The 70,787-nt window shown below is 50.5% G+C and overlaps 3 protein-coding genes and 2 long non-coding RNA genes across 7 annotated transcripts; 3 read left to right on the top strand and 2 right to left on the bottom strand.

Annotated features, from left to right (window-relative positions):
* Positions 1–22,357: 22,357 nt before the first annotated feature.
* LOC130191790 (uncharacterized) lies at positions 22,358–24,169 on the top strand. The gene is made up of 3 exons (XR_008831250.1): positions 22,358–22,524; positions 22,654–22,711; positions 23,221–24,169. It is a non-coding gene; the product is annotated as an uncharacterized LOC130191790 (long non-coding RNA).
* Positions 24,170–24,957: 788 nt separating this feature from the next.
* Positions 24,958–31,595, top strand: cct3 (chaperonin containing TCP1, subunit 3 (gamma)). Its single transcript, XM_056406377.1, has 14 exons — positions 24,958–25,050; positions 27,425–27,486; positions 27,710–27,760; positions 27,845–27,907; positions 29,126–29,222; positions 29,301–29,418; positions 29,495–29,681; positions 29,747–29,896; positions 29,961–30,093; positions 30,161–30,242; positions 30,358–30,538; positions 30,811–31,056; positions 31,133–31,264; positions 31,384–31,595. Exons 1-14 carry the CDS (start codon positions 25,023–25,025, stop codon positions 31,474–31,476), a joined length of 1,623 nt encoding a protein of 540 aa, XP_056262352.1. The 5' UTR covers positions 24,958–25,022; the 3' UTR covers positions 31,477–31,595.
* A 1,779-nt stretch (positions 31,596–33,374) lies between these two features.
* On the top strand, positions 33,375–51,650 carry glmp (glycosylated lysosomal membrane protein). The gene is made up of 7 exons (XM_056421789.1): positions 33,375–33,497; positions 33,971–34,135; positions 34,288–34,386; positions 35,129–35,293; positions 50,671–50,889; positions 50,961–51,217; positions 51,288–51,650. The coding sequence occupies exons 1-7, from the start codon at positions 33,375–33,377 to the stop codon at positions 51,448–51,450; spliced, it is 1,191 nt and encodes a 396-aa protein (XP_056277764.1). The 3' UTR covers positions 51,451–51,650.
* Positions 51,651–51,855: 205 nt separating this feature from the next.
* LOC130191800 (uncharacterized) lies at positions 51,856–61,241 on the bottom strand. Of its 3 annotated transcripts, none has more exons than XR_008831254.1 (4): positions 61,000–61,241; positions 55,629–56,101; positions 55,167–55,331; positions 51,856–55,061 (listed from the first exon to the last, which is right to left on the bottom strand). It is a non-coding gene; the product is annotated as an uncharacterized LOC130191800 (long non-coding RNA). The 3 variants fall into 3 exon arrangements; XR_008831253.1 differs by lacking the exon at positions 61,000–61,241 and adding an exon at positions 56,218–56,443; XR_008831252.1 differs by lacking the exon at positions 61,000–61,241 and having other exon boundaries at positions 55,629–56,210.
* Positions 61,242–61,791: 550 nt separating this feature from the next.
* jtb (jumping translocation breakpoint) lies at positions 61,792–64,550 on the bottom strand. Its single transcript, XM_056411324.1, has 5 exons — positions 64,417–64,550; positions 64,206–64,246; positions 64,045–64,130; positions 63,874–63,953; positions 61,792–62,240 (listed from the first exon to the last, which is right to left on the bottom strand). The coding sequence occupies exons 1-5, from the start codon at positions 64,503–64,505 to the stop codon at positions 62,084–62,086; spliced, it is 453 nt and encodes a 150-aa protein (XP_056267299.1). The 5' UTR covers positions 64,506–64,550; the 3' UTR covers positions 61,792–62,083.
* Positions 64,551–70,787: the final 6,237 nt, after the last annotated feature.

The following is a 70,787-nucleotide window of genomic DNA, read 5'->3' as shown; positions in this document are numbered from 1 at the left end:
GCAGGCTAACCAGGCTCACACAACAATACACCATGGGGGGTTTACAGGCGTGGCAGGCCCAGCCAGGCTAACACAATACACCATGAGAGGAGGAGTTCACGTCGGGCCCAGCAGGCTAACTGGCACACCGCTGAGGAGGAGTTCACATGCGTGCCAGGCTAGCAAACTAACACAATACACCACCATGAGGGGGGTTTACATAAATAACGGGCCCCAACCAGGCTAACACAATACACCATGAGGGGTTTATACGTAACCCGGGCCCAACCAGGCTAACACAGTGCCATGAGATTTATAAATAACCGGGCCCAACCAGTATGCTGATGCACCATGAGGGGTTTACATCGTAACAGGCCTTGAGCTAACACAATACACCATGAGAGGTTTGCATAAATAACCGGGCCAACCAGGCTGCCTATTACACCATGGTGGGGTTTATACGTGGCTTGGGCCCCAGCAGGCTAACACAGTGCAACATGAGAGGTTGCTCGTAACCCGGGCCCAACCAGGCTAACACAATACACCGAGGGAGGTTTAAATACGTGCCGGGCCCAACCAGGCTAACACAATACACACCATGAGGGAGGAGTTCCTGTCATTGCAGGCCCCAACCAAACTCACACAATACACCATGAGAGGTTTACAGGCGTAACCCGGGCCCAGCAGAGCTAACACAATACACACCATGAGGGGGTTTATAACAGGCCCAACAGACTAACACAATACACCGCCCAGGGGAGGAGTTCACGTACATGCAGGCCCAGCAGGCTAACACAATACGCCATGAGGAGGAGTTCACGTGCATTACAGGCCCAACCGAGCTAACACAATACACCATGAGGAGGTTCACGTCGTACCCGGGCCCAACCAGGCTCACACAATACACCATAGGGGGTTTACAGGCGGGCCCAACCAAAATAGCAATACACCATGAGGGAGGTTCACGTACGTGCCCGGGCCCAACAGGCTAGCACAATACACCATGAGGGGAGGAGTTCCGTACGTACCCGGGCCCATCCAGGCTAACACAATACACATGAGGGAGGAGTTCCGTACGTGCCGGGCTGTGAGCTCACACAATACACCATGAGGAGGTTCCGTGCGTACCCGGGCCCAGCAGGCTAACACAATACACACCATGAGGAGGAGTTCACATCATTACCGGGCTAACCAGGCTAACACAATACACCGCGGTTTACATACATAACGGGCCCAAGCCAGGCTAACACAGTGCACCATGAGGGGTTATATGTGAACCTTCAGGCTAACACAGTGCACTATGAGGGGGTTTACATCATTAACCCAGGCCCAGCCAGGTAACACAATACACCATGAGGGGTTTACATATGTAACGAACCTTGAGCTAACACAGTGCAACATGAGGGGTTTATACGTAGCAGACTAGCCAGATAACACAATACACCATGAGGGAGGTTCACGTACGTGCCGGGCCAGCAAGCTAACACAATACACCATGAGGGAGGTTCACGTGCGTACCCGGGCTAACCAGGCTGCTAATACACACCATGAGGGGGGTTTACATACATAACCCGGGCCCAGCAGTGCGCACACCATGAGGAGGAGTTCACGTCGTGCAGGCCCAGCCAGGCTAACTGTCGCCATGGGGGGTTTACGCCTGGGCCCAACCAAGCTAACACAATACACCATGAGGGAGGTTCACGTACGTACCCAGGCCTTGAGCTAACTGTCGCCAGAAGGTTTGTATAACGGGCCCAACCAGGCTAACACAATACACCAGGGGAGGGTTCACGTGCGTACCGGGCAGCAAGGCTAACACAATACACCATGAGGGAGGGTTGCGTGCGTGCAGGCAACAGGCTCACACAATACACCATGAGGGGGGTTTACATACATTAACCGGGCCCTTGAGCTCACACAATACACCATGAGGAGGTTCACGTATGTACCCGGGCCCAGCAGGCTAACACAATACCGCGGGGAGGAGTTCCGCGTCGTTACCCGGGCCGCCAGGCTCACAGTACACCATGAGGCGTTCACGTCGTGCCAGCAGACCCAGCCAGGCTCACTGGCCACCATGAGGGAGGTTCCGTATGTACCGGGCCCCAGCCAGGCTAACCTGGCTACCATGAGGAGGGTTCCGCGTCACGGGCCTTCCAGGCTCGTACACCATGGGGGGTTTACATAGTAACCGGGCCCCAGCAGGCTAACACAATACACCATGAGGGGGTTTACATACTGTCTTGGACCCCAATGAGCCTATTACAATACACCGCCAGGGGAGGAGTTCACGTCGTGCCGGGCCCAACCAGGCTAACACAATGCACCATGAGGAGGAGTTCCGCGTCGTGCACCCGGGTTATGGGCTAACACAATACACCATGAGGGGAGTTTATATACATAGCCGGGCCCCAGCCAGGCTAACACAATACACCATGAGGAGGAGTTCACGTCGTACCCGGGCCCAACCACGCTAACACAATACACCATGAGGGGAGGAGTTCCGTCACGTGCCGGGCCCCAACCAAACACACAGCCACACCATGAGGGGTTTACATCGTAACCCGGGCCCAACCAGGCTCACCACAATACACCGCGGGGAGGTTCACGTGTGTGCCGGGCCCAGCCAGGCTAACACAATACACAAGGAGGTTCCGTGCGTACCCGGGCCCAACCAGGCTCACAATACACCATGAGGGGAGGCGTTCACGTGCACCAGGCCCTTCAGGCTCACACAATACACCGCAGGAGAGGTTCACGTATGCCGGGCCCAACCCAGGCTAACACATGCACCATGAGGGAGGAGTTCAAATGCGTACGGGCCCAACCAGGCTCACAGCCACCATGAGGGGGGTTTACATCGTAGCAGGGCAACCGAGCCTAACACAATACACCTTTGAGGGGTTTGTCGTAACCCGGGCCCAGCAGGCTAACACAATACACCATGGGAGGAGGTTCGCATCATTGCAGGCTAACCAGGCTAACACAATACACCATGAGGAGGTTCCTCGTGCCGGGTTGTCAGGCCTAGCTAATACCATGAGGGAGTTTATATACATAGCAGACCTTGAGCGCTTACAATACCACCATGAGGGAGGGTTCGTCGTGCCGGAGCAACCAGGCTAACACAGCCACCGCGGGGAGGAGTTCACGTGCGTGCGGGGCCCAACCAGGCTAACACAATGCACACCGCCGGGGGGTTTACATACGTAACCCGGGCCCAGCCAGGCTAACACAATTTTACCATGAGGGGGTTTACGCACTACGTGAATCCGGGCCCAACCAGGCTAACACAATACACACCATGAGGGGTTTATGCATAACGTGGCAGACCAACCAGGCTAACACAGTACACCATGAGGGAGGAGTTCCACATACGTACCGGGCTAACCAGGCTAACACAATACACCATGAGGGGAGAGGTTCCGTACGTATCATTGCCGGGCCCAACCAGGCTAACACAATACACCGCATGGGGAGGAGTTCGTACGTACATGCGGGCCCAGCAGAGCTAACCTGTCGCCATGAGGAGGTTTCACGTGCGTACGATTGTAACCAGGCTAACACAATACACCATGAGGGGAGGTTTACGCCGTAACGTGCCGGGCCCAACCAGGCTAACTGAATACACCATGAGGGAGGAGTTCACGTATGTACCCGGGCCCAACCAGGCTAACACAATACACCATGAGGGAGGAGTTCACGTGCACGTCCCAGCCAGGGCCCAACCAGGCTAACACAGTGCACCATGAGGGGGGATGCAAGGAGTTCACGTGATGCACCCGGCCCAACTAGGCTAACACAATACACCATGAGGGGGGTTCACGTACAATGAACCCGGGCCCAAATCCAGGCTAACACAATACACCATGAGGGGAGGGTTCACGTACGTACATTCGGTTGTAAATCAGGCTAACACAATACACCATGAGGGAGGAGTTCACGTACGTACCCGGGCCCAACCAGGCTAACACAATACACCATGAGGGGGTTGCCACGTATCCGGGCCCAACCAGGCTAACACAATACACCATGAGGGGGGGGTTTACATACGTAACCGGGCCCAACCAGGCTAACACAGTGCAACATGAGGGGGGGTTTACATACGTAACCGGGCCCAACCAGGCTAACACAATACTACACCATGAGGGTTTACATTTACATACGTAACGCAGCCCAACCAGGCTAACACAATACACCATGAGGAGGAGTTGCCACGTACGTACCCGGGGCCCAACCAGTGCCCTAACACAATACACCATGAGGAGGTTTACATCGTGCCCAGGGCCCAACCAGGCTAACACAATACACCATGAGGGAGGAGTTCACGTACGTACCCGGGCCCAACCAGGCTAACACAATACACCATGAGGGAGGAGTTCACGTACGTACCCGGGCCCAACCAGGCTAACACAATACACCATGAGGGGAGTTCGCATTGCATTAACCGGGCCCAACCAGCTAACACAATACACCATGAGGGGGGAGTTCCTACATGTAAGCCCGGGCAACCAGGCTAACACAATACACCATGAGGTGGGGGTTTATATAACGCATCGGGCCCAACCAGGGCTAACACAATACACCATGGGGAGGAGTCACGCCAGACAGCAGGCTAACACAATACACCATGAGGGAGGAGTTCACGTACGTACCCGGGCCCAACCAGGCTAACACAATACACCATGAGGGGGGGGTTTACATACGTAACCGGGCCCAACCAGGCTAACACAATACACCATGAGGGAGTTCCATCGTCGTACCCGGAGCCCAAATCCAGGCTAACACAATACACCATGAGGAGGAGTTTACGTGCGTACGTCCGGGGCCCAGCAGGCTAACTGTACACCATGAGGAGGTTTCCGTACGTACCGGGCCCAACCAGGCTAACACACATACACCATGAGGGAGGAGTTCACGTGCGTGCCCGGGCCCAACCAGGCTAACACAATACACCATGAGGGGGTTACATACGTAATTGCAGGCCCAGCAGGCTAACACAATACACCATGAGGGGTTTACATACGTATCCGGGCTCCAAATCAGAGCTAACACAATACACCATGAGGGGGTTCGCATTACATACGTAACGGGCCCAACTAGGCTAACTACAGTACACCATGAGAGGGGGTTTACATAAGTAACGGGCCCAACCAGGCTAACACAATTACACCATGAGGGAGGAGTTTACATACGTAACCCGGGCCCAACCAGGCTAACACAATACACCATGAGGGAGGTTTACATCGTAACGGGCCCAACCAGGCTAGCACAATACACCATGAGGAGGGAGTTCACGACGTACTTGGGCCCAACCAGGCTAACACAATACACCATGAGGGAGGGTTACGTGACGTAGCCGGAGCGGCCCAACCAGGCTAACACAATACACCATGAGGGGGGAGTTTACATACGTAACCGGGCCCAACCAGGCTAACACAATACACCATGAGGGGGGAGTTTACATACGTAACCGGGCCCAACCAGGCTAACACAGTGCACCATGAGGGGGGAGTTTACGCATGCGTAACGGGGCCCAACCAGGCTAACACAATACACTCATGAGGGGGGTTTACATAACGTGCCGGGCCCAACCAGGCTAACACAATACACCATGAGGGGGGGGTTTACATACGTAACCGGGCCCAACCAGGCTAACACAGTGCAACATGAGGGGGGGTTTACATACGTAACCGGGCCCAACCAGACTAACACAATACACCATGAGGGAGGAGTTCCGCTCGTGCGGGCCCAGCCAGCTAACACAATACACCATGAGGAGGTTCACGTCGTACCGGGCCCCAACCAGGCTAACACAATACACACCATGAGGGAGGTTCCATACGTGCGGGCCCAACAGAGGCTAACACAATACACCATGAGGGAGAGTTCAAATGCGTGCCGGTAGCCATTAACACAATACACCATGAAGTTTATACGTAACGGGTATGAAATATACAATACCATGAGGGGGTTATACACTTCAACGAACCCGTTGTACCAGGCTAACACAATACACCATGAGGGGGTTTACATCGTAACGGGCCCAACCAGGCTAACACAATACTACACCATGAGGGGGTTTACATACGTAACCCGGGCCCAACCAGGCTAACACAATGATACACCACTGAGGGGGTTTACATCGCTTGGGCCCAGCAAACACAGTGCAACGCGCCAGGGGTTTACGCCGTGGCAGGGCCCAGCAGATAACACAGCCACCCACTTGGGGAGGTTCCGCGTCGTGCCGGGCAACCAGGCTAACACAATACACCGCGAGGAGGAGTTCACGTGTTGGGCCCCAACAGAAGTAACATACACCATGAGGGAGGTTCACGTCGTGCAGGCCCCAACCAGGCTAACACAATACACCATGAGGGGAGGGTTCGCGTACGTGCAGGCGCTGAGCTAACACAAAACGCCGCGGGGGTTTACGCCCGTAACGGGCCCAACCAGGCTAACACAATACACCATGAGGGGTTTATCTTCCCGGACTAACCAGGCTAACACAATACACCATAGGGGGTTCATCGTAACTTGATTTAACCAGGGCTAACCCGTACCATGAGGGGGTTTATCATATCCGGGTAGCCAGGCTAACACAATACACCATGAGGGGGTTTAAAACGACCCGGGGCCCCAAACCAGGCTAACACAATACACCATGGGGGGGTTTAAAACGTAACGGGCCCAACCAGGCTAACACAATAAAACCAAAAATGAAGGGGGGGGAAAATCGTTAAGGGGGCCCCAACCCGGGGGGGCTAAACAAAAAAGGCCCATAGGGGGTTTTACATCGAACGGGGCCCAGCGGTTAAACCCAAAATACACCGGGGGGTTTAATCGAAGGGCCCCCAAAAGGGCTTAACAACAGGCCCCAGGGGCCCCCAGGAAAATTTTGGGTTTGTTCCGTTGAAATTTTTTACACCCCAAACCAGTGTCAAAACCGGGTAAATGCGGGTTTAACACTTTTTCCAAAAAAATTTTTTTTCCAAAAATAAGGACAAAATAGTTTAAACTGGGATGAATCAGTGGGGCCTTGCCCCTCCTTCCCCCGCCTCCCCTCTGAACACAGGGGAAAGGGGGGGCACGTGTGGGGTGAGGGGGAAAAGAACCCCCCCAAATTCAACGTGATTGGCCCAACCCGTTTGTCTGTCAACTTTTGGGGAAAAAACAACCAATGAACACTCAGTAAATCACAAAGGGCCTCCCACCTCACAGGTGAGGCTCATTAGCAACCTGTCAGTCAGAGAGCAGAGAAACCCCCGGCCAATTGAATAGAGCTGAGATTGTTCTGGAATGTTTGATGTAAACACGTGGGTATGTGTCATATGCAAACGCCTTTAAAAAGGGGAATTTAATTTTTTTTAAAATTTTAAAATGCCCCCCGCCTCCAGAGGGTTTAACGGACATATGTGAATGTCAGTCAGTTACCAAGGCCACTGGTTCTGCTGTTCAGTGTTAAAGATGACAGGACCAATGGGGTCTCAATATACTTTTTTTAAATTACTAATCTGATGTTTCACTGAAGAAACAATTTATCATCTCCAATATTAAATACCTCGCTGGGACTTTATAGGTAGGAGCCTCTTTGAAAAAACAGCTCTTTTGAAGTTTGGTCTTTAAAAAAAATGAACTTTTTAAATTTTAACTTTTTAATTGGGATTAAACTGCCAAATTAAATTTCAAAAGGGCGTTAAAGTTAAAAATTTTTTTGGAATTTCAGAGGGGGGAAAATAAAAGGTTTACATCCAAAGGGGCTGGGAAACCCTGGGTTAACCCAAAAACATTTGGGGTTTTGGGGGGCAAAAGGGTTTGGGGCTCCCCCTCTGGGGCCGGGGGGGAGTGGGTAGGGCTGGCCGTGGGGCCAGGAAAGGGTTTTTTGATCAGGGGCCCGAAGAACCGTTATAACTCCAGGGTTTTTTCCCCCTTTTAAGGGTCTCCCCCGGGGGGCAATGGTAAAATTTTTATTTCCCCCGAAAAGGGGAAAGGGGGGACAGGGAAAAGAGGGGAACAGGTTAGGCATTGGGTGGGCCTTTAAAAGGGAGGTTTTAAAAAATTTGGGGGTTTTTAAAAAGGGGAAAAGTAAGTTTTGAGCAGGGGAGGGAAAATTTAAGGGGGGAGAGCGGCGAAAGGTTTTGGACCCCCGGTTTGGGGCCCAAAAAGCTGGGGGACCAAAAAGGGTTGAAAAAAAGCAGGGGCCGAGAGGGGCCGGGTTTGGGGTGTTGGGGGGGGTTGGGGGGGGGGTTTAACAGGTAATGGAGGCCGGGGGTTGTTGGGTGGGTTGGGAAAGCATGGGCAGGCAAACCCCAATCTTGTTTTAGGGAAGCCGGGAGTTGTTTTGCAGGGTGAAAAGGGACGGTGAAGGGTTTTTGGGAAAGAGGGCAAGGAGCGTTCTTTGGGGAAATTTGGGGAAAACTTTGGGGGTTTCCCGGGGGGGCCAAAGAGGAGGGGGCAATAAAAGGGGGAGGGAAAAAAGAGGGGGGGCCGGGAAAAGGGGTTTTTTTTGGGGTTTAGTAAGGGGAGGGGTTGATATTTCGGAAAGGGGAAAGTGGGGGGAAACCCGGGGGGGGGGATGTGATGTGGGAAAGAAGGTTCGGCCGAGGGAAAACCCCGAAATTTCGCCTGGGGGGGGACCAAAGGGGGAGTTGGGAAATTTTAAAAGGGTGAAAATGGGATTTTTGGGGAGAGTGGCTTGGGGCCAAAGAGGACAATTTTTGGTTTTATTGGGGTGTTTTTTTTGGGGGGAAGTTTGAGGTTAAAATTTTGGGGGGTTTCCCGAAACAGGCCCCGAGGGGGGGGGAAATGGAAAAGGGGGGGTTTGGAAGGAAAAAAGATTTGGGGTGTGGGAAAAGTGGAATTTAATGTTAGGGGGCCGGAAAATGAGGGTTCCAAAGGGGGAGGAGGGGGATGAAACGGATAGGACCAAGGGGGGAAGGGGGGTTTGGGGAAACCGGGGGGGAGGGGGGGAGGGTGTATGGGAAGAAAATGGAAAGAACTGAAGGGGACCGGAAAAGGGGGATATAGGGGGAAACCAGAAAGGGGGGAAAAAATGGGGCTGTCATCAAAGGAGGAGGAGTGGGGGAGGGTGTTCCGGGCCAGAGAGGAGGAGGGGGGATTTAAATTGTCCAGGGTCCAGAGGGGGGAGGGGTTTTTTGAGGGCTGTTTCGGGACCGGGGGAAAGGATGGAACTGTTTATAGGGTTTTTTGGGGGAGGGGAGTTTAATTTAGGGCCCCGTTTTCAGGGTTTAAAAGGGGGGAAAAAGGTAGGGGTTGGGAAAGGGAGGAGGATTTAAAAGGGGGTCAAAAAGGGTTTTTTAGAGGGGAAAGGAGGGATTTTAGGGTGGGACAGGGGCCAGAGGAGGAGGAGTGGATGAGGGCTGTCATCAGGGTACCAGAGGGGAGGAGTGGATGAGGATGAAGGCTGTCATCAGGGTACCAGAGAGGAGGAGGATGGATGAGGGCTGTCATCAGGGTACCAGAGGGAGAGGAGTGGATGAGGGCTGTCATCAGGGGTACCAGAGGAGGGAGGAGTGGATGAGGGCTGTCATCAGGGTACCAGAGGGGAGGAGGGTGGATGAGGGGCTGTCATCAGGGTACCAGAGAGGGGAGGAGGTGGATGAGGCTGTCATCAGGGTACCAGAGGAGGAGGAGTGGATGAGGGCTGTCATCAGGGTACCAGAGAGGAGGAGTGGATGAGAGGCTGTCATCAGGGTACCAGAGAGGAGAGGAGGGGATGAGGGCTGTCATCAGGGTACCAGAGGGGAGGGGGGAGTGGATGAGGGCTGTCATCAGGGTACCAGAGGGGAGGAGGAGTGGATGAGGGCTGTCATCAGGGTACCAGAGAGGAGGAGGAGTGGATGAGGGCTGTCATCAGGGTACCAGAGGGGGAGGAGTGGATGAGGGCTGTCATCAGGGTACCAGAGAGGAGAGTGGATGAGGGCTGTCATCAGGGTACCAGAGGAGGGTGGATGAGGGCTGTCATCAGGGTACCAGAGGGAGGAGGAGGATGAGGGGCTGTCATCAGGGTACCAGAGGGAGGAGAGGTGGATGAGGGCTGTCATCAGGGTACCAGAGAGGAGGAGGTGGATGAGGGGCTGTCATCAGGGTACCAGAGGGGAGAGGAGGGATGAGGCTGTCATCAGGGTACCAGAGGGAGGAGTGGATGAGGGGCTGTCATCAGGGTACCAGAGGGAGGAGGGTGGATGAGGGCTGTCATCAGGGTACCAGAGAGGGAGGAGGGTGGATGAGGGCTGTCATCAGGGTACCAGAGAGGGAGGAGGAGTGGATGAGGCTGTCATCAGAGGGTACCAGAGGGAGGAGTGGATGAGGGCTGTCATCAGAAGAGAGGAGAGGTGGATGAGGGCTGTCATCAGGGTACCAGAGAGGAGGAGGTGGATGAGGCTGTCAGAGGGTACTGAGGAGGAAGTGATGAGGGCTGTCATCAGGGTACCAGAGGGGAGGAGTGGATGAGGCTGTCATCAGGGTACCAGAGAGGAGGGTGGATGAGGGCTGTCATCAGGGTACCAGAGGAGGAGGTGGATGAGGGCTGTCATCAGGGTACCAGAGAGAGGAGGAGTGGATGAGGGCTGTCATCAGGGTACCAGAGGGAGAGGAGGAGTGGATGAGGCTGTCATCAGGGTACCAGAGGGAGGAGGAGTGGATGAGGGCTGTCATCAGGGTACCAGAGGGGAGGAGGTGTGGATGAGGGCTGTCATCAGGGTACCAGAGAGGGAGGAGTGGATGAGGGCTGTCATCAGGGTACCAGAGAGGGAGGAGGAGTGGATGAGGGCTGTCATCAGGGTACCAGAGAGAGAGGAGTGGATGAGGGCTGTCATCAGGGTACCAGAGAGGGAGGAGTGGATGAGGGCTGTCAGGGTACCAGAGGAGGAGGGTGGATGAGGGCTGTCATCAGGGTACAGAGGAGGAGGAGTGGATGAGGGCTGTCATCAGGGTACCAGAGAGGGAGGGTGGATGAGGGCTGTCATCAGGTACCAGAGAGGGAGGTGTGGATGAGGGCTGTCATCAGGGTACCAGAGAGGAGGAGTGGATGAGGGCTGTCATCAGGGTACCAGAGGGAGGAGGAGTGGATGAGGGCTGTCATCAGGGTACCAGAGAGGGAGGAGTGGATGAGGGCTGTCATCAGGGTACCAGAGAGGGAGGAGTGGATGAGGGCTGTCATCAGGGTACCAGAGGGGAGGAGGAGTGGATGAGGGCTGTCATCAGGGTACCAGAGAGGAGGAGTGGATGAGGGCTGTCATCAGGGTACCAGAGAGGAGGAGTGGATGAGGGCTGTCATCAGGGTACCAGAGAGGAGGAGTGGATGAGGGCTGTCATCAGGGTACCAGAGAGGGAGGAGTGGATGAGGGCTGTCATCAGGGTACCAGAGAGGGAGGAGTGGATGAGGGCTGTCATCAGGGTACCAGAGAGGGAGGAGTGGATGAGGCTGTCATCAGGGTACCAGAGAGGAGGAGTGGATGAGGGCTGTCATCAGGGTACCAGAGAGGAGAGGAGGATGAGGGCTGTCATGGGGTACCAGAGGGGAGGAGTGGATGAGGGCTGTCATCAGGGTACCAGGAGAGGAGAGGGGCTGTCATCAGGGTACCAGAGAGGAGGAGGGATGAGGGCTGTCATCAGGGTACCAGAGGAGGAGGAGTGGATGAGGGCTGTCATCAGGGTACCAGAGGGAGAGGAGTGGATGAGGGCTGTCATCAGGGTACCAGAGGAGGAGGAGTGGATGAGGGCTGTCATCAGGGTACCAGAGGGGAGAGGAGTGGATGAGGGCTGTCATCAGGGTACCAGAGAGGGAGGAGTGGATGAGGGCTGTCATCAGGGTACCAGAGAGGAGGAGGAGTGGATGAGGGCTGTCATCAGGGTACCAGAGGAGGAGGAGGAGTGGATGAGGGCTGTCATCAGGGTACCAGAGAGGGAGGAGTGGATGAGGGCTGTCATCAGGGTACCAGAGAGGGAGGAGTGGATGAGGGCAGTCAGCAGGGTACCAGAGGGAGGGAGGAGTGGATGAGGGCTGTCATCAGGGTACCAGAGGGAGGAGTGGATGAGGGCTGTCATCAGGATACCAGAGAGGAGGAGTGGATGAGGGCTGTCATCAGGGTACCAGAGAGGGAGGAGTGGATGAGGGCTGTCATCAGGGTACCAGAGAGGGAGGAGTGGATGAGGGCTGTCATCAGGGTACCAGAGAGGAGAGGAGTGGATGAGGGCTGTCATCAGGGTACCAGAGGGGAGGAGTGGATGAGGGCTGTCATCAGGGTACCAGAGAGGAGGAGGAGTGGATGAGGGCTGTCATCAGGGTACCAGAGAGGGAGGAGTGGATGAGGGCTGTCATCAGGGTACCAGAGAGGAGAGGAGTGGATGAGGGCTGTCATCAGGGTACCAGAGAGGGAGGAGGGGATGAGGGCTGTCATCAGGGTACCAGAGAGGAGGAGTGGATGAGGGCTGTCATCAGGGTACCAGAGAGGAGAGGAGTGGATGAGGGCTGTCATCAGGGTACCAGAGGGGGGAGGAGTGGATGAGGGCTGTCATCAGGGTACCAGAGGGAGGAGTGGATGAGGGCTGTCATCAGGGTACCAGAGAGGAGAGGGTGGATGAGGGCTGTCATCAGGGTACCAGAGGGGAGGAGGGTGGATGAGGGCTGTCATCAGGGTACCAGAGGGAGGAGGATGGATGAGGCTGTCATCAGGGTACCAGAGAGGAGAGGAGTGGATGAGGGCTGTCATCAGGGTACCAGGGAGGAGTGGATGAGGGCTGTCATCAGGGTACCAGAGAGGGAGGAGGGTGGATGAGGGCTGTCATCAGGGTACCAGGGAGAGGTGGATGAGGGCTGTCATCAGGTACCAGAGAGGAGAGGAGTGGATGAGGGCTGTCAGGGCAGAGGGAGAGGATGAGTTGAGGGCTGTCATCAGGGTACCAGAGGGAGGAGTGGATGAGGGCTGTCATCAGGGTACCAGAGAGGAGAGGGGTGGATGAGGGCTGTCAGGGTACCAGAGGAGGAGGGTGGATGAGGGCTGTCATCAGGGTACAGAGAGGAGAGGAGTGGATGAGGGCTGTCATCAGGGTACCAGAGGGAGGGTGGATGAGGGCTGTCATCAGGGTACCAGAGGGGAGGGGATGAGGGCTGTCATCAGGGTACCAGAGAGGAGAGGAGTGGATGAGGGCTGTCATCAGGGTACCAGAGAGGAGAGGAGTGGATGAGGGCTGTCATCAGGGTACCAGAGAGGAGAGGAGTGGATGAGGGCTGTCATCAGGGTACCAGAGAGGGAGGAGTGGATGAGGGCTGTCATCAGGGTACCAGAGAGGGAGGAGGAGTGGATGAGGGCTGTCATCAGGGTACCAGAGGGGAGGGTGGATGAGGGCTGTCGTCGGGGTACCAGAGGGGGGAGGAGTGGATGAGGGCTGTCATCAGGGTACCAGAGAGGAGGAGGAGTGGATGAGGGCTGTCATCAGGGTACCAGAGAGGGAGGAGGAGTGGATGAGGGCATCAGGGTACCAGAGGAGGAGGTGGATGAGGGCTGTCATCAGGGTACCAGAGGAGGAGGGTGAGGAGGGCTGTCATCAGGGTACCAGAGGGGAGGAGGGTGGATGAGGGCTGTCATCAGGGTACCAGAGAGGGAGGAGTGGATGAGGGCTGTCATCAGGGTACCAGAGAGGAGGGGGGAGTGGATGAGGGCTGTCATCAGGGTACCAGAGAGGGAGGAGTGGATGAGGGCTGTCATCAGGGTACCAGAGAGGAGAGGAGTGGATGAGGGCTGTCATCAGGGTACCAGAGAGGGAGGAGTGGATGAGGGCTGTCATCAGGGTACCAGAGAGGAGGAGTGGATGAGGGCTGTCATCAGGGTACAGAGGAGGAGTGGATGAGGCTGTCATCAGGGTACCAGAGAGAGGAGGGGGTGGATGAGGGCTGTCATCAGGGTACCAGAGGGAGGAGTGGATGAGGGCTGTCATCAGGGTACCAGAGGGAGGGTGGATGAGGGCTGTCATCAGGGTACCAGAGAGGGAGGATGGATGAGGGCTGTCATCAGGGTACCAGAGGGAGGGTGGATGAGGCTGTCATCAGGGTACCAGAGGGAGGAGGGTGGATGAGGGCTGTCATCAGGGTACCAGAGGAGGAGGAGGATGAGGGCTGTCATCAGGGTACCAGAGGAGAGGAGTGGATGAGGGCTGTCATCAGGGTACCAGAGAGGGAGGATGAGAGGCTCATCAGGGTACCAGAGGGAGAGGTGGATGAGGGCTGTCATCAGGGTACCAGAGGGGAGGAGGAGTGGATGAGGGCTGTCATCAGGGTACCAGAGAGGGAGGAGTGGATGAGGGCTGTCATCAGGGTACCAGAGAGGAGGAGTGGATGAGGGCTGTCATCAGGGTACCAGAGGGGAGGAGTGGATGAGGGCTGTCATCAGGGTACCAGAGGGAGGAGTGGATGAGGGCTGTCATCAGGGTACCAGAGAGGAGAGGAGTGGATGAGGGCTGTCATCAGGGTACCAGAGAGGAGGAGTGGATGAGGGCTGTCATCAGGGTACCAGAGAGGGAGGAGTGGATGAGGGCTGTCATCAGGGTACCAGAGGGGAGAGGAGTGGATGAGGGCTGTCATCAGGGTACCAGAGAGGGAGGAGTGGATGAGGGCTGTCATCAGGGTACCAGAGAGGGAGGAGTGGATGAGGGCTGTCATCAGGGTACCAGAGAGGGAGGAGGAGTGGATGAGGGCTGTCATCAGGGTACCAGAGAGGGGAGAGGTGGATGAGGGCTGTCATCAGGGGTACCAGAGGAGGAGTGGATGAGGGCTGTCATCAGGGTACCAGAGAGGAGGAGTGGATGAGGGCTGTCATCAGGGTACCAGAGAGGAGGGGGGAGTGGATGAGGGCTGTCATCAGGGTACCAGAGAGGGAGGAGTGGATGAGGGCTGTCATCAGGGTACCAGAGGGGAGAGGATGAGGGCTGACATCAGGGGACCAGAGAGGGAGGGTGGATGAGGGCTGTCATCAGGGTACCAGAGAGGGGAGGAGTGGATGAGGGGCTGTCATCAGGGTACCAGAGAGGAGAGGAGTGGATGAAGGCTGTCATCAGGGTACCAGAGGGGGGAGGAGTGGATGAGGGCTGTCATCAGGGTACCAGAGAGGAGAGGAGTGGATGAGGGCTGTCATCAGGGTACCAGAGGGGAGGAGGAGTGGATGAGGGCTGTCATCAGGGTACCAGAGAGGAGAGGAGGAGAGGAGGAGTGGATGAGGGCTGTCATCAGGGTACCAGAGAGGGAGGAGTGGATGAGGGCTGTCATCAGGGTACCAGAGAGGGAGGAGTGGATGAGGGCTGTCATCAGGGTACCAGAGAGGAGGTGGATGAGGGCTGTCATCAGGTACCAGAGAGGGAGGAGTGATGAAGGCTGTCATCAGGGTACCAGAGGGGGAGGAGTGGATGAGGGCTGTCATCAGGGTAGAGAGAGGAGGGGTGGATGGGCTGTCATCAGGGTACCAGAGGAGGAGTGGATGAGGGCTGTCATCAGGGTACCAGGAGGAGGAGTGGATTAGGGCTGTCATCAGGGTACCAGAGGAGGAGGGAGTGGATGAGGCTGTCATCAGGGTACCAGAGAGGGGGGAGTGGATGAGGGCTGTCATCAGGTACCAGAGAGGAGTGGATGAGGGCTGTCATCAGGGTACCAGAGGGGAGAGGAGTGGATGAGGGCTGTCATCAGGGTACCAGAGAGGAGAGGGTGGATGAGGGCTGTCATCAGGGTACCAGAGAGGGAGGAGTGGATGAGGGCTGTCATCAGGGTACCAGAGAGGGGAGGAGGAGTGGATGAGGGCTGTCATCAGGGTACCAGAGAGGGGAGGAGGAGTGGATGAGGGCTGTCATCAGGGTACCAGAGAGGAGAGGAGTGGATGAGGGCTGCCATCAGGGTACCAGAGGGGAGAGGAGTGGATGAGGGCTGTCATCAGGGTACCAGAGAGGAGAGGAGTGGATGAGGGCTGTCATCAGGGTACCAGAGAGGAGAGGAGTGGATGAGGGCTGTCATCAGGGTACCAGAGGGGAGAGGAGTGGATGAGGGCTGTCATCAGGGTACAGAGAGGAGGAGGAGTGGATGAGGGCTGTCATCAGGGTACCAGAGAGGAGGAGGAGTGGATGAGGGCTGTCATCAGGGTACCAGAGAGGAGAGGAGTGGATGAGGGCTGTCATCAGGGTACCAGAGAGGAGGAGTGGATGAGGGCTGTCATCAGGGTACCAGAGAGGGAGGAGTGGATGAGGGCTGTCATCAGGGTACCAGAGAGGAGGAGTGGATGAGGGCTGTCATCAGGGTACCAGAGGGAGGAGGTGGATGAGGGCTGTCATCAGGTACCAGAGAGGAGGAGTGGATGAGGGCTGTCATCAGGGTACCAGAGAGGAGAGGGTGGATGAGGGCTGTCATCAGGGTACCAGAGAGGGAGGTGGATGAGGGCTGTCATCAGGTACCAGAGAGGGAGGAGTGGATGAGGGCTGTCATCAGGGTACCAGAGGGAGAGGAGTGGATGAGGGGCTGTCATCAGGGTACCAGAGGGAGGAGTGGATGAGGGCTGTCATCAGGGTACCAGAGAGGAGAGGAGTGGATGAGGGCTGTCATCAGGGTACCAGAGAGGGAGAGGAGTGGATGAGGGCTGTCAGGGTACCAGAGGGAGAGGAGTGGATGAGGGCTGTCATCAGGGTACCAGAGAGGAGAGGAGTGGATGAGGGCTGTCATCAGGGTACCAGAGAGGGAGGAGTGGATGAGGGCTGTCATCAGGGCCAGAGAGGAGGAGGAGTGATGAGGCTGTCATCAGGGTACCAGAGAGAGGAGAGGTGGATGAGGGCTGTCATCAGGGTACCAGAGGAGAGTGGATGAGGGCTGTCATCAGGGTACCAGAGGAGGTGGATGAGGGCTGTCATCAGGGTACCAGAGAGAGGGTGGATGAGGGCTGTCATCAGGGTACCAGAGAGAGGAGTGGATGAGGGCTGTCATCAGGGTACAGAGAGGGAGGAGGATGAGGGCTGTCATCAGGGTACCAGAGAGGGAGGAGTGGATGAGGGCTGTCATCAGGGTACCAGAGAGGGAGGAGGAGTGGATGAGGGCTGTCATCAGGGTACCAGAGAGAGAGGAGTGGATGAGGGCTGTCATCAGGGTACCAGAGAGGAGGAGTGGATGAGGGCTGTCATCAGGGTACCAGAGAGGGAGGAGTGGATGAGGGCTGTCATCAGGGTACCAGAGAGGAGAGGAGTGGATGAGGGCTGTCATCAGGGTACCAGAGAGGGAGTGGATGAGGGCTGTCATCAGGGTACCAGAGAGGAGGAGGAGTGGATGAGGGCTGTCATCAGGGTACCAGAGAGGAGAGGAGTGGATGAGGGCTGTCATCAGGGTACCAGAGAGGGAGGAGTGGATGAGGGCTGTCATCAGGGTACCAGAGAGGGAGGAGTGGATGAGGGCTGTCATCAGGGTACCAGAGGGAGGAGGAGTGGATGAGGGCTGTCATCAGGGTACCAGAGGGAGGAGGAGTGGATGAGGGCTGTCATCAGGGTACCAGAGGGAGGGGGGAGGTCATAACCAGGGAGGATGGGAGGGGGTCGAGTCGGCAGGTGGATGGCTTGGTAGTCTGGATGAGTTTAGATAAAACGATGTCAGAGGGGAGTTGGAAGCAGGAGAGGTACAGAGGGGGGATACAAGTAGAAGGACAACAGGACGTATGAGGGGTCGGCTGCTGGTGGATGGCAGCTATTTTAGTATTAAAAATGACATTAGGGAGTTACAGTGTTCAGTGGAGTAGAAGTGAGGGGGAATGAATTGTTGACCACAGAGAGAAGGGTCCTGGTGGTCCTGCTGGTCCTGGTGGTCCTGATGGTCCTGATGGTCCTGGTGGTCCTGGTGGTCCTGCTGGTCCTGGTGGTCCTGGTGGTCCCTTTGGTCCTGGTGGTCCTGATGGTCCTGATGGTCCTGGTGGTCCTGGTGGTCCTGCTGGTCCCTCTGGTCCTGGTGGTCCTGGTGGTCCCTCTGGTCCTGGTGGTCCTGGTGGTCCCAGCACTGTTAAGAGAGACGCGTAGACAGATTCACCCTCGGGTGAGAGACGGAAAGAAAAAGGCACGCCGCCGTCTTCTCGTGTAGGGAAACCGGGGGGGGGAGAGGAGCGGGGTGGGGGGAACGGGAACGAGACGGGAGAGGAGAGATGGAGAGGAGGGGAAAGGTTTGAGGTGCGAGCGGCTCACACCGGTACTTTATTGAGGGAAATAATCGTGCTCTAATGACAGACGTGTAGATAACTGTCTTTAAGAACACGTCGGGCGCCCAGGCGCAGCGTCACCGCGCAGCGCTGCTAACCTGTCGCACTGGAGAGGACGCGGGTCCACGGGTCACGATGCCCGGCCTCTCTTCTGACAGCTTGACGGTCACGGTCTCCGCCCGTGAGGGGAACAGGAAACTCGGCGGGCGAAGACCGAAAGTTAAGGGAGAGGAGGCGGAGATCAGTAACTCTCTATATGATTCCGCGATCGCTCGGCCTGATGAATGGCGCGTGCACATAGACAGTGGTAGCTGTTATTCCCGCACGACCCCCCCGGATGATGTCAGATCGATCTCGCGGAGAGAAATGCTGGGTATTCAATAATCTAGTCTCCTTCCAAACACGCCGAGGGTTACTAGGCTCGAGGCGGCTGGCGGACACTTATTAATATTCTTATTTTAGGACAAACTCATGACGGACTCGGTGGTACGAGTCCTCTCTTGGTCCCCGAACCAACCACGGCTCGGCGGAGAGGAGGTCTACCGGCTGCAGCGATATCTCTTTAGTACAAAATGTCAGTTACCAGTGTGTGAGGAATCAGTATGTGCCCTGTGTGACGTAGATCAGTGGGTGTAGCGTGCAGATGTCGCTCAGACTCACCTCGGGGCGGCGGGGTCCGCTGGTCTCCTCGTTGGGTCTCCTCAAGGGTCGACGGGTGAAGAAATAGGACTCACAAAAAGTAGGTCCACTAAGATGTAAAGTTTAAGACTGCAAGGCAGCCAAGTATTTTATTCAAAAAAGGAAGAAAGAAATAAACAAAGTACGATTATTAATGATTTCCCTCTCGGGAGCCTGACGCAAAAGTCACAAGAACTTAAAAAACTCTTTTTCTTCAGCCTTTCAGAAAAGAAAGAAGAAAAATAGACATAGAACGTCAGGCGCCCGTGAGTTCTTCACGGACGCCTGACGCAAACCACAGCATATGAAAAAAAACCTTTTTTCTCAAAAACTCTCCCAAAGAACTCCTTTTTCTTCAGCCTGTCCGTCACCTTTATACCCTCGGCTCCTCCCACTTTTACCGGATATCCGTCCCCCTCTTTGGGGTGCTGATGGGGGTTCATCCCCTCTCTTCCTGAGAGGTTCTGGAGAGACTCTCTGTCCCACTTCAAAGAGGGGGACTGTTGTCTCCTCTTATCTCTCAGGCACGTAGGGTACCCGCTTTATGACCCTTTCAGACCTGGTGAGACTTCCCGATGCCAGTGACATCAAACACACTCTAACCGGGGGTCAGGATACAGAACATATTGGGAGACATATATCACATTATCATATCAATGACCATTGATCTACAGGCAGGTTAACACACATGAATCCAGGCTCGTGTTTATTCACTTTCGTAGTAACATCCTCTCTGGCCCATTTGGTCAGGATTTGGGCTCCTGAACACACAATCAACCAGGTCTTCATCTGAATATCACAAGAGGTGCCATGGTCCTGTCGTGTCGAGCCGATTGTAAACGCCTCCGCTGACCTCTCAGGACCCCTGTTCTGTCACACCTGGCCCTCTGCTTTTCGTCCCAGCGATGGCCTCGATGCTTTCATCTGATTTTACAGCCACTCTCCCTGTCGGCCGGCCTGATGGATTCCTTGTTGCTTTCCTATTGTCGTAGTCTAATGGAACTGGGGTCCCCTTTGATCTGTTTTATTACCCACATTCCGCATTTACTTTTCCCGGCCTGGTCTATTCTCGCTAATCCCAGAAAAATTAGCATTTATTTGTCCCACTTCTAACAGCACCAGCAGTGGTTGTTTGTAAAGTCTTGTGATTTGAGGAGAGGGCGTCGTTGTCTAGGAGATGTGGGCACGGTGCATCTGTTTATGAAGAGGGAGTCCGGTTTTGGTGGAAAGCCTCTCCAACTGACGTCCTTTGGCTTTCAACTGGCGGAGGTGAGGGGAGAACCAGGGGGCCGAGGGGGGAACGAGACAGTCCGGGTTCTGAGGGGAGCAAGTGAGTTGAGCAGAGTCTGGAGACTCTCATTGTAAAGATGAACCAGACGGGGGGGGGGGGGGGGGGGCCTGTTGTGAGGTCAGCTAGATTAATGTTTGAGAGTGACATGGTCACATGGTCACACGGTCACATGGACACACGGACACACGGTCACACGGACACACAGTCACACGGTCACACAGACACACGGTCACACGGTCACACGGTCACACGGACACACGGACACGGTCACACGGTCACACGGACACACGGTCACACGGTCACACGGACACACGGACACACGGTCACACGGTCACACGGTCACACGGACACACGGTCACACGGACACACGGTCACACGGACACACGGTCACACGGACACACGGACACACGGTCACACGGTCACAGGGTCACACGGACACACGGTCACACGGACACACGGACACACGGTCACACGGACACACGGTCACACGGTCACACGGACACACGGTCACACGGACACACGGACACACGGACACACGGTCACACGGACACACGGTCACACGGACACACGGACACACGGTCACACGGACACACGGTCACACGGTCACACGGACACACGGACACACGGTCACACGGACACACGGTCACACGGTCACACGGACACACGGTCACACGGACACACGGTCACACGGTCACACGGTCACACGGTCACACGGTCACACGGTCACATGGACACACGGACACACGGTCACACGGACACACGGTCACACGGTCACACGGACACACGGTCACACGGACACACGGTCACACGGTCACACGGTCACACGGTCACACGGTCACACGGTCACACGGACACACGGACACACGGACACAGTCACACGGTCACACGGTCACACGGACACACGGTCACACGGTCACACGGTCACACGGACACACGGACACACGGACACACGGTCACACGGACACACGGTCACACGGTCACACGGTCACACGGACACACGGACACACGGTCACACGGTCACACGGTCACACGGACACACGGTCACACGGACACACGGTCACACGGACACACGGACACACGGACACACGGTCACACGGTCACACGGTCACACGGACACACGGACACACGGTCACACGGACACGGTCACACGGACACACGGTCACACGGTCACACGGACACACGGACACACGGTCACACGGTCACACGGACACACGGTCACACGGACACACGGACACACGGACACACGGTCACACGGTCACACGGACACACGGTCACACGGACACACGGTCACACGGTCACACGGACACACGGACACACGGACACACGGTCACACGGACACACGGTCACACGGACACACGGACACGGTCACACGGACACCACGGACACACGGACACGGTCACGGTCACACGGACACACGGACACACGGTCACACGGACACGGTCACACGGACACACGGTCACACGGACACACGGTCACACGGACACACGGTCACACGGTCACACGGACACACGGACACACGGTCACACGGACACACGGACACAGGGTCACACGGACACACGGTCACACGGACACACGGACACACGGTCACACGGACACACGGTCACACGGACACACGGACACACGGTCACACGGACACACGGACACACGGTCACACGGACACACGGACACACGGTCACACGGACACACGGTCACACGGTCACAGGGACACACGGACACACGGACACACGGACACACGGACACACGGACACACGGACACACGGTCACACGGTCACACGGACACACGGTCACACGGTCACACGGTCACAGGGACACACGGTCACAGGGACACACGGACACTCGGTCACACGGACACACGGACACACGGACACACGGTCACACGGTCACACGGACACTCGGACACACGGTCACAGGGACACACGGTCACACAGTCACACGGTCACAAGGAGCAGCGGAGCCGGAGGACCACAAACTGTCAGCACAGTTCTGACTCAACGGGTTGACAGCCAGGACAGAGACGAGGAGAACCACGTTCACCAGGAGGAGGAGGAGGAGGAGGAGGAGGAGGAGGAGGAGAGGGGCATGAACGCTGCTGCCCGTATAATACATACATATGTGTATATATAATGCATATATATTTATAATACATATATATATGAATATATATACATATATATTTATAATATATATATTTGTATTATAATGCATATATATACATATATATATATATGTAAATATATATACATGTATATTTATAATACTTGTCTCCCCTCAGCTGGCCTTTGATCCTCACGTCGTCGTCGCCAAGATGAATGCTGCCGACAACGACGTCCCGCTAGGATACGACGTCCAAGGGTGAGACCAGGTCTACAGCAGGACTCGGCCTCCATGCTGGTCTCTGTCTCTCTTCAGGGATCAGGTCTTAGTCCTGGTCTCTGTCTCTCTTCAGGGATCAGGTCTTCATGCTGGTCTCTTTCTCTCCAGGTATCCAACCATTTATTTTGCTCCAGTGGGGAAGAAAGACGAGCCAATCAGATACGAGGTGGACACACACTCACACTCTCACACACACACACACACTCACACTCACTCACACACACTCTCACACTCTCACACACACACACACTCACACTCACTCTCACACTCACTCACACACACTCTCATACTCTCACACACACTCACACACACTCACACATACTCACACTCTCACACTCTCACACTCACACTCTCACACACACACTCTCACACACACACTCACACACTCACTCACACACACTCACACACACTCACTCACACATACTCACACACACACACTCACACACACACACTCTCACACACACACTCTCACACACACACTCTCTCACTCACACACACTCACTCGTACACACACTCACACACACACTCACTCGCACACACACTCACTCACACACACTCTCACTCACACACACTCGCACACTCTCACACACTCACACACATTCGCACACTCACACTCACACACACACACACTCACTCACCGTACACACTCAGTGTAATGGCGCTCTCCGTCCTCAGGGGGGACGTGAGCTCCGGGACTTCCTGGCGTTCCTGAAGAAGGAGGCGAGTCACCGCTTGGTGGTCGGAGGGCTGAAGGCTGAACTTTGAGACGGTCCAATCAGAGTCCTCGGTTACGTGATGTCACCAGTGACATCCCCGCCTGCCTGCTGAATGGTTTTGTTTTTATTTGAGGATGTTTACATGAACGGAGATGTTTAACCCTTGTGTTGCCTTAGGGTCATTTTGACCCGAATCAATATTACACCCTCCCCCCGCCTTAGGATTAATTTGACCCCATTCAATGTTTAATGTCGGTGTTCTTTCGGTAGTCAACAAACAAACATAAAGTGCCTCACACTTAAACTTGGAAAACAATATTAATTCTAATAATTTTCTGGAGGTTTTAATTGCTGGCGTCAAATTGAACCCAAAGGGTAAAATATGTTAGTAAATATAAAGGTAACAGGAGGGTGAAACATTGAATCGGGTCAAAATTACCCAAAGGCGGGGGGAGGGTGTAATATTGATTCGGGTCAAAATGACCCTAAGGCAACACAAGGGTTAAGGAAAATGATTTTAACTCATTCATAATAATTTATCATGTTCATTCTTTCACAAACATTTTAAATCAGGCGATTTATTTGTTTTTAAAGGTCAAAATAAACGATGGTCTGTGAGTCTGGAGGTTTAGAATCTGTTTATTGACCTTATTCCCTTTACAGTCATTTGATTGAATCTCGTTTGTATTTATTGATTTCATCTCGTTTGTATTTATTGATTTCATCTCGTTTGTATTTATTGATTTCATCTTGTTTGTATTTATTGATTTTACCTCGTTTGTATTTATTGATTTCATCTCGTTTGTATTTATTGATTTCATCTCGGGTTTCTTTATTGATGTTTTTGTTGCACAAATCTATTGTGCCTTTTTTTCCAGAGAAGTATTCAATAAAATCTCTCAACTTTTCCTCTTCTTCAGAAAGTCTCATGTGATGATGATGAAGAAAAAATTATTGATCAGAAACGCCCTGTGACACATCGGTTTTAAATCACTAGTTAGATGTAACCAATGACAAGTATTACACATACATTATGCAGAAATGTATATTATCTATAATAGATATAATATACTAGCATGATACATACTATAAACTAGAACGGGCACTCGGTAGAGCGCATAGCTTCGCATATCACAAGATTGGGCATTGAATTATGAACATTTTGGCATTAGTTGCCAATTGGATAAAAATTTACCGCGCTATGGTAAAAAGAAGATGTTGACCTTTTCATGACCTTGACTTTGACCCGATCGATCCCAAAATCTATTCAGATGGTCCCCGGATAATAACCAATCATCCCACCAAAATTCATGCGATTCGGTTTAATACTTTTTGACTTGTGCGAATAACACGCACGCATACAAATACACGGCGATCAAAACATTACCTTCCGCATTTTCAATGCGAAGGTAAATAGTATGTATTATAGTATATACATATACAATATACGATCATATAATATATATGTTATAATTTATATATTTTATATTATAAATATTGTAATATTAATATTATAATAATATATTATATACAATATATAATATAAAGACAATCATGGACCAATGGAGTCTTATTGGTTTTGCCCATTAAAGGCTGAGCTAAGTTCATTGACGCTATTGGTCGACGCGCCTGTCTGTCATCTCGATCCTCTCCGCTGATTGGTTCGGGTTGTGCTTGTATTCCCGCCCCTGCCGGTTGAGCCGTTACTCTTCTCGAGCCTCCAGAACCTTCCAGGCTGAAACGTTGCTGCTCGCTGTGAAGATGATGGGCCAGCAGGTTTTCGTGTTGAGTGAGTACCGATAACCAGCGTCAAACACCGGAAACCTACCGGCACACCCCCGGTATACGGTGTGAGACAGCGCGCGGGCTGCGGGCTGGAGCCGGTAACTGGCAGAGCCGCGCGGCTGCGACACAAAGGCGGCAGCTAACGGCTACGTCCATCGTGGGGCTGTGCTAGGCTAGCTCCCGGTGTGAGAGGCTAGCTCCTGCTCCCGGTGTGAGAGGCTATGCTAAGCTAACTCACTATATCTGCTAGCTCAGTGACTCGGATAACTTTCTGTTCAGCAGATATGTGACTAAGACGTAACGTCTGTTCTCCCGTGACGTTTGTCTGTAACGTGGGGCGTTGGTTAGTTCTTGCCACGAGGCGGGTTGCCTCCATCATGTTCCTCCATGAGGGAAACATGATGGAGGCAACGGGGTTACCCGGGACGGTAGTGACTGTCTCGGGTTCGCCCCTTATTTCCACCCCGTTACTGCGTGTGTCTGATTCCGCTAAGCTAACGTCAGCGTGCTGTCTGAGTCACGTGATCTACTGAGGTGGCCACACCCTCCGGCTGCTGAGGGAGCATCACGTGATCTATTGATCAGTTATTGAGGGATCGATCCCACTGTCATTGGCTCCTATTGAGATGTGATAATGTGTATATGTATGTTTGAGCTTTTATCTGTATGAGTTCCCTTAATGTACCCTTAACGTTCCCTTAATGTACCCTTAACGTTCCCTTAATGTACCCTTAACGTTCTCTTGACTGTTCCTTTCACGTTCTCTTGACGGTTCTATTGACGGTTCCCTTAATTTCCCCTTAACGTTCTATTGACGGTTCCCTTAACGTCCTCTTGACGGTTCCTTTCACGTTCTCTTGACGGTTCCTTTCACGTTCTCTTGACGGTTCCTTTCACGTTCTATTGACGGTTCCCTTAATTTCCCCTTAACGTTCTATTGACGGTTCCCTTAACGTCCTCTTGACGGTTCCTTTCACGTTCTCTTGACGGTTCCTTTCACGTTCTATTGACGGTTCCCTTAATTTCCCCTTAACGTCCTCTTGACGGTTCCTTTCACGTTCTCTTGACGGTTCCCTAAATGTACCCTTAACGTTCTCTTGACGGTTCCCTTAACGTTCCCTGACAGTTCCCTTAACGTTCTCCTGACGGTTCCCTTAACGTTCTCTTGACGGTTTCCTTAATGTACCCTTAACGTTCTTTTGACGGTTCCTTTCACGTTCTCTTGACGGTTCCCTTAACGTTCTCTTGACTGTTCCTTTCACGTTCTCTTGACGGTTCCCTTAATGTACCCTTAACGTTCTATTGACGGTTCCTTTCACGTTCTCTTGACTGTTCCCTTAATGTACCCTTAACGTTCTCTTGACAGTTCCCTTAATGTACCCTTAACGTTCTCTTGACTGTTCCCTTAACGTTCCCTGACGGTTCCCTTAATGTTCTCCTGACGGTTCCCTTAACGTTCTCCTGACTGTTCCCTTAACGTTCTCTTGACGGTTTCCTTAATGTACCCTTAACGTTCTCTTGACTGTTCCTTTCACGTTCTCTTGACGGTTCCCTTAATGTACCCTTAACGTTCTATTGACGGTTCCTTTCACGTTCTCTTGACAGTTCCCTTAATGTACCCTTAACGTTCTCTTGACGGTTCCCTTTTACCCTTAACGTTCTATTGACGGTTCCTTTCACGTTCTCTTGACAGTTCCCTTAACGTTCTCTTGACGGTTCCCTTAATTTACCCTTAACGTTCTCTTGACGGTTCCCTTAACGTTCTCTTGACGGTTCCTTTCACGTCCTCTTGACGGTTCCTTTCACGTTCTCTTGACGGTTCCCTTAATGTACCCTTGACGGTTCCCTTAACGTTCCCTGACGGTTCCCTTAACGTTCTCCTGACGGTTCCCTTAACGTTCTCTTGACGGTTTCCTTAATGTACCCTTAACGTTCTCTTGACGGTTCCCTTAATGTTCTTTTGACGGTTCCCTTAATGTTCTTTTGACGGTTCCTTTCACGTTCTCTTGACTGTTCCTTTCACGTTCTCTTGACGGTTCCCTTAATGTACCCTTAACGTTCTATTGACGGTTCCTTTCACGTTCTCTTGACAGTTCCCTTAATGTACCCTTAACGTTCTCTTGACGGTTCCCTTAATTTACCCTTAACGTTCTATTGACGGTTCTCTTGACAGTTCCCTTAACGTTCTCTTGACGGTTCCCTTAATTTACCCGTAACGTTCTATTGACGGTTCCTTTCACGTTCTCTTGACAGTTCCCTTAATGTACCCTTAACGTTCTCTTGACGGTTCCCTTAATGTACCCTTAACGTTCTCTTGACGGTTCCCTTAATTTACCCTTAACGTTCTCTTGACGGTTCCCTTAACGTTCCCTCTGCAGACCAGAACATCAAGAGGGAGTCTGGGCGTAAAGTTCAGGCCGGAAACATCAACGCTGCCAAGGTCAGTCTGAGGGGCTTTTATTGTGAAGGGTTCATCCATGATTTAAACTAGTCCCACCATGCAGTCAGAGATCATAGACATGTTTCTATTCTTAAGTAAAGTGGTTATAACAGAACTCTCCTGGAATAGAATCTGTAACTCTCGTGTCTGGGTCATGTGACCTGGAGGGATTCAACTGGTTCTAACTGGTTCCAGTGAGGTGACGGTGATGTTTGTGTTTCAGACCATCGCTGATGTGATCAGGACCTGCCTCGGCCCTCGGGCCATGATGAAGGTCAGCCTCCTCCTCCTCTCTCCCCCCCCATTAACACTAATCAATACGTCATGGTCCTCTCTAACGACGTCTTTCTGATTGTAGATGTTGCTCGACCCCATGGGAGGAATCGTGATGACCAACGACGGGAACGCCATCCTGAGAGAGGTGAGGCGCTGTGTTACATGACATACACATGTTAATACACATGTTACATGACGTACACATGTTACATACACGTTACATAAACATGTTACATGACATACACATGTTGCATACATGTTACATAAACATGTTACATGACGTACACATGTTACATGACGTACACATGTTACATACACGTTACATAAACATGTTACATGACGTACACATGTTACATGACGTACACATGTTACATGACATACACATGTTAATACACATGTTACATGACGTACACATGTTACATACATGTTACATAAACATGTTACATGTTACATACACGTTACATAAACATGTTACATGACGTACACATGTTACATGACGTACACATGTTAATACACATGTTACATGACGTACACATGTTACATACACGTTACATAAACATGTTACATGACGTACACATGTTACATACACGTTACATAAACATGTTACATGACGTACACATGTTACATACACATGTTACATGACGTACACATGTTACATACACATGTTACATGACGTACACATGTTACATACACATGTTACATGACATGCACATGTTACATGACATGCACATGTTACATGACATGCACATGTTACATACACATGTTACATGACATACACATGTTACATGACATGCACATGTTACATGACATGTTACATGCACATGTTACATGACATGCACATGTTACATGCACATGTTACATGACATGCACATGTTACATGCACATGTTACATGACATGCACATGTTACATGACATGCACATGTTACATGACATGCACATGTTACATGCACATGTTACATGACATGCACATGTTACATGCACATGTTACATGCACATGTTACATGACATGCACATGTTACATGACATAACCATGTTACATGCACATGTTACATGACATAACCATGTTACATGCACATGTTACATGACATGCACATGTTACATGACATAACCATGTTACATGCACATGTTACATGACATGCACATGTTACATGACATAACCATGTTACATGCACATGTTACATGCACATGTTACATGCACATGTTACATGACATGCACATGTTACATGACATAACCATGTTACATACACATGTTACATGACATAACCATGTTACATGACATAACCATGTTACATACACATGTTACATGACATAACCATGTTACATACACATGTTACATGACATAAACATGTCTCCATGGCAACAGATCCAGGTCCAGCATCCTGCAGCCAAATCCATGATTGAAATCAGCCGCACACAAGATGAGGAGGTGGGCGACGGGACCACGTCCGTCATCATCCTGGGTGGGTAGAGGGACTGGTGTCCAGCTGGTGTCCGGTGGTGTCCGGGTGGAGGTAGTGCATTAATGTGTGTGTGTGTAGCCGGGGAGATGCTGTCTGTAGCGGAGCAGTTCCTGGAGCAGCAGATCCACCCCACGGTGGTGATCGGCGCCTACAGACGGGCTCTGGAGGACATGCTGGAGATCCTGAAGGACCTCAGGTACCCTGAAGACCAGGTCCCCGAGTCCTCCTCTGCAGCTCCATCAGGGCTGTAACCGCGTGCCCTTGCTCCGCAGCTCCCCCGTGGACACGGCGGACCGCTCCGTGATGCTGAAGATCCTGCACTCGGCCATCAACACCAAGGCGCTGAGCCGCTGGTCTGAGCTGGCGTGCGGCATCGCGCTGGACGCCGTGCGCACCGTGGAGCTGGAGGAAAACGGGCGCAAGGAGATCGACATCAAGAAGTACGCCAAAGTGGAGAAGGTAGGACTTCCTGTCTGAGCCCCCCCCCCACACACACTTCCTGCTGTGACCCGTGGTGTGTTCAGGTGCCGGGCGGCATCATCGAGGACTCGTGCGTGCTGAAGGGCGTCATGGTGAACAAGGACGTGACCCACCCCCGCATGAGGCGCTCCATCAAGGAGCCGCGCATCATCCTGCTGGACTGCTCCCTGGAGTACAAGAAGGGCGAGAGCCAGGTGCGTGTGCGTGTGCACACCGCGTGTCTGTGTGACGTATGTAACATGTGAACACGCCCTGCAGACCGACATCGAGATCAGTAAGGAGGAGGACTTCGCCCGCATCCTGCAGATGGAGGAGGAGTACATCCAGCACATCTGTGAGGACGTGATCCGCCTGAAGCCAGACCTGGTGTTCACGGAGAAGGGGGTCTCAGGTACACACACACACACACACACACACACACCCCGGTGCAGGTCCCTGAGGGTCTCTTGTCCCCTCAGATCTGGCTCAGCATTACTTGATGAAGGCCAACATCACCGCCATCCGCCGGGTGAGGAAGACCGACAACAACCGCATCGCCAGGTAACCTGCAGCCAATCGGTGATCAGTGAGCCAATCGGTGATCAGTGAGCCAATCGGTGAAGTAACGCTTCTCTCTTTCTGTCCCACTTCTCTCTACTCCCCCCCCCCCCCTCAGGGCGTGCGGGGCTCGTATAGCCAGCCGTACCGATGAGCTGCGTGAGGAAGACGTTGGTACGGGTGCTGGTCTGTTCGAGGTGAAGAAGATCGGAGACGAGTACTTTACCTTCGTCACAGAGTGCAAGGACCCCAAGGCCTGCACCATCCTGCTGAGGGGGGCGAGCAAGGAGATCCTGGCTGTGAGTTACTCCACCTCCACTGCTCTAGTTACACCTCCACTGCTCTGGTTACACCTCCACTGCTCTGGTTACACCTCCACTGCTCTAGTTACACCTCCACTGCTCTGGTTACACCTCCACTGCTCTAGTTACACCTCCACTGCTCTAGTTACACCTCCACTGCTCTAGTTACACCTCCACTGCTCTGGTTACACCTCCACTGCTCTAGTTACACCTCCACTGCTCTGGTTACACCTCCACTGCTCTACACCGTCACCTCCCTGTGTCTCCAGGAGGTGGAGAGGAACCTGCAGGACGCCATGCAGGTGTGCCGCAACGTGCTGCTGGACCCCTTCCTGCTGCCGGGGGGCGGAGCCACGGAGATGGCGGTGTCCAAGCGCCTGATGGAGCGCTCCCGCGCGCTGACGGGCATCGAGCAGTGGCCGTACCGCGCCGTGGCCCAGGCCCTGGAGGTCATCCCCAGGACCCTGATCCAGAACTGTGGGGCCTCCACCATCCGGGTGCTCACCTCACTCAGGGTACGCTGTTGTTGTTTACTACGGCACCTCGCTCAGGGTAGCTGTTGTTGTTGATGATCATGTTATTGATCTCCAGGCCAAGCACACCCAGGACGACAGTGTGAACTGGGGCGTGGACGGGGAGTCCGGCCTCCTGAGGGACATGATGGCTCTGGGCATCTGGGAGCCGCTGGCTGTGAAGGCCCAGACCTACAAGACGGCTGTGGAGGTATTGATCGGGTTACTGATCGGGTTACTGAGCGGGTTACTGATCGGGTTACTGATCGGGTTACTGAGCGGGTTACTGAGCTTCATGGTTGATACTGACAACCTGTTTCTTTTGTACAGACGGCCATCTTGTTGCTGCGCATCGATGACATCGTCTCTGGTCACAAGAAGAAAGACAAAGACGGTCAGATGGGAGGACAGGGAGCCGAGTAGATCCACATGGATCCAGATCCACGTGGATCCAGAGCCACATCGGAGCCACCCAACTGCCTGTGTGTCTCTCTTTGTGTGTGGAGCTCAACTCAATGAAACTTAATAAACAGTTAAACTAGTTTCTGATGTTTTTATTTCTGTCTGAGACCTGGACCCCTCAGACCTCCTACGCTCTGAGACCTGGACCCCTCAGACCTCCTACGCTCTGAGACCTGGACCCCTCAGACCTCCTACGCTCTGAGACCTGGACCCCTCAGGGGTCCTATGCTCTGAGACCTGGACCCCTCAGACCTCCTATGCTCTGAGACCTGGACCCCTCAGGGGTCCTACGCTCTGAGACCTGGACCCCTCAGACCTCCTATGCTCTGAGACCTGGACCCCTCAGACCTCAGGGGTCCTATGCTCTGAGACCTGGACCCCTCAGACCTCCTATGCTCTGAGACCTGGACCCCTCAGGGGTCCTACGCTCTGAGACCTGGACCCCTCAGACCTCAGGGACCCTATGCTCTGAGACCTGGACCCCTCAGGGGTCCTACGCTCTGAGACCTGGACCCCTCAGACCTCCTACGCTCTGAGACCTGGACCCCTCAGGGGCCCTATGCTCTGAGACCTGGACCCCTCAGGGGCCCTATGCTCTGAGACCTGGACCCCTCAGACCTCAGGGGCCCTACGCTCTGAGACCTGGACCCCTCAGGGGCCCTATGCTCTGAGACCTGGACCCCTCAGACCTCAGGGGTCCTACGCTCTGAGACCTGGACCCCTCAGACCTCAGGGGTCCTACGCTCTGAGACCTGGACCCCTCAGACCTCCTCCGCTCTGAGACCTGAACCCCTCAGACCTCAGGGACCCTATGCTCTGAGACCTGGACCCCTCAGACCTCAGGGACCCTATGCTCTGAGACCTGGACCCCTCAGACCTCAGGGGTCCTACGCTCTGAGACCTGGACCCCTCAGGGGTCCTATGCTCTGAGACCTGGACCCCTCAGACCTCCTACGCTCTGAGACCTGGACCCCTCAGACCTCAGGGGTCCTATGCTCTGAGACCTGGACCCCTCAGACCTCCTACGCTCTGAGACCTGGACCCCTCAGACCTCAGGGGCCCTACGCTCTGAGACCTGGACCCCTCAGACCTCAGGGGCCCTATGCTCTGAGACCTGGACCCTATGCTCTGAGACCTGGACCCCTCAGACCTCGGGTCCTACGCTCTGAGACCTGGACCCCTCAGACCTCAGGGGTCCTATGCTCTGAGACCTGGACCCCTCAGACCTCAGGGGTCCTATGCTCTGAGACCTGGACCCCTCAGACCTCAGGGGTCCTGCAGTAATGATTGACAGTTTTAAATGTTTATTTCCAGGCCTGGAAGTCATTGGGAAAGAATGAACTAAAGTTTAGGAAGTGTTTAAATAATGAATATGCTTTTAGAAGAAAGGCTCAAAGCAGGAGCCCCCCCCACACACACACACACACTGTTCAACCAGAGCTAGAGGTGTGTGTATTATAAAGCATTTTACACTAACATTTATTAATATAAAGACTTCCTGTCACGTGTCTTCAGTCAGTAATATATTGACATTACAAATCAATAACATTGTAATGTTTAATCTGCTGATTGGTTCATTGTCATTGATTTGGGGTTTTAATATGTGAATGTGTTTCATGGTTGTTCAGTCTGAGTTCTCCGTGCGCGTGCCGCTCTGGTTAATCACTACTGATTGTAAACTAATCACTGCTAATAAAGTTCTGAGAGGGTCAGCTGACGCGGAGGCGGGCCCCGCCTCTGATTGGCTGCTCCTCGCTTCCTCCGCTGGTATCGGTTAGAGTGAGAGGACGGTGAGCCAATCAGAGGCCGAGTCTCCAGGATTTGGTCATGTGACTTTCCTCAGCTCGGCCACAACAAAGATGGCGGCGGCGAGGACACGAAGCAGTGGACCTCCTTCTCTTTCTTCCTTTTCTCTCGTTTTCCTGTTCTCTGTTTTCAGTCTGTGTCAAAGTTCGTTTAGCGGAGAAACTTCCAGAAGAAACGTGAGTAAATGTAATAAACTGTTTGTGTCTAGAATACTCGTTAAAGAAACCGGAAGTGAAACTTCACGTTTTCAACATTTATTTAGTTTTTACACTAAATTAAATTAACTAATCGGACTTTGGATAGAAACATTTTTCTTGAATGTATTTATTTGTAAAACATGAACTACTTTTGTTAATTCAACTTTAAATCAGAGGTGCAACAAATCAAAGTATCTTCCATTGTGTGATTCTACTTGGTAAAGTACTCTCTTCCAGTCCGACATGTACAATAGTAGTCCAACGCGATGCCGTCCTGTGGTCTTATTGTTCTGACATTCATCTGAACACAGTCGTGTTGGTGTGATTTCGTCTCGCGGTGACCGTGACGTCAGAGCGCCGGGGTTCGATCCCCACGTGGTGCTCAAGAGCTTTGAGGAAGACCAGAGACACTGCAGACTGTTGGCGCTCTGATCTCTTCTTCTCCCCTCCAGGTGACGGTAGAACTGAACCCCGGCTCGCCGGCGCTGCCTCCTGGTGGCGACCTGCTGCACGCGAGAGCCGTCGGCGCCGCGGACACGCTGCACTTCCTGTTCTGCAGCCAGGGGGCGCCGACGCTGCTGCTGGTCCACACCAACTCTTCTTCTTCTGCTCTCACGGTCTGATCCTCTTCCTCACAACAACTCTTCTTCTGTTGCTCAAGGGCACATCGACTAGGGCGGGGATCGAACCACCGTTCCTCTGATTGAATGACAAACCGACCCACAGTTCTTCTTCTTCGACTGATGTTCTGGTGTTTTTGATCTCTCAGGTGAACTGGACTCAGTTTGAGGCTCGCAACGTCAGCGGCAGCCTGAAGGTGGAGCCAGAGAGCAGCATCCTGTACAGCTCCGCCATCGTCTTCAGCAGGGTCAGTCCACCTTAAGTCTACCGACACCAGTCGGTCCACCTTAAGTCTTCCGCCACCAGTCGGTCCACCTTAAGTCTTCCGCCACCAGTCGGTCCACCTTAAGTCTACCGACACCAGTCGGTCCACCTTAAGTCTTCCGCCACCAGTCGGTCCACCTTAAGTCTACCGACACCAGTCGGTCCACCTTAAGTCTACCGACACCAGTCGGTCCACCTTAAGTCTTCCGCCACCAGTCGGTCCACCTTAAGTCTTCCGCCACCAGTCGGTCCACCTTAAGTCTTCCGCCACCAGTCGGTCCACCTTAAGTCTACCGACACCAGTCGGTCCACCTTAAGTCTACCGACACCAGTCGGTCCACCTTAAGTCTTCCGCCACCAGTCGGTCCACCTTAAGTCTTCCGCCACCAGTCGGTCCACCTTAAGTCTACCGCCACCAGTCGGTCCACCTTAAGTCTACCGCCACCAGTCGGTCCACCTTAAGTCTACCGCCACCAGTCGGTCCACCTTAAGTCTACCGCCACCAGTCGGTCCACCTTAAGTCTACCGACACCAGTCGGTCCACCTTAAGTCTTCCGCCACCAGTCGGTCCACCTTAAGTCTTCCGCCACCAGTCGGTCCACCTTAAGTCTACCGCCACCAGTCGGTCCACCTTAAGTCTACCGACACCAATCTGTCCACCTTAAGACAGAAACATTTGACTCGCGTGTAGTTTGCATGACGATGTTAACGAGGATGTTTTTCAGCTGTTGGAGTACGACGACGTGAACGACACGGCGGACCCGACCTCTGACCTCTTGCCCCCGTACGACCTCCAGGACTTCACCTGGTCGCGTCTCAACCAGTCGGGTCTGAGCGCCGAGCTGTGCGGCGCCGCCGAAAGCTTCGCCAACGGGTCACTCTGCCTCCAGGTCAGAAACGTTCGCGTGGCGTGACCCCGGGTCGCAGTCGTCTGGCCGTACGCCTCAGCAGACTGAAATTCCACATCCAGAAGCAGACTGGTGAACATTTTTAGATTATTGAGTTTTCGTATTTGTTTGTAAAGAAATGGCTCTGTAGCGCCCCCTAGAAACAAAAACAAAAAAAGCTATAGCTTTCTTCCCCCGATGACCGATTGACTTGAGATTTGGTCCACAAGTCAGAATTGACCTGCTCTACAAAAAAGCCTCTCAGACCCCTAAGCTCCGCCTACTTAGATTTTCCGCCATTTTCCGCTTGGACCGAATCATACACAACTTGTTGTGGTTCATTATTGGTTCGATGTCATCAGAAATCTTTAAAAAATTGTTTATGTCATTGTTTTCAGAAGATATGGACCAATGAACATCCAAGGGGTGTGGCCTAATATATAAAGACACCTCATTTACAAATCACTTGGTCTATCTTCACCAAATTGCCAGCCTATGTCCACAAGGACACCCTTAAAGTACCTTAATTTTTTCATAATATTTGAACATTAGGGGGCGCTACAATCAATCCCTCAAAATATGCCTTTTTTGCATTATTTGGTCACGTTTTGGGGGGTTGTTAAACAGTTAACTCCTCCTAGAGCTTAAACCCGATTCATTCCAAACTAAGCCAGTATAGTCTTGAGACCTTTGTCTTCAAACATCTTTGAAAGATTTTAAAAATATTAAAGTTTGTGCGTTCTCCGGACCGGCAAAGAAACGCCATTCGCCATTAACATGTAAAATGATGTAACTCGGCCATACATTATCCAATCTGCTCCATATTCCTCGTATGTCATCACATAGTGACCGTTGTAACGTAATTCAGAATTGAACAGTCTGAAAGAGCTTATACAATAATCCAAGTCCGCTGTAGTTCTCTCCTTTAGGGAGACGTTTATTCACTGATCAAAAGCAAAGTACAAACCACGGGGAGCTCTCCTCAACATGCAAGTCGAGGCCCAAAACTCACACTCCCCCTCACATTAAGATTCAATCTTTTATACCCAGATCTCGTCACAGGTGCATATCCCACCCCCCTTACCCCCGGGTGGGGCTGTCTGTTGGCCGTGTGCCCCTCTTGGTATGTGTAAATACTGATAACAAGTGTGAATGTTGAATACGGTCAGGCGTGTAGCTGCCCTTGAGCTGCAGACACAATCTCTCTCTCTCCTCAAGGCAAAGTGCGTCTCTTCTGATGCTTTGCCGGAACCTAGACATTACGGTCCCTTCAATAAATCAGATTAATATTAACAATCCCCATTTTTACATAATTCATTATGTAACTCAATTTTAATATAAATCTAGAAGAACTGGCTCGATCAGTGACAGAGTGGAAATCTCAACATTATAAGTAGAAATAAGTGTTGTGTGATATCCAAAAACTTGAAAGATGTCATAAGAAGCTAAGCTGAACCCTCTTATATCCAGGATCTTTATATTCCTCGTACTAGAGAACCGTTGTCTCCAGGTATTTGTGACCCTCTCCTTTCTACTGGATATTCCTCTGAGCACATAGTATGCTAATACAAACACAGTATGGGAAAAAAACTCCCTCTCATAACAGTCTCCCGCCTCTTTAAGTGTGTGCTTGTGTGCACTATATGGGATATGATCAAACCTTAGCAAGTTATGTGCACAGGAAGGGAGCGTCCAATTCGGTTTCTTCCTCGGATCCATCGCCGTTGATACTTATCTGCTCACCATCGTCCCCATCCTCTCCATTAGTTCTCGTCACTCAGTGTGACCTCGGTCCTAGTCCACGCCGGTTACTTTAAGGAATGTGAGGTTTCTTGCTGACGTCTCCCCCCTCGTCTCTCTGATCGTTATTGTGTCTGAGCCTCCTGGTCCTCAGTCTCCTCTCTACCGGTTCAGACTGGAGCAGCACAAGGCCGCTGGGTCCGTCTCTGTCTGGAGCTGTTGACCCTCGTCTGAGGGAGAGAGCTGTGTGTGTGTGTCTGTGTCTGCGTGTGTGTGTGTGTGCCCTCTCAATCATCTTTGTAGATGTCATTTAAGCCTAATATAACATAATGTAAAAGTTTAATACACCCTATGTCTATATGTTGTGGAAACACATAATTTGAACCATTTTAACCAGCACATTCCCCCCTTGGGAGACAGAAGTCTCTCACCAGACAGAACATGTTGTTGCTCCTGTGACTCTTCTGGTTCATGTTCAGCTGGGCTCTCCATATTGTTCTCTCCTTTCTGTGAGTGTGAAGGTCATCCCCCTCTCCAGCTCCCTCAGCCGTCTGCTGGTGTTCTGGTGTGGATTGACCACGCCTTGCTTCTCCTCTCCTCTGTGGCCGGCAGGGCTTTGCCGTGATGGTCTCCTGCCCTCTCCTGCCCTCTGGCCTTCCTTCAGGTGCTTCTGCCTTGGTGCAGTGTGTGATGTGGTTCCAGTGTGGTTTCTCTCCCTTGCGGTGGGTGTGGTCAGTCCCATCAGGTGGGGTCCAGTCTGCCGTGGCTCGTCCCCCTTCCTCGGATGGACCTCCCCCTTCTGTGGGTCTGGGCCGACGTGCCTCTCCTCCTATTGCTCCTTCCACCTGTGGAAACAGTGCTTCCTGCCTACCTGCCGCTCCCTGGACATAGCTTCGTTTTTCTTGGGCTAACCTACTCAACGGGGGACCTTTATCAGGTCTCCCTGGTACGGTACGGGCCGAGGCCGTCCGGTCAGCCTCTCATGGGGAGTTAACTGTGTACTACGGCTAGTGTGTATTCTCATGCTCATTAATGCCCACGGCAGAGCCGTCAGCCAGTCCATTCTAGTCTCCCTGCAGATTCTGGATAGCTTTGCTTTCAGTGTACCACTAGCTCTCTCTCTCTCTCTCTCTACCAGTCCCTGGGACTGGGCATGATACCCCCAACCTAACCTCTGTTTGACCCTCAATGACAGACATATTTATTCATTATCGTGTTGTCAAAAAACACAACAAATTACTCACCTGACAAAATCAAGACTGGTTGCTGTTCCGGCTTCTCAGTGGTGGACCGAGCTCCTCACTGACATCAGGAACGCAGGAAGTCTCTATATCCTCCGCCGGAACCTAAAAGACACACTTTTCCAACAATACCTTGGATAAAAACAGATTAGCACTTCTTATCAGAACTGATTATTGGACTTACTTCTCTGGTGAGAAACTAAGCTCCAGTTATAGCCTCAGCTTTGGCTGCTGGGCGGCTTCCCCCCCTCTGCTGAATCTGTCAATCACCACCAACACATATTGTTTTGCTTACCGGTCTGATTATATCAATGAAATCAAATAACACTCTGGCCGTCTGGAGCTGGAATATGGCCTCTCGGAGCGATGTGCGACTTCCTCATGTCGCGCTCCGCAACTTACGCCTGATCGCACAGGATTGTTGGCTGTGGGTAACCCGCATCGAGACCACCAGGGAGCCTGCAAAGCCTTCACCACCTCCCCCCTAAGGGTTCGTCAAGGCAGGTGCCCTGATGAGATCAATCTTTAAATGTAGCCACGCCTCCATCTTTTGCTAACAACATATCGAGTGCCATCTTGTTCTAATAAGTCATTAGATGTCCTTGCATTCCTGTCGGTCATGTCAAGTTGTTGAAATGCACATAGTTGAGACAGTCCACATTCTGATTCTAAACCTACTGCGATCTGATCTATTGGTCTGTACTCGTCTGGCCCTCCTCTGCGTACTCTGGCGTCAACATAGATTGTCTAGGTCAAAAACAACCTTTTCTTTCTGTCTTCCTCTCTCACTGTCTAAAACACATGTTAAATCGCTCCCTTCCCCCTTTTGAAATAGGATGGAATTCCTAAATCCATCCTTTTCAATAATAATACTAATAAGCAGTCAACCTCTAGAAGAAAACAGAGAAAAAAATAAAAAATGCATGCGTCTGTCAAATGAATGCAGGAGAACCATGTCTTATCTGAACTCACAGCATTGTGCTTGGGTTAGGAATGTCATAAGTCGGCATAATTAGTAAAGAACGGGTTACAAATTTATTTATTGGCCCCAAATCAAGGCCCATTTTCAAGGGTTAGGAAATGAATTAATTAATGTATTCCAGGGAGCTCTCGTCCTCTCCAGTACACCTGCCTATAACAGCCATTCTATGGTTTAAAAAAATATATCTAAAGTCTGTTCCATCCTTAAGGGATGCTGGTGACGATTAAATTGGAATCGCACGCGGTTTTAACTCTATCTCTACGGGAGCCATCGGAATCAGTCACATCAGTTCACCTTTTAGTCCACAAAGTGTCTGGAAATAAGCTTAGCATGTTGTCAGTGTCCCCATGATCAGTGTTCTCTCTACTAAAGACCTGCGCCACCCAGCTGTCTGGTGTCCTGCAGCGCCTCTTCACCCTCAGCCTGAGGCTGGGGGAGGTCCCGGTGCTGTGGAAGACGTCGTGCCTGGTCCCTGTCCCCAAGAAGTCAGCACCATCTGGCCTCAACGACTACCGACCGGTCGCCCTCACCTCCCATGTGATGAAGGTGCTGGAGAGGCTGGTCTTGGCCCGCCTCCGGCCGCAGGTGAAATCATCGCTGGACCCTCTGCAATCTGCTTCCCAGCCTCATGTGGGAGTGGACGACGCCATCATCTACCTGCTGCAACGAGCTCAGTGGCACCTGGATGGAACCGGTGTCTCTGAGAGTCACTTCCTTTGACTTCTCCAGTGCATTTAACACCATCCAGCCACTGCTGCTGAGTGAGAAGCTGCGGATGGCCGGTGTGGTCGCGTCCACCTTCTCCTGGCTCACTGGCGACCTCACAGGCAGACCACAGTTTGTCAGAATGGGCGTGTGCTGTCTGGAACGGTGGTCAGTGATGTTGGAGCCCACAGGAACTGGTCTGTCTCCCTTCCTCTTCACCCTGTCCACCAGTGACTTCCAGTACAACACGGAGTCATGCCATCTGCAGAAGTACTCTGATGATTCTGCAGTGGTGGTGTATTAGGGATGGACGGGAGGAGGAGTACAGGGCAGTGGTGAGTGACTTTGTAAAGTGGGCCGATGAGAACCACCTGCGGCTGAACCTGGCCAAGACCAGAGAGATGGTGGTGGACTTCAGGAGGAAGGCGACAGCTCCTCCACCTCTGAGTGTCCTGGGCGTGGACGTGGACATGGTGGAGGAGGACCAGTACCTGGTGGAGGAGGACCAGTACCTGGTGGAGGAGGACCAGTACCTGGTGGAGGAGGACCAGTACCTGGTGGAGGAGGACCAGTACCTGGTGGAGGAGGACCAGTACCTGGTGGAGGAGGACCAGTACCTGATGGAGGAGGACCAGTACCTGGTGGAGGAGGACCAGTACCTGGTGGAGGAGGACCGGTACCTGGTGGAGGAGGACCTGGTGGAGGAGGACCAGTACATGGTGGAGGAGGACCAGTACCTGGTGGAGGAGGACCAGTACCTGGTGGAGGAGGACCGGTACATGGTGGAGGAGGACCAGTACATGGTGGAGGAGGACCAGTACCTGGGCGTCTCCATCGACTGAACTGGAAGGCCAACATCAACGCTGTGTACAAGAAGGGGATGAGTCGACTCTTTTTCCTGAGAAAGCTTCGATCCTTCAACGTGTGCAGCAAGATGCTGGAGTTATTCTACCAGTCGGTTGTCGCCAGTGTGCTGCACTTTGCCATTGTCTGCTGGGGGAGCAGCATCGGAGCCGGTGACACCAGCCGTCTTAACAAACTGGTGAGGAAGGCTGGCTCCATCATCGGCTGCCAGCTGGAGCACCTGGAACAGGTGGTGGAGAGGAGGACGTTGAAGAAACTGGTGTCCATACTGGACCACCCGGACCACCCTCTCCACCACCTCCTACAGGGACAGAGGAGGACTTTCTCCAGACGTCTCCTCACGCTCCGCTGCCACAAGGACAGATACAGGAGAACCTGCCGGCGGCTATGAGGCTCTACAACAGTTCACCTCTTGCCAGATCATAGTGCAATCACTGAATACTTACACTATGTTGATCTGCACTTCACACATCTCATTTGTTTGCACTACACACATACACACACATTGCATTTCATTAGCTCTGCACTCATACACACACTTTGCTTTTTGCACTCTGTCTATATTTAATATTTTGTGTATTTGATTTGTCAGTGTTGTTGTGTATGCATGTGTGTTGTATATTTACATATATATTTTGTGTTGTATTTTACTTGTATACTTCTATATCTTTCATCCCTGTTTCTTACATTTTGTGTTTTGTTTTTACTCTTGTGTGTTGCTGCTACTGTCACGACAAATTTCCCCTTGGGGATTAATAAAGTATATATCTATCTATGTGTGCGGCTAAGCATGTGTCTCAGCATGTGTCTCTAATACTAACTGGACCTCCGATGTGTGTGCAATTCTGTACATGTTCTCAAATGTGGAGTAATGCAAGTGTTAATTGTGTGTGTGCACCCAGTCCGTAGCCTCAACCTCTGCTTTCACCATTGTTCTTCTCTGTGCCTCCACTCTGGACCAACACTGTGATGTGGAGCTGCGGTGTCAACGACTGCATACAACCTGCAGCTCTGGTGTTCATTCACGAGCCGCTGCTACTCCTTGCCTTTCTGCATCGATCTCCAAGCCTCCTCAGTTGGGTTTTCATGAACCTCAATCTCGTGTTGCAGGCCTTCCCTCAGGATCTCAGATCTCATCTTGTATCAAGGAGGAGTTAAGGGCACAATGTCTTTGGTCCCCTGGTGGCGAGTAGGGATGCAGGACTTTGAACCAAAGTCTCCACTGCTAGCTGTTTTCATGAACCTCAATCTCGTGTTGCAGGCAGTCCCTCAGGATCTCAGATCTCATCTTGTATCAAGGTGTAGTTAAGGGCACAATGTCTTTGGTCCCCTGGTGGCGAGTAGGGATGCAGGACTTTGAACCAAAGTCTCCACTGCTAGCTGTTTTCATGAACCTCAATCTCGTGTTGCAGGCCTTCCCCCAGGATCTCAGATCTCTTCTTGTATCAAGGTGTAGTTAAGGGCACAATGTCTTTGGTCCCCTGGTGGTGAGTAGGGATGCAGGACTTTGAACCAAAGTCTCCACTGCTGGCTGGTGTCATGCAGAGGTGTGATGTCATCATCTACTCTGTCTCACCAGACCCTTTGCGTCCTGTTCAGTGTCTCTTTAGTCTCCAGTTGAATCATTGGGTGACTAGTGGGTGTGGCACATTTCTGTTCAGTGGGTACAGTTCGCTGTCAGCTGTTGGATCTGGGTACGCCTAATGTTGTGTCTCTGGTCCGGGCCTGGTGCCGTGGATCACTGTTGCCTTGTGGCTGTGGCTGTGTGTTGGGTGCTTGTTATGGCGGGGTTGACATTATGGGAGTACTGAAGCGGTCCTGACTGAGACTGCTAACCCTGTGGTGGATAAGGTCGACATTTAGCCCAATTTCCAGCCTGACTATAATTAAAACAGTTATTAATAATCGTCTAAAGCCTCCGTTGCCCCAGTTGTTACCCCTCTTACTCCTGAACGGGCTTCTTTTATGCAAATTCTCTCTCTGTTGTGGGCCCCATTTATGGGCTGCTGACCCGCCTGTTGCGGGACATAAGGTTTGAGGGAACTAAGCTTGAAGCGGTGCAATCGTGGCTTGCTGTGGCTGTTGATAGATCAGTGCTTATGGATTTGGAGGAGGGGCTGGATACGGACTATACGGGACGTAAGGTCCATCAGAATCAGAATCAGAAACAGTTTTATTGCCAGGAATGTTTACACAAACGAGGAATTTTTTTTGGTGGAAGGTGCAACATTTGGACATGACAAACAAACAACAATCAACACGACAGAAAGACAACAAATAATGTGAAGTGTTTGGGTGTGTGCTTCAAGTGGTGTGTTTTAGTTAAAAGTGTATGTTACGCGTGGCGTGTGTTTAAGTTAAAGTGCATGCAAATAAAGTGGCATGTGTGTGGAGGAGGCCTCAAGTTAAAGTGCATGTTAAAGTGACGTGTGTGGAGGAGGGAAGAAGAGGGAGGAGGAGTGGGAGGAAGAGGGAGGAGGAGGAAGAGGAAGGAGCGGGAAGAAGGAGGAGAGAGGAAGGTGGAAGAAGAGGTGGTAGTCCTGGGGGTGACAGTCAGTCCATGTAGTTGTGCTGCTGTCTGCTGCACCGAGGTTTGTGACATTTACTTCTGCTTTGGTCAGGTTCATTTTTTCCCGGCTCTGTTTATTTTTATCTATTTGGCGTCTGACCTGAGCTTCCCAGTTATAGAAGTTCATGTCCATTAGTCCTACTGTCCCTTTCAGCTCAGTCTGTATGGTCACAGTCACATATGATTCAATTGACATCCGGAATAACAGTTCAGTCATGTTATCCTCAAGAAAATCTTCCCCTAGTTTGTTGTTCCACAACTCTGATTCTACCTAAATAAAAATATATCTTTTAACTAACAATTCATATCCCTAAGAAAATGTTGTAAAAAAATAAACATATGGTCGTGCACTCTCCCAATTAATAATTATCGTCAAACGATGTCTTCAGTCCCTGTTCTGGCTCTCCTGCCCTGTAACGGTGGTGCGCACAGCGACAGCGCGCACGGCGGAGAGCTCAAGTTTGGGTGGAGGCGGGGCTGCTCTGTGACTTGTGAGTGCGGCACGCGCAGCGCAGTGGGTAGGGGAGGGGCCGCTCTCCGTCCTGTGAAGGCAGCGCTTTTGTGGGGGCGCGCAGCAGAGTGTGCAGCTGAGCACTTCTTCAGTTTTTAGTTGGAGCATGCATCTTCATTATTTTCAATTTTTTCGAGCTTTTTCTGCACGTAACTGCTCTATTTATTTTGTCTAATGCTTTCTCACCTACTCTCTTCCATTTTATGGCCTTGGTTGGTTCATGAAGTATGTGTGTGTACATTAATCTTTATTTTATATACCTAAATGTGTCCAGTCGCCGTCGCGGCAGCTCCGCGGAGATTGTGCGCTCTTTTAGTTTTTGTGTTTATTTTTAATATTTTCTTTGCCACAAACACATCGGCACTAACAACATACGACCGCAGCACACTTTTGGACATAAACTTTTGCGCAAAACAAGGGTTTTGTCCACTTTTTCCATCGATCCAGCGTGGCGGCAGAGATCGTCAGCGAACCACAACAACAGCAGTGGAGCCGCTACTACGGGAGACGAAAACATCGAGGGAAGCGGAGCGAATTCGGAACAGACTGAGAGTTCAAGCCCACGCCCACCTCTGCCCAGCATCCTTCTTGCTAACGTCCAGTCTCTGGAAAATAAGATGGATGATTTTAGGGCAAGGATCAGATTCCAACGGGACATGCGGGATTGTAACATCTTTTGTCTGACGGAAACTTGGCTGACCCGCTGGTGCGGATCGAGTCATATTTTCAACCGAGTCCTTCTCTGTTTTCCGTGCAGACAGAACGGAAGAGTCTGGTAAATCTAAGGGTGGAGGGGACTGCTTCATGACAAACAACATGTGGTGCGACCCCAAGAACATTAAGACTCTTTCTCGTTCCTGCTCGCGAACCTGGAACATCTGACGATCTCATGCCGTCCATTCTACCTTCCCGGAGTTCAGCTCGGTCATCACCACAGCCGTCTACATTCCACCACAAGCGGACACCGACGTAGCACTATCGGACCTACATGATGTGTTATGTCGGCATCAGAACAAGTATCCCGAGCGGCTGTGGTGGTGGCTGGGACTTTAACAAGGCAAACCTAAAAAGTCATGCGAACTTTCACCAGCACATTACGTGTGCTACCAGAGGAAAGAACGTTGGACCACTGCTATCGCCATTCAAGAGAGGCTACAAGGCTGTCTCTCTCCTCCGTTAGGAAATCAGACCATGCCGCCATTTTTCTGCTTCGGAGTATAAACAAAGGATCGCGCGAAGCGGTAGTGACGAGGAACGTAATGCGTGGTCTGACCAATCAGAGGCTGAGCTACAGGACGCTCTGAGTATCGTTGACTGGGACATGATCCAATCCAGTTCCAGTGGCGTCAGCAGTTTTGAAGTAGCAATGAGCCTCATAGCAACGCTAACGGACACCATCGTCCCCACGGTAAAAGTTAGGGTCTTTCCTAATCAAAAGCCGTGGGTTGATGGATCCATCCGTGAAGCTGTGAACGCCCGTACTGCTGCCTATAACTCCGGTCTTGTATCCGGCAACAGTACAAGGCAGCGGTCTATGGACTGAGGAGGGCGGTGAAGGACGCCAAAAGAAGGTACCGAGACAGAGTGGAATCACAGATGGAGCAGCGCGACACCAGGCGCCTATGGCAGGGGCTACGGACTATCACAAACTACCAGAGCAGACCCCGCGCAATGGTGAGTGCAGCGGCATCCCTAGCGGACGACCTGAACTCATTTTATGCACGGTTTGAGGCTAGCAACAACAGCGCTTAGCTCGCTGCTAACAACAACACCGTTAAGCGTAGCGAGGTGAGTTCTACCGCTGGGGATGAACACACACTCTCTGTGACCGAGCACAGTGTGAGGAGGGCTCTGTTGAGGGTGAACACCAGGAAAGCTGCAGGTCCAGATGGCATATCTGGGCGAGTACTGAAGACCTGTGCTAACCAGCTAGCTCCAGTGTTCACCACAATATTCAACCTCTCCTGGCTGAGTCCGTGGTCCCGCCTGCTTCAAGAGATCCACTATAGTCCCTGTGCCCAAGAATGCTTCTCCAGCATGTATGAATGACTACCGACCGGTGGCCCTCACCTCGGTGGTCATGAAATGCTGAGAGGCTGATAAAGGACTACATCTGCGCCTTCCTCCCTTCCTCCATGGACCCGCTGCAGTTTGCTTATCGCCCAAACAGATCCACAGATGATGCTGTCTCCCAGGTACTGCACACCACACTCTCTCATCTGGACAGCCAGAGGGGGGGCTATGTGAGACTACTGTTCATTGATTATAGTTCAGCTTTCAACACCATAGTCCCTCCAGACTGGCCGGCAAGCTGATTGAGCTGGGACTGAACACCCCTGTGTGCTTGGATCCTGGACTTCCTGACCGCCAGGCCACAGGTGGTCAGGGTGGGCAGACACACCTCCAAATCCCTCACCCTGAACACAGGATCCCCAGGGTTGCGTCCTCAGCCCCTACTGTACTCCTGTACACACATGACTGTGTGGCCAGGTTCAGCTCAACACCATCATCAAGTTTGCGGATGACACAGTGGTGGTGGGCCTGGTCTCCGACAACGGCGTGAAGGCCTACCTGGAGGAAGTTGCTGATCTGTCACTCTGGTGCCAGGACAACAGCCTCATCATGAATGTCACCAAAACTAAGGAGCTGATTGTGGACTTTAGGAAGGTACAACAACAGAGGACGTACTCACCACTGGGGATTAACGGGACTACTGTGGAGAGGGTGAGCGGTATAAATACCTGGGAGTCCACATCACCGAGGATCTGACATGGTCAACAAACACAGACACTCTGGTGAGAAAGGCAAGGCAGCGCCTCTACCACCTCAGGCAGCTGAGGAAATTTAAAGTTTCCCAGAGGATCCTTCAGTCCTTCTACTCTGGAGCTGTAGAGGCGTCCTGACAGGAAGCAACACAGCCTGGTTTGGCAACTGCACCGCTCAGGACAGGAAGGCTCTGCAGAGAGTAGTGCGTTCGGCTGAGCGCACTATTGAACTACACTCCCACCCTGCAGGACTTGTACACCAGGAGGTGCAGAACCAGAGCCGGCAGGATCATGAAGGATCCTCACCACCCCAACAACAGACTGTTTCAGCTGCTGCGGTCAGGCAGGCGCCTCCGTAGTCACGCTGCAAGAACAGAGAGACTGAGACGGAGTTTCTTTCCTCAGGCCATCAGGATTGTGAACTCCGACCTCACCAGGACCCCCACATAGACCCACACAACTGCCCCTCTTAGGCACACACACACACACACACACACACACTTACTGTAAATATTGTGTTGTTTTTTATTTGTAAATAGTGTGTACTTGTTGCCCTTGCACATTCCTGCTGAGCATTGCCACTTTCATTTCACTGCACACCCTGTGTGTGTATGTGACAAATAAAACATCTTGAAATCTTGAATCTTAACTTTGGCAACACGATGGTGTCCATGGGTTACTTCCCTGCAGTAGCCTATCTGCCCACTGGGGTATGAGTCTCCCTACCTCTAGAGGCCCTATCTCGTATTGTGGGTGCAGTACCACCCCTGACCACTGTGTCTCCCTTCTATCCTGTACCTTGAGGCACTCTTGTCTGATCTTTCTCTATGTCCTGCCTCGTCCTTCCACGTGGTTAGCTGAAGGCTAGCCCTCGTGCCTCAATGCTATCTGTCCCTTCGCTCCTGTCTTATCAGCTCAGAAGTGCGTGTGTATTGTGTTTATCGTGTAGCGCATCAACAGAACACTCACAAAATGCTCATTGGTTTATATATAATGATATTGAATAGTTCCCCAGCGGAACTTTTATTCCTTTTAATTCCATCTCTTCAGATTCACATTGTTTTAATGTATTAAAAATGTAGGTAGCGTTCTCAGTTTTATCAATCTCCCCCTTGTTAAACTTCGCTTTCACTTTTTCTCGAAACAGTCAAAGCAACACACCCGAGTTCACAACAAATGACACACGCTCCAAGAGCGCGCTCGGACGCACTCACACACATTCACTCACACACACACACCCTCACACACACTCTCTTGGCTTCCCCAAGGTTCCTGTCTGCAGCTTGTGACACAGTTCTGTCTTTTATATGATACAATTCTAATCAATCGGTCCCCGTTTATTTTATAAGCTATTTCTAAACTATGGGTAGAGGCTTATTTAACTGTTGACAACAACATTTAGTTTCTCCAATCACAGACAGTCTTAAGACAAAAGGTCGTCTGCACACCTGTTGTTTATGAGGCCTCTTGTTGTCAACCGCCAAACCGCCGCAGACCCTCGTCAGGGGTCTGTGAAACGTCTTTAGTCTTTATCTTAAACCAGGTCAGTCATCTGAGTTCGGGGTCCCCTAAAGTCATATATTCAGTTATTTATCTACCAAGCTATAACACGTTAAAGCAACATACACAGATCAGGGTGAACGTGAGTTATTGGCCATAACTCACGACAACTTCATTTCAATAAGCACGCAGTTCATCAAGCACAGCTGGGATTTAAAGAAAAACACACGTTTCACAGCGTCAACATAACAGGAGTTTTTCTCACACACTCTCTAATCTTTATCATGCGTTACTAATATTGCAGAATATCTTTTTATGTACCTACTACTTGAGCTCAAGATTTTAAACTCTATATACTTTATCAATTATGTTGGTTTTACCGTCATATATGTATCAATATGTTGTTTGTTAAAACATCGTTTTTCCCTTTTTCTCGAGAGGAGTGCGAGCACCCCAAGGTCACAGCAAGTCACACACACACACCCCCTCCTTTCTCCAGTTGTCTTTTAAACAAGCAGAAATGTGATTTTTACACGTATCCTTTGAAGCCAGGAGAAAAGTTGCAATAACCAATACTATGAACTCAGGCGAGAAGCTTCTACTGTATCATAAGGATACAGCGCTCGTCCGCTAGGATTTGATAACACCAGTTCACAAATATTGTTTTATTTCTCCTTCACTTCATAGTACCCTCGTCAATGAATTTCCCGTGTTACCCCTCTTCAATGCCCCACAGAGACGTAGTCTGGCCGAGAACCTTCTTCCGAGGAATTCTCAGGGCACTTACGTGTCCCGATACGCTCGGTGTTCAGGTCTCGTTAAAATCGCCACGAGCTACAGCAAACCCCCCACACAGTTTATTGAAAACAAAAAATCTCTCCCTGTGTCCATCGCATCTCGCATAATACACACTAGATAAACTGTATTCCCTAATTTCCCCTATCACTAGGTGACTACATCCAGTGGCGTACAACGCATTAAACGGAATTATTCACGTTTTAACACGGATTTACCCTAATTCATCACCACACTGCCTCTTTTAACACAGATGACAGGACCATGTACTTCCAGTGGAACCCTCAACACATGAAATACAGAACATGGATTTCTACCGACTAAGAGCCGACCTCAGTATCTCCGAAGAGCGTCCCTTAGTCTTCCGAAACTCTATTAATTTACCTAAAGGCCCTAGTCTCCAAATTCCCTCCTGCTAACACAACTACAGCTCTAGATTCCCTAATTATACCCTATCAATGGACACTCCCTATATCCCTAACAGTGTGATTATGTGTTTATACTTTACATGTGATCAGTTACAATTTCTAACTGTCTATATTTTTAATTTACGGGTAGAGGCTTATCCGCCGTTGACAACCTAATTTAGTGTACTCAATACAGACATTTTATTAAAAAGGTTGTCTTTACCTGTTGTTTATGAGGATCCTCTGGTTGTCAACCGCCGAACAGCCGCCGACCCTTGGTCGGGAGTCCGGGAAACGGACGTCACCGCTCTGGTCAAAAGCTCTCTGTTACCGTCCAGGTCAGCCAACCAACGTTCGGGGTCACCAAATTGTAACGTAATTCAGAATTGAACAGCCTGGAAGAGCTTCTACAATAATACGAGTCCGCTGTAGTTCTCTCCTTTAGGGAGACGTTTATTCACTGATCAAAAGCAAAGTACAAACCACGGGGAGCTCTCCTCAACATGCAAGTTGAAGCCCGAAAACCACACTTCCCCCTCAGCACATCAAGATTCCATCTTTTATACCCAGATCTCGTCACAGGTGCATATCCCACCCCCCTTACCCCCGGGTGGGGCTGTCTGTTGGCCGTGCGCCCCTCTTGGTATGTGTAAATACTGATAACAAGTGTGAATGTTGAATACGGTCAGGCGTGTAGCTGCCCTTGAGCTGCAGACACAATCTCTCTCTCTCCTCAAGGCAAAGTGCGTCTCTTCTGATGCTTTGCCGGAACCTAGACATTACGGTGCCTTCAATAAATCAGATTAATATTAACACCGTGAAGACATCCATATGCAAATTTAAAATTCTAGTCATAGCGCCACCGAGTGGCCAAAGCAAATCAGCCTAAAAAGCATCAGATTCACATGTAATTTACATGACAAGGTCTAGACTTCACGTGGATACACATGATGCATGTATATGTTCAAATTGTCACAGCGCCCCCTGCTGGCAACCCTGGACTCGCTCGAATCTGCTCCAAACTTCTCATGCTTCGTAGAATTCACGGCCTGAGGATATCAACAAGCCTTTTTTCACTCAGTCAAAGCGCCACCGACTAGCAAAGTAAAATGAGTGTCGCGTGACGAACGGTCAAACGCCCGAACGCCGTGCATGCGCTCTCGGCCGAGGGGGCCGGCGTCCGGCCGGCACCCCCGACGTGCGAAGCAGGAAAGAGGACCCGTTCATCGCTGCTTGCAGCTTTAATTGTAGTTTGAGTTTCATAATTCAAACTTCATTTGAATGTATTTTGCTTTTTCCAGCTCTCTCTGTTTGAGTCCGAGGGGCGGGATCAGTCCTGGCCCCGCCTCCTCCACACAGCTGACTCCTCCCAGTTGAAGGTGTGGCTCGATGGCGTGTTGCCACGGGCGACCCGTTCCCGGTTCATGCTGGAGCTGCAGGCGGTGGGCGGAGCTAACCCTCTGAGCCGCGTGGAGGTCCGCCGGTCCATCGACGACGAGTTCACGCCGTCGATCTTCAAGGTGATCGATAACTCGCCGACGGGAAGTGGCGGCGCCGACCTCCGGTAACCTCGTGACCTTTGACCTCTCAGGTGTCTCAGTGGGTGTCCTCGGGGAACCGCAGCTCCGAGGTTCTGGGGTTCCTCCAGTGGAAGCCGGTGGCGTACCGGCAGGCCGACCCGGCGCTGGAGTTCGCCACGCCGTGCCGGCACTCCGACCCGCGGCCTCAGACCGCGGCGGCGTCCGCTCTGATCCGAGGGTTCTACGCAGAACCGCAAACATTGGGACTGAACGTGAGCTTCGGCCTGGCGGGAGAACCGTTCTACAACAGCACCAAGTTCCTCAGCTGGTGGGTAGCTCTGGTGGTTCTGATGGTTCCCTGTGGTTCTGATTAAATAAAGGATGTTCTCCTGCTCCAGGACGGTTCTGCTGGGCTCCGGTTCTCCTCCCGTGGACTCCTTCTCTCCGTTGGTTCTGACCATGATGGCGGTGGGCCTCGGGACTCCCATGATCCTCCTGCTGGTGGGAGGAGTCTGTGTCTGTGTCCGAAAGAGGGCGGCGGCCTACGAGCCAATCAACTGACGGTTGTTTTTAGGACTTGTTGACAGATGACCTGAGTCCAGCCGACCAATCAGGACGCAGGACGCTTTTCTGAATGGAAAACAATGTTTTAATCCTGAGTGAACATTTATATTGATGAATGTTTGTTTACCAACAAACAGCATCAACAAGAGTTCAGTGATCACTAATAAAGTTTAAGCTGCTGATTGAAAATAAATTAATTTTGTTCAGTTCATTCTTTTATATAGAGATCCACAACTGAATGTTGAACACTTGCTGTAGCGGTTAGTATCGTGGACAGTACCTCCGCTTGTCACGCGGAGGCAAGACGTGGATAGTGGGAACTCGGTGACAGCCAATGAAATTGCAGTATTATATATGTCTTGACTGTTCACTATAACGATTCACATTAATGACACGTAGACATTAGTCCATGAAATGTTTATTCACAACGGACAGTAAATATTGAACACAGGCCATAGTGCAAGGTCACACAAACAATACAAACAGGAAAACAAATATTTATATAATAAAAGAATGTAATTATTAAAATAGGAAAAGATATATACATGAAAACACTGCCCATCTCTGTTTCTCTTGGCAACGGCCCATCTGTGTTTTTCTGTCTCATAAAAAGGAGATGGAACTGTCACACGTCATCTCCTCCTGCCCTGGTCTCTCCAGGACAAGAAACGGACCGGGAACCCGGTGTGAATGAGGACTGTTTGGGCCCGGCTTCAGTCCCACAGAAGAGACACCTTGGTGTTCTGGGGTTCCGACTTCCTCTCCTGCTGGCCTCTCTCCTCCCTTTTCTTCCTGCTGAAAGAACTGTTTCTGCAAAGTCATTAAATGGCATGTTTGGGTTTGTCAGACCCTCGGCACCGGAAGCTTTCAACACTTTAGTGGAGCAGTAAAAGTATCTGACGGGCCCTGCTGGATAAAGGAGTGGATGGAGGAACCATCATTCTCATACCTGGACTTTGGCTGACCACAGGAAAGGCATGTTTTGGTCGACTATGGGTCAGTGGTTAGCAGGTCCGTCTTTCAATCAGGGGGTTGGAGGTTCAATCCCCGCCCTAGTCGATGTGTCCTTGAGCAAGACACTTCACCCTGAGTTGCTCCCTGTAGTGAATGAATGTAACAGGATTGTAAGTCGCTTTGGATCAATGCGTCAGCCAAATGACATGTAATGTAATGGAGGGTAAGGCTTCTTTGTAGCCACTGGTTGTTGTTGTTGTTGCTTATGCTGTTGTTTTTCAATAATATTTTGCACAATTTGCTCAATGGAGGCTTTAGTGAGGGTCTGACCCGGTGACGGTGGGTTCACGACTGCCACCCGGGTCGTCTCGCTGCCCTTTGTCAGAGTTCTGGCTGGTGTTCAGTAACTTGCAGAGGTGTTTGACATATTGCAAGATGTGGTGTTTCGTTGTTGGGTGGAGCTGTTTGGGTCTGCAAGAGTTGTGAACTCGAGCAGCATAGTCCTGGTCCACGAGCCTGAGCAGGTCCTTCATGCCACGTGTTTAGTGTTTGTCAGTCGCTGCCTTCATGGGGGCCGGCCAACACAAACACCCCCCCCCCTTCTTCACAGGTCCAGTGTGAGCGGCAGAGACAAAGGACACAAGAAGTTATTCAGATCTACAGAAGGGGAAACCTCCTGAAAATGAATATGATTCAGTTCCTACTCACTAAAGTCTGGTCCATTACCATGTCTGTGTTTGATGTTACCTGGATCTGTCGGAGGCTCTGGAGCCACTTCTGGTTTGACAGCAGCAGAACCCACAGGAGGAAGTGGAGCAGGATGAGTGGGCACGCTGCTTTGAGGAGGGGCAGAGTCCGACTTGCTCCTGTGTCCCAGGCCACAGGAACCGGCTCAACGGACTGCAGGTCCAACTTCTCTCCCGTGTCGGTGCGAGAGAGATGAAGTGCTGGATACTTCATCTCCCCAGCAGCCGCCGGAGGCTGAGCTGGGCCATCATGCAGGATCAGAGGCGGCTGGGAGGTGAACGCTGGGAACTCCACCGGGCCACCAGTCACCAGCCTGGTGGAAGTGATACCCCTCTGATGGGGATCCACACAGGAACTCTGGCCCCTTCACCCTGCACGGGATTCAGCTGCACTGATCCTCCACGCCGATACTAAATCCCTCCTTCAACCACAGGATCACTCGGGCAACCTGGCAGGATGTGCAGGCGCTGGACACCGCCAGCATGGAGGGCTTGAAGAGGGGAACGCCATTGGGATCACTGGCCAGGTGGAACTGCTGGAACACTCCCTCCGTGCTCCTGAATGTGTGGCTCGGTTGGCAGGCTGAATCCCACAGAAGGCATCGGCGTCTCTAAGCCGCTGCAGGTCTTCCTGATCCACCGCAGGCTGCAGACAGGAAGTGAGCAGAAGAGCGATCGAGTGCACGATGCTCCGTCACACAGGAACCTCCTCATGCGATGGAACACGGCCAGCATTGAAATGGGACCGCCGTTCAGCAGGTACCAGAAGTGGCAACGATGGCATCAGCTGTTTGCCAAGAGTCCCAGTTCAGAGGCTCTCCTGCCACTGACAGAAGAAGCACCGCATGAAGGTGACAGCAGGCGCCTGAGCCAGTGACAAGAAGACCATTATCAACAGCCAAATGGCTTCTTCTATTCAACTGGAAATATCAAAAAGCAATATGAATTGTGTTGGAGCCATTTCAAGCATGTATAGATTGTCATGTCCCCGTCGGCCCAGAGCCGCGTGCCTCTGGGCCCTCGAGGGCCGCAGGGACTTCTCCGTCTCGGACTGCACCATCAAAGGATCATCCGCTTCTCATTCATACGAGGACATGCTGCCGGAGGAGACGTGACCTTCCTTGCAATTTTGCGTGTGGTCTGAGCGGAAGGCCCGTCCAAAGGTACCAGGATGTGTTGATGCTCCTGCTGTTTGTCAGACGACGATCCCGCTCCAGCATCGGAGTCACTGGACTCGCCCAAGGGAGCCGGCTTGGTTTCCTGACGCAACGACTGAGTGATGGTTCTTTGTTCATCGTGTCCCGCCTCCCCATCCATGGCGTTTTGGCAGCTGAGGAGGTGGGCCAGGTGAGCACGTTCAAATCTCAGGTGCATCACCTCCATGACCTGCTTCGTCATGTCGGCCTGAGCTCGTCCATGACAGATTTACATATCGCCTTCTTGTCTGGCAAGAGGTTGGCGTCCCTCTTTGGTAACTTCTCCAGCCACGGTGGGCTGTCGGCGGACCACTTCTTCTGCAGAGCTTGCAGCACAGCCTGGATGACAGCAGGTAAGACCGCCCAGTGAGACCAGTAACCACACGAGGTCTCCCAACACCGGCAGAGGCGACTTGAGGCCGGGCACCACCTCCCACGGCAGAGCGGCGTTCTCCCCGTGAGGCGGTCGCTTTCTGGCTTCCATATGAAAAAGGGATGGAGCTGAAAGTTCTTTGGGGAAGGAAGATCAGAGATGCTGTCGATCAATTCCGGCTGGGGAGGGAAACGCCACAATGACCCCATCTCCATGGGCTCCACAGGAATGGAGCGCGGCCAGAGAGCCAAAGCTTCCAGCTCGTCTTCATCAGGTCCACTGGCTGACGTCAAGCTGTGGAGGAGGACCGGAGGGCTACTGGCCTGGGGACCGGCTCACCTGGCGAGAACAGAGACGTCGTCAAAGAGAAATGAGGATGATTTTAGGTGTGACTTTATTTCATCTTTTTAAAATGTACACAACCAAATAAAATAAAAGCATTACAATACGGACGTTGCCCTCTCTGGAGTTGGCAGTTGACTCTGCAGACGTCTCAGGAGAAATCAGGAGCGCCTCTGACACTGGAGAACATTGAACATGTTGACAAGATGAAGCCAGAATGTCACATGACCTCTACGCTGTCGTTGGTGAAGCGAGCTGGACCAGCATCTAGGATACAACCATGAAGTGTTTCAAGAATAAACAACGGCTTTGATGTGCGCTACATGTGTAGGATGCAAAGACAAGTAAAGTACAGTCGGCTCTGTTAAAGGGCGACGTGCTGCTTCTGCCACCAGACGCAACGGGCTCGGGGCAACGGGCTCGGGGCAACGGGCTCCGGGCTCGGGGCAACGGGCTCCGGGCTCGGGGCAACGGGCAACGGGCTCCAGGCTCGGGGCAACGGGCTCCGGGCTCGGGGCTCTTCACCGATGGAGCTGAGAGAGAAGGATCAAACACCAGAATCACCTGGTTCAGGAGGAAGAGGAGCAGTGGCTCATGTGAGTTGATGCATCACCTCCTGGTGGAGCCTCGGCTGCTGCTGCCTGTGGAGCAGATGGAGACACCTGTTTGTGTACTTTGACCGTCCACACACACACTGCTGTTATAACCAGAGGCTTTGTGACATGACGACGTCCAGAGGACATTTCATTCATACACGGGTTCATGTTGCAATGGGTTCAGGAGCCAGTCATCGCGGTGTCACCTGGGCAGGTGTTGGGAGCACAGCAGGTTCTCTTCATGCACATCAGAAAACAAAGACGGATACGCCCCCTCATCAGGACCGGAGTCACCAGGACAACAGGTGGAACATCAGAAGAGACCACAACACGAGTCCTGCTGCCTGGGAGAGGAGCTCATGGTCCCAGGTGGGCGCTCGGGGTAAAGACCTCTTTCCCGTCGTCTGGCAGATGAGGAGGATGACGAAGATGCAGAAACGGCTATGAAACACACACAAAACAATATCAGATATGCTGAATAGAACACAGGAACTGTAAACGATTGTGAATCTTCAGGGAGGGGAAACATAAATCAAAGAGAGCCCATGTATCCTCACAGCGCTGCACATGTTGAAGGAGATGCTCAGCATCTTCATCTTCATCACTGGCAAACAGACAAGAGGGAGAGAGAAAGGTCTTCTTGCATTTGTATGAGTTGCATGTAGATCTGACAAGACGTCACAGGTGAGGCGTGTGACATCACAGGTGAGGCGTGTGACATCACAGGTGAGGCGTGTGACATCACAGGTGAGACGTGTGACATCACAGGTGAGACGTGTGACATTACAGGTGAGGCGTGTGACATCACAGGTGAGGCGTGTGACATCACAGGTGAGACGTGTGACATTACAGGTGAGGCGTGTGACATCACAGGTGAGACGTGTGACATTACAGGTGAGGCGTGTGACATCACAGGTGAGACGTGTGACATTACAGGTGAGACGTGTGACATTACAGGTGAGGCGTGTGACATCACAGGTGAGACGTGTGACATCACAGGTGAGACGTGTGACATCACAGGTGAGACGTGTGACATTACAGGTGAGGCGTGTGACATTACAGGTGAGACGTGTGACATCACAGGTGAGACGTGTGACATCACAGGTGAGACGTGTGACATCACAGGTGAGACGTGTGACATCACAGGTGAGACGTGTGACATCACAGGTGAGGCGTGTGACATCATATGATATTATCAATGTGTCTCTGCTAACAGGCCACGTACCACACTCCTTCAAGGTGGCTGTTATTAAACCTCTCCTGAAGAAGCCCACTCTGGATCCAGAGGTGTTGGCTAACTACAGACCGATCTCTAACCTCCCCTTCCTCTCCAAGATCCTTGAGAAAGTGGTCGCAAATCAGTTGTGCGACTTTCTACATCATAATAGTTTATTTGAGAAATTTCAATCAGGATTTAGAAAACACCACAGCACCGAGACGGCACTGGTGAAAATTACAAATGACCTCTTAATGGCAGCAGATAAAGGACTCCTCTCTGTCCTGGTCTTGTTAGACCTTAGTGCTGCATTCGACACCATTGACCATGACATCCTGTTACAGAGACTGGAGCAGTCGATTGGCATTTCAGGCACGGCACTAATTTGGTTTAAATCCTATTTATCAGATCGATCTCAGTTTGTATTTGTAAACGATGACGCCTCGATAACCACCAACGTTAATCACGGAGTTCCACAAGGTTCTGTGCTTGGACCAATTTTATTTACCTTATACATGCTTCCTTTGGGCAATATTATCAGGAAACACTCCATAAACTTTCATTGTTATGCAGATGATACTCAACTATATCTATCGATAAAACCAGAGGAGAGCAACCAACTCTGTAAAATTCAAGCATGTCTTAAAGACATAAAACATGGATGACCTGCAATTTCTTGATGTTAAACTCAGACAAAACCGAAGTAATTTTAATCGGCCCTGAGCACCTCAGAGATCAATTATCTGGTGATGTGGTTTCTGTAGACGGCATTGCCCTGGCATCCAACACCACTGTAAAGAATCTTGGCGTTATCTTTGATCGGGACTTGTCCTTTAACTCCCACGTAAAGCAAATCTCAAGGACTGCATTCTTTCATCTACGTAATATTTCAAAATCAGGCACATCTTGTCTCAAAAGATGCAGAAAAATTGGTTCACGTTCGTTACTTGAGACTGGATTACTGCAACTCCTTATTATCAGGCTGCTCTAATAAATCTCTTAGGTCCCTCAGTTGATCCAGAATGCTGCAGCTCGTGTTCTCACTAAAACTAAGAAAGAGATCACATCACTCCTGCACTAGCTGCTCTGCACTGGCTCCCAGTAAAATCAAGAATCACTTTTAAAATTCTTCTCTTAACGTACAAAGCCTTGATTGGTGATGCTCCATCATATCTTAAGGAGCTTGTAGTACCATATTGCCCCACTAGAGCTACGCTCACTAAATGCGGGACTACTTGTAGTTCCTAGAGTCTTAAAAAGTAGAATGGGAGCCAGAGCCTTTAGTTATCAAGCTCCTCTTTTATGGAACCAGCTTCCAATTTCAGTCCGGGAGGCAGACACAGTCACCTCGTGTAGAGTAGACTGAAGACCTTCCTCTTTGACAGAGCTTATAGTTAGGGCTGAATCAGGTTCACCTGGTCCAGCCCCTTGATATGCTGCTATAGGCTTATAGCTGCCGGGGGACGTTTAGGATGCACTGAGTACCTATCTCCTCTTTTCTCTCCTTAAGGATGAATTTTCATCTCTCAATCACACGTTACTAACTCTGCTTTCTCCCCGGAGTCCTTTGTGACTTCACGTCTCATGGGGTCATCGGACCCTATGAGACGGCATAGATCCTATCTGCCTGATGGATCATCGAGGTTTGGGTTGTGGAATTCCTGCTCCTGACTACGCCACTGTCCTGTTGAGACTCCGCCCACTGTTGAGACTCCGCCCTCCTCCTCCCACCGCCATCTGCCTGATGGATCGTGGAGGTCTCCATCGTGGAATATGCCTACTATGAACTATTCATACACTCTGTCATATTCATTGAATGTATTTAAACTCTAAATCTGTCCTTCTGTACACATTACATCTATTGCATCTGTCCATCCTGGAGAGGGATCCTCCTCTGTTGCTCTCCTGAAGGTTTCTTCCCTTTTTTTCCCCCTGAAGGGTTATTTGGGAGTTTTTCCTGGTCCGATGTGAGGTTTTGGGGCAGGGATGTCTATGTGTACAGATTGTAAAGCACTCCGAGACAAATTTGTAATTTGTGAAATTGGGCTATACAAATAAACTGAATTGAACTGAATTGAATTGAATCACAGGTGAGACGTGTGACATTACAGGTGAGGCGTGTGACATCACAGGTGAGACGTGTGACATTACAGGTGAGGCGTGTGACATCACAGGTGAGACGTGTGACATTACAGGTGAGGCGTGTGACATCACAGGTGAGACGTGTGACATTACAGGTGAGACGTGTGACATCACAGGTGAGGCGTGTGACATCACAGGTGAGGCGTGTGACATCACAGGTGAGGCGTGTGACATCACAGGTGAGGCGTGTGACATCACAGGTGAGGCGTGTGACATCACAGGTGAGACATCACAGGTGAGACGTCACAGGTGAGACGTCACAGGTGAGACGTGTGACATCACAGGTGAGACGTGTGACATCACAGGTGAGGCGTGTGACATTACAGGTGAGGCGTGTGACATCACAGGTGAGGCGTGTGACATCACAGGTGAGACGTGTGACATCACAGGTGAGACGTGTGACATTACAGGTGAGGCGTGTGACATCACAGGTGAGACGTGTGACATTACAGGTGAGGCGTGTGACATTACAGGTGAGACGTGTGACATCACAGGTGAGACGTGTGACATTACAGGTGAGGCGTGTGACATCACAGGTGAGGCGTGTGACATCACAGGTGAGACGTGTGACATTACAGGTGAGGCGTGTGACATCACAGGTGAGGCGTGTGACATCACAGGTGAGGCGTGTGACATCACAGGTGAGGCGTGTGACATCACAGGTGAGACGTGTGACATTACAGGTGAGGCGTGTGACATCACAGTTGAGACGTGTGACATTACAGGTGAGACGTGTGACATCACAGGTGAGGCGTGTGACATCACAGGTGAGACGTGTGACATCACAGGTGAGACGTGTGACATCACAGGTGAGACGTGTGACATCACAGGTGAGGCGTGTGACATTACAGGTGAGGCGTGTGACATCACAGGTGAGGCGTGTGACATCACAGGTGAGGCGTGTGACATCACAGGTGAGACGTGTGACATCACAGGTGAGGCGTGTGACATCACAGGTGAGACGTGTGACATTACAGGTGAGGCGTGTGACATCACAGTTGAGACGTGTGACATTACAGGTGAGGCGTGTGACATCACAGGTGAGACGTGTGACATCACAGGTGAGACGTGTGACATCACAGGTGAGGCGTGTGACATCACAGGTGAGTGCGTCGGAATGAACACACAAACACTTCAGGAAGCAGCAAATTCCAACTGGAACTGCTGTCTGTGTCCCTAATTTTTGCACGATTAGTCGAATAAAAAACGACGTCCTGAACACATCTGCCTCAGTCATTTCCTGGGGTTATGAGGAAAAACATATATAAAGCACTTCAAACATGAAAGAAATGACCGTTTTCTCTAAACATGAAAGAAATGACCGATTTCTCTAAACATTTTGGACTTTTAATTTGAAATATCTCCAAATTGGGACAGTAAATATGTCTGATTCCCAGGATAATGGAAGTCTGGATTGTCCTGAACACAGCTGCATCAGTCAATGCCGGGCATTATGAGGAAAAACATAGATAAAGCACTTCAAACATGAAAGAAATGACCGATTTCTTTAAACATGAAAGAAATGACCGATTTCTTTAAACATACATTTAGGACTTTTAATTTGAAATATCTCCCAATTGGGACAGTAGATATGTCTGATTCCCAGGATAATGGAAGTCAGGACTCTGGAACACAGCTGCATTATTAATTTCCTGGAACTGTTGGGGAAATCTATATACAGGAATTTTTTAACATACAAAAGTCTGAGTTTTATTTTTATAAACTCTTCCTTGGTACAGTAAAACGTTTTAATGTTAGCATAATTTAAGCTAAATCTCAGAAACGATCTATAAAGATTCAAAATCAGTTAATTGTTTACTTGTATATGCTAGTGTATGATTTGTCGACATCTTATTTTGAAAAACGGATGTTGTTTCACGTAGTTCTTTCCGCTAACTTTGTAAAACCGGATGTTGTGTCACGTGAATCCTGCCGCTAACTTTATCAAAACCCTTGCGCGCTCCCGATCGAATGCGTTTACCGTGAACATCAGTCTATAGGTGCACAGAAATTTAAGTGTCGGCTGAGTTGACCAAGGAGATCCGAGTGTCGGCTGAGTTGACCGCAGTTCCTGGTTCCACTGAGCAGCTTCTCCTCCAGTGCTTTCTCCGTTAGCTTTCTGCTTCTCTTAGCTTCCGTTCTTTCAGCATTCATTAACTCCTTATCTTCGGCCATCATATTCATAAAGCAATGCGCAAATTGCGTGCAAATGTTCAAAAAGTATTTCCAACCTTTTCCGCCGTGTTCGTTCGGTCAGCAGCAACACGGCGCAGTGCGCGGGGTTTTAGATCCGTTCCTCCGGTTTCAGCTGGCATCTGAAATCCACTTGTCAGCTCCTTGGAGTAGTTTTTTTCCTAATGTAGCGGCGTTCCGTCGTTGTTGTTCTCTTAATCCGCTAAAGAGCTGCAGACACAGTACGTTTCCTCTCACGTGACAGGAGACCGTTCATTTCCTTTCGATTTTATTTTAAATAGCAAAAAACGCTGACAAAGTACACAAAATAATAAACGTTCAAAACGATCTCATGGTCTTACGGTAAAAAGACGATATCTCTCATATCTAATGCGGCTCTGCTCTTAACCTGCTGCCGTCATGACGTCATTAGATAGCCTGGCCCGAGCGTCAGCCATTAACATAAAGACCTTTCAATGGATTTAATTTATAATTCCTCCACCGTGAGCATCATTCTAAATATTAAATTATAAACAATTCTGAAACTTAAATTTACTAAAAACACACTTGTGGCTCTTACACTTACAAAAGTACACAAACATTTAGATTCTTTAGTTTGTTTATTTAGTCAGAAACAGAAAAACTAAAGATAATTATAATGAATAAAAAGACTAAATATTAAGAACTCAAAATAAAAGTCTTTACCGAATGTAATTCCATGAGGACCAGGTCTAGTCTCAATGAGGACCAGGTCTGTCTAGTCTCAATGAGGACCAGGTCTGTCTAGTCTCAATGAGGACCAGGTCTGCTGAAGTGAAGTGTTAAAGACCACAACCAGTCTGCAGGCTTTAGTCCTGCTCCCTCCTCTCAGAGTCGGGTCCGGGTCTCGGGTCCTAGATGGACTCGATCTGGCGGCGGACCTTCTCCGAGGCGAGGCGGTCCAGCCAGCGCTGACGGATGACCACCAGGACGGAGAAGACCGCCGTCAGGCCCAACATGGCCGCCTCGAACTTCCAGAAGAGATGTTCCTCCATCACTGCAGAGCGACAGCTGGGAGGGGACAGTAGAGTTCAGTAAAGACAGTAGAGACAGTAAAGAGACAGTAGTCAGTAAAGAGACAGTAGAGTCCAGTAAAGAGACAGTAGAGTCAGTAGAGACAGTAGAGTTCAGTAAAGAGACAGTAGAGTCCAGTAAAGAGACAGTAGAGTCAGTATAGAGACAGTAGAGTCAGTATAGAGACAGTAGAGTTCAGTAAAGAGACAGTAGAGTCAGTAAAGAGACAGTAGAGTCAGTAAAGAGACAGTAGAGTCAGTAAAGAGACAGTAGAGTTCAGTAAAGAGACAGTAGAGTCAGTAAAGAGACAGTAGAGTTCAGTAAAGAGACAGTAGTCAGTAAAGAGACAGTAGTCAGTAAAGAGACAGTAGAGTCAGTAAAGAGACAGTAGAGTTCAGTAAAGAGACAGTAGTCAGTAAAGAGACAGTAGTCAGTAAAGAGACAGTAGAGTTCAGTAAAGAGACAGTAGAGTCAGTAAAGAGACAGTAGAGTCAGTAAAGAGACAGTAGAGTCCAGTAAAGAGACAGTAGAGTCAGTAAAGAGACAGTAGTCAGTAAAGAGACAGTAGAGTTCAGTAAAGAGACAGTAGAGTCAGTAGAGTCAGTAGAGTCAGTAAAGAGACAGTAGAGTCCAGTAAAGAGACAGTAGAGTCAGTAAAGAGACAGTAGAGTCAGTAAAGAGACAGTAGAGTCCAGTAAAGAGACAGTAGTCAGTAAAGAGACAGTAGTCAGTAAAGAAACAGTAGAGTCAGTAAAGAGACAGTAGAGTCAGTAAAGAGACAGTAGTCAGTAAAGAGACAGTAGAGTCAGTAAAGAGACAGTAGTCAGTAAAGAGACAGTAGAGTCAGTAAAGAGACAGTAGAGTCCAGTAAAGAGACAGTAGTCAGTAAAGAGACAGTAGTCAGTAAAGAGACAGTAGTCAGTAAAGAGACAGTAGAGTCAGTAAAGAGACAGTAGAGTCAGTAAAGAGACAGTAGTCAGTAAAGAGACAGTAGAGTCAGTAAAGAGACAGTAGAGTCAGTAAAGAGACAGTAGTCAGTAAAGAGACAGTAGAGTCAGTAAAGAGACAGTAGAGTCAGTAAAGAGACAGTAGAGTCAGTAAAGAGACAGTAGAGTCAGTAAAGAGACAGTAGTCAGTAAAGAGACAGTAGAGTCAGTAAAGAGACAGTAGAGTCAGTAAAGAGACAGTAGAGTCCAGTAAAGAGACAGTAGAGTCAGTAGAGTCAGTAAAGAGACAGTAGAGTCAGTAGTCAGTAAAGAGACAGTAGAGTCAGTAAAGAGACAGTAGAGTCAGTAAAGAGACAGTAGAGTCAGTAAAGAGACAGTAGAGTCAGTAGAGTCAGTAAAGAGACAGTAGAGTCCAGTAAAGAGACAGTAGAGTCAGTAAAGAGACAGTAGAGTCCAGTAAAGAGACAGTAGTCAGTAAAGAGACAGTAGTCAGTAAAGAAACAGTAGAGTCAGTAAAGAGACAGTAGAGTCAGTAAAGAGACAGTAGAGTCCAGTAAAGAGACAGTAGAGTCAGTAAAGAGACAGTAGAGTCAGTAAAGAGACAGTAGAGTCCAGTAAAGAGACAGTAGTCAGTAAAGAGACAGTAGAGTCAGTAAAGAGACAGTAGAGTCCAGTATACAAACCTCTTGTACTCGTCTCGACTGGATCGGGTGCAGTTGACTCTCTCCACGTATCCCGTCAGTCCGCAGGAAGACCACGACGTCTAGACAACAACAACAACAACAACAACGTCAGCTGCGTCATAAGCACCAGCAGCAGTTTGTGAAGACGTGAGGCGTTCAGGGACCACTTACGGTCTGGAAGGCACTACACTGCGAACACTCTGTCGTCACCACAAACTCTTCCAGCAGCCAGCAGGGGGCGGCCACCTGTTTCACCGCTGAGGGGGAACAAGTGGAAGGTCAAAGGTCAAAGCCCTTCTTGCTGCTGTAGGGTCGCTTCTGATTGCTCGTACCTGGAGTTCTTTCTTCACTCAGCAGAGCCACTCCAAACACCCTGAAACACACCGACACGTTAGACTGACCTCTGACCTTAGTGTACAGACTGACCTCAGACCTGCAGACTGACCTCTGACCTGCAGACTGACCCCTGACCTTAGTGTACAGACTGACCTCTGACCCGCAGACTGACCTCAGACCTACAGACTGACCTCTGTGTAGACTGACCTGAGGGAGACGAGGGCCCAAAACAGCGCGTGGAGGACGAGGACTCGAGGCCGACAGCAGGCCACAGGGATCCGGCAGTCGCTCTCCATCGGCCCCCTCCACCAGGACGCCGCCACCCTGACCCCCGATACTGGTCCCGACCAGACCCCCTCCAGTCTCTAGTCCCCCTCCAGTCTCTAGTCCCCCTCTAGTCTCTAGTCCCCCTCTAGTCTCTAGTCCCCCTCTAGTCTCTAGTCCCCCTCCAGTCTCTAGTCCCCCTCCAGTCTCTAGTCCCAGACCAGTCTCTAGTCCCCCTCCAGTCTCTAGTCCCAGACCAGTCTCTAGTCCCCCTCTAGTCTCTAGTCCTCCTCCAGTCTCTAGTCCCCCTCCAGTCTCTAGTCCCCCTCCAGTCTCTAGTCCCAGACCAGTCTCTAGTCCCCCTCCAGTCTCTAGTCCTCCGCCAGTCTCTAGTCCCAGACCAGTCTCTAGTCCCCCTCCAGTCTCTAGTCCCAGACCAGTTGGTGCTGGTCCTCCATGCTGATCTAGATCTCCTAGGGGGCTGAAACCTGAAAGATAAAACAGATCAGTCAGAAGGAGTTTCCCCAAAACAAGTTATTGAGCTAGAGACTAGTCTTAGAGCTAGTCTAGTTTCTAGTCTTAGAGCTAGTCTGGTCTCTAGTCTTAGAACTAGTCTAGTCTCTAGTCTGGTCTCTAGTCTAGTCTCTAGTCTTAGAACTAATCTAGTCTCTAGTCTTAGAGCTAGTCTAGTCTGGTCTCTAGTCTAGTCTCTAGTCTTAGAACTAATCTGGTCTCTAGTCTTACTTAGAACTAGTCTAGTCTCTAGTCTTAGAACTAGTCTAGTCTCTAGTCTTAGAACTAATCTAGTCTCTAGTCTTAGAACTAGTCTGGTCTCTAGTCTTAGAACTAGTCTGGTCTCTAGTCTTAGAGCTAGTCTAGTCTTAGAACTAGTCTAGTCTCTAGTCTTGGAACTAGTCTAGTCTCTAGTTTAGTTTCTAGTCTTGGAACTAGTCTAGTCTCTAGTCTTAGAACTAGTCTAGTCTCTAGTCTTAGAACTAGTCTCATCTCTAGTCTTGGAACTAGTCTAGTCTCTAGTCTTGGAACTAGTCTAGTCTCTAGTCTAGTTTCTAGTCTTGGAACTAGTCTAGTCTCTAGTCTAGTCTCTAGTCTTAGAACTAGTCTGGTCTCTAGTCTTAGAACTAGTCTGGTGTCTGGTCTTAGAACTAGTCTAGTCTCTAGTCTTGGAACTAGTCTAGTCTCTACTCTTAGAACTAGTCTAGTCTCTAGTCTAGTTTCTAGTCTTAGAACTAGTCTAGTCTCTAGTCTTAGATCTAGTCTGGTCTCTAGTCTTAGAGCTAGTCTAGTCTCTAGCCTTAGAACTAGTCGTCTCTAGTCTTACAACTAGTCTAGTCTCTAGTCTTAGAACTAGTCTAGTCTCTAGTCTTAGAACTAATCTAGTCTCTAGTCTTAGAACTAGTCTGGTCTCTAGTCTTAGAACTAGTCTGGTCTCTAGTCTTAGAACTAATCTAGTCTCTAGTCTTAGAACTAGTCTAGTCTCTAGTCTTAGAACTAATCTAGTCTCTAGTCTTAGAACTAGTCTAGTCTCTAGTCTTAGAACTAATCTAGTCTCTAGTCTTAGAACTAGTCTGGTCTCTAGTCTTAGAACTAATCTAGTCTCTAGTCTTAGAACTAGTCTAGTCTCTAGTTTTAGAACTAATCTAGTCTCTAGTCTTAGAACTAGTCTGGTCTCTAGTCTTAGAACTAGTCTGGTCTCTAGTCTTAGAACTAGTCTGGTCTCTAGTCTTAGAACTAGTCTAGTCTCTAGTCTTAGAACTAGTCTAGTCTCTAGTCTTAGAACTAGTCTAGTCTGTCTCTAGTCTTAGAACTAGTCTAGTCTGTCTCTAGTCTTAGAACTAGTCTAGTCTCTAGTCTTAGAACTAGTCTAGTCTGTCTCTAGTCTTAGAACTAGTCTGGTCTCTAGTCTTAGAACTAATCTAGTCTCTAGTCTTAGAACTAGTCTAGTCTCTAGTCTTAGAACTAGTCTAGTCTCTAGTCTTAGAACTAGTCTAGTCTCTAGTCTTAGAACTAATCTAGTCTCTAGTCTAGTCTCTAGTCTTAGAACTAATCTAGTCTCTAGTCTTAGAACTAGTCTAGTCTCTAGTCTTAGAACTAATCTAGTCTCTAGTCTTAGAACTAGTCTAGTCTGTCTCTAGTCTTAGAACTAATCTGGTCTCTAGTCTTAGAACTAGTCTAGTCTCTAGTCTTAGAACTAGTCTAGTCTCTAGTCTTAGAACTAGTCTGGTCTCTAGTCTTAGAGCTAGTCTCTAGTCTTAGAACTAGTCTAGTCTCTAGTCTTAGAACTAATCTAGTCTCTAGTCTTAGAACTAGTCTGGTCTCTAGTCTTAGAACTAGTCTAGTCTCTAGTCTTAGAACTAATCTAGTCTCTAGTCTTAGAACTAGTCTAGTCTCTAGTCTTAGAACTAATCTAGTCTCTAGTCTTAGAACTAGTCTAGTCTGTCTCTAGTCTTAGAACTAGTCTGGTCTCTAGTCTTAGAACTAGTCTAGTCTCTAGTCTTAGAACTAGTCTAGTCTCTAGTCTTAGAACTAGTCTGGTCTCTAGTCTTAGAGCTAGTCTCTAGTCTTAGAACTAGTCTAGTCTCTAGTCTTAGAACTAATCTAGTCTCTAGTCTTAGAACTAGTCTGGTCTCTAGTCTTAGAACTAGTCTAGTCTCTAGTCTTAGAACTAATCTAGTCTCTAGTCTTAGAACTAATCTAGTCTCTAGTCTTAGAACTAGTCTGGTCTCTAGTCTTAGAACTAGTCTAGTTTCTAGTCTTTTCTATATAACATCTTTCTCTCGCCCGTTAGCAGGGAAGGTAACAAGCTAATCAAGTGACGTCATTAGCTATTCCCCGTCACTTGTTTACATCGTCGTATTGATGAGCTCATGCTAACAGTTAGCTGCCAACACTCCTATTCACCGACAGAAACATGCGAACGTTAGCTGCTAGCTCTTCGCTCCGGTGTGACACGTGACCCGCTGACACCGCCGCCATGTTTACCTCTACACCGGAACGTTAACGACACGAACCGCCCGTTAAATGTCTCGGTGCGAGCGGCGTACCGTCCCGCTTCTGCTGCTTGTTGTCTTCGGCTTTTCCGGTTCTTCTTCTTCTTCTTCTTCTTCTTCTTCTTCTTCACCATTCTACTAAGGTTGATGCTGCCCCTGGTGTCCCGGAGTGAGTAACACCACTGCTCCCATTTAAAGGAATACACACAATAAATGCAAAGATCTGAGACTACTTCATAGTTCTCACCTGTCATGCCCCCCCTCTGGATCCTGGTCCATTGTTCATCTGGTCTCATGACATCTATTGTTCATCTGGTCTCATGACATCTATTGTTCATCTAGTCACATGACATCTATTGTTCACCTGGTCACATGACATCTATTGTTCATCTAGTCACATGACATCTATTGATCATCTGGTCACATGACATCTATTGTTCATCTGGTCTCATGACATCTATTGTTCATCTAGTCACATGACATCTATTGATCATCTGGTCACATGACATCTATTGTTCATCTAGTCACATGACATCTATTGTTCACCTGGTCACATGACATCTATTGTTCATCTAGTCACATGACATCTATTGATCATCTGGTCACATGACATCTATTGTTCATCTGGTCACATGACATCTATTGTTCACCTGGTCACATGACATCTATTGTTCATCTAGTCTCATGACATCTATTGTTCATCTGGTCTCATGACATCTATTGTTCATCTAGTCACATGACATCTATTGATCATCTGGTCTCATGACATCTATTGTTCACCTGGTCACATGACATCTATTGTTCATCTAGTCACATGACATCTATTGTTCATCTGGTCTCATGACATCTATTGTTCATCTGGTCACATGACATCTATTGTTCATCTGGTCACATGACATCTATTGTTCATCTAGTCACATGACATCTATTGTTCACCTGGTCACATGACATCTATTGTTCATCTGGTCACATGACATCTATTGTTCATCTGGTCACATGACATCTATTGTTCATCTGGTCACATGACATCTATTGTTCATCTGGTCACATGACATCTATTGTTCATCTGGTCACATGACATCTATTGTTCATCTGGTCACATGACATCTATTGTTCATCTGGTCACATGACATCTATTGTTCATCTGGTCACATGACATCTATTGTTCATCTGGTCACATGACATCTATTGTTCATCTAGTCACATGACATCTATTGTTCATCTGGTCTCATGACATCTATTGTTCATCTGGTCACATGACATCTATTGTTCATCTGGTCACATGACATCTATTGTTCATCTAGTCACATGACATCTATTGTTCATCTGGTCACATGACATCTATTGTTCACCTGGTCACATGACATCTATTGTTCATCTGGTCACATGACATCTATTGTTCATCTGGTCACATGACATCTATTGTTCATCTGGTCACATGACATCTATTGTTCATCTGGTCACATGACATCTATTGTTCATCTGGTCACATGACATCTATTGTTCATCTGGTCACATGACATCTATTGTTCATCTGGTCACATGACATCTATTGTTCATCTGGTCACATGACATCTATTGTTCATCTGGTCACATGACATCTATTGTTCATCTGGTCACATGACATCTATTGTTCATCTGGTCACATGACATCTATTGTTCATCTGGTCACATGACATCTATTGTTCATCTAGTCACATGACATCTATTGTTCATCTGGTCACATGACATCTATTGTTCACCTGGTCACATGACATCTATTGTTCATCTAGTCACATGACATCTATTGTTCATCTGGTCACATGACATCTATTGTTCATCTAGTCACATGACATCTATTGTTCATCTGGTCACATGACATCTATTGTTCATCTGGTCACATGACATCTATTGTTCATCTAGTCACATGACATCTATTGTTCATCTGGTCACATGACATCTATTGTTCATCTGGTCACATGACATCTATTGTTCATCTGGTCACATGACATCTATTGTTCATCTGGTCACATGACATCTATTGTTCATCTGGTCACATGACATCTATTGTTCATCTGGTCACATGACATCTATTGTTCATCTGGTCACATGACATCTATTGTTCATCTGGTCACATGACATCTATTGTTCATCTGGTCACATGACATCTATTGTTCACCTGGTCACATGACATCTATTGTTCATCTGGTCACATGACATCTATTGTTCACCTGGTCACATGACATCTATTGTTCATCTGGTCACATGACATCTATTGTTCATCTGGTCACATGACATCTATTGCAGTAGCGGGGATCTGCCTCTGCGTGTTTCTACTGCACATCGGACCGCTGTGTGGCGGCACCACTGATCGTGTGGATACATCGATGACCACGCCGGCAGCGTCTCTGGGCTACAAACATTTCGGCCATGGTCGGCATATTGTCTACGGCTCTTTCATATGGCACTCCTGGAAGACTCCATCAAAGAAAACAAAGGGTCTGAAACGAAAAGAGGAGAGTATTGGGCTGCTGGTTTTGCTGTCTCTGCTACTCTCGGGAGATGTACACCCATGTCCCGGGCCACTCAATACAACAACAGAAGCTATGCTGGCTGGGCAGCTAATGCTACCGCTAGCTTCACAGCTGGACTCACCGGTGACTCTAGCTAGGCAGCTAGCTTCGCCGGCTAGCCTCTACGGGGTCACGCGGAGGAATAGCTGCCTAGCAGCAGCATTTCGGGCTTCGGGAGGCGACGGATCCATGCTGGGGACTGGTAGCCGGATCCATGCACCGCTGGGGGGTTTCGGCGGAGGACGGGGGGCTTCTGCTTCGCCGGAGAGCGGCGAGTCTTCACACAGGGACAGCAGCGGTACAGCGGAGCTCATCGCCCCGCCGCGTCTCGGCGGTCTCGGCGGAGGACAGAGGGCTTCTGCATCTCCTGCATCGCCGGAGAACCACGTACCATCACGGAGGGCTAGCAGCACAACAGCGGAGATCATCACATCACGGGACATCATGAACATCACCAAACATCACGGCGCCACAAGCTACCGGCTAGCTAAACAGCTAGCTCTGATAGCAGCAGAGACTCCACTAGCAAGCTCTGAATGCTCCACCATCAACAGCGGGACCGAGGTAAAGCCCAGAAATCCAGTATTTAAAAAACACCGCTGCACAAAAATGTTTCAAACATTGAATCATGCTAAAACAGTGTGGGATCCTCGGTGCAAGCCGAAGGGACTATTCAGTGGACACTTAAACTTTCGCAGCATTTCTAATAAACATGAACAATTAGAACATCTGCTGTTTGAGTCCAATATTGACT

This window comes from Pseudoliparis swirei, chromosome 1 (assembly GCF_029220125.1).
Source record: "Pseudoliparis swirei isolate HS2019 ecotype Mariana Trench chromosome 1, NWPU_hadal_v1, whole genome shotgun sequence".
Taxonomy (NCBI): domain Eukaryota; kingdom Metazoa; phylum Chordata; class Actinopteri; order Perciformes; family Liparidae; genus Pseudoliparis; species Pseudoliparis swirei.
This window is presented reverse-complemented; position numbering and strand designations above follow the sequence as displayed.

Excerpts from the sequence above, each read along its gene's own strand:
- cct3 (XM_056406377.1), top strand. The coding sequence starts at position 25,023 with ATGATGGGCCAGCAGGTTTTCGTGTTGA. Across the intron at positions 27,487-27,709 it reads GAAACATCAACGCTGCCAAG|ACCATCGCTGATGTGATCAG; the intron begins GTCAGTCTGAGG and ends TTTGTGTTTCAG. Across the intron at positions 29,419-29,494 it reads GAGATCCTGAAGGACCTCAG|CTCCCCCGTGGACACGGCGG; the intron begins GTACCCTGAAGA and ends CTTGCTCCGCAG.
- glmp (XM_056421789.1), top strand. The coding sequence starts at position 33,375 with ATGGCGGCGGCGAGGACACGAAGCAGTGGACCTCCTTCTCTTTCTTCC. Across the intron at positions 50,890-50,960 it reads TCACGCCGTCGATCTTCAAG|GTGTCTCAGTGGGTGTCCTC; the intron begins GTGATCGATAAC and ends TTGACCTCTCAG. Across the intron at positions 51,218-51,287 it reads AGCACCAAGTTCCTCAGCTG|GACGGTTCTGCTGGGCTCCG; the intron begins GTGGGTAGCTCT and ends CTCCTGCTCCAG.
- jtb (XM_056411324.1), bottom strand. The coding sequence starts at position 64,505 with ATGGAGAGCGACTGCCGGATCCCTGTGGCCTGCTGTCGGCCTCGAGTC. Across the intron at positions 64,247-64,416 it reads TGGGCCCTCGTCTCCCTCAG|GGTGTTTGGAGTGGCTCTGC; the intron begins GTCAGTCTACAC and ends GGTGTGTTTCAG. Across the intron at positions 64,131-64,205 it reads GAGTGAAGAAAGAACTCCAG|CGGTGAAACAGGTGGCCGCC; the intron begins GTACGAGCAATC and ends GTTCCCCCTCAG.